Below are 72,089 nucleotides of genomic sequence, written 5' to 3'. Positions count from 1 at the left end.
AGGATCCCTGTCACATTGCAAGCCTGTTAGCATTCATCTTTTTCCCCAATTGAGATTTGACTACACCTTCAAGAACCAGATGTTAGGTCACTCCTTTCACTGCTATCTTTGGGCCTGTCTGTCTCAAATCCTCACTTTTATCTAGCTTTCTCCATCCATTCTCCTATCACTTACTTTCGGTTGCTCTGCTCATCTCTCAAGTTCTCCGTACTACGATTCATCCATCACACAGCATGGGGCTTTCTCTCTTCATACAACTCCAATTCAACTTTTTACTTCACCCAAACCTAAGACACTTAGATTCTTTTTGAAGTATTCAGACCTGACTTGTACTTCTGTACACTCACGTACATCTCCTACAATGACTCTCTGGAAACATTCCATGCTTCAGACTCTATATCTCAAATTACATGCTTTCGAGGATTTTCCTGAGTCCTGAGGTATTCATCCTTCAATGCTATGGCTTCTGCTTTCATTCACACTACAACATGCACCTATCTCCAGCCATGAATCTCTCAGGGGACAAGACATTCTTTCATTACACCTCTCACTACCTTGGTCTCCCTTTCCATCCATCTGTCACTTCCCACTTTGACGGTCCAGTCCTCACTCAATATGCTGCTCTGTCTTCCATTCTTTCATGTTTTCTAATTCTCAACATGCATTGTTGTCACACGCGCTACATCTAAACACACGTTACTCTCACACTGCTCAAGTGTCTACATTCATCCATCTGTCAGACTTTGAGTCTCATCAGCGATTCCTGCCTCCCTCTTTCACACAACCTAACCAAGTATTCAGCTTTGCCTCCATCTCCCACTTTTGCTTCATTTCACTGTGCTCCTCAGTTCCTTGACATACCATATCTATCACACCATTCATGCATTCTTTCCTTTCACCCTTTGACAGTCACTTCAAGTATCAGAGTATGGGTCTCTCCTTTCATTCTTGTCACTCATTCTCAATTCTTTCTCTCTGACATCCTTCCTCTTTTCTCCTCTCCCTACTTCTCATAACTTCAGCATTCTTGCCCTAGGTAGATCCATTCAGGCACCACTCAGAGATTCCCTTACTCGATGTCTAATTTTTACAGTCCTCATCCCTGCAGGCCATCTCCAACTGTGGAGGTTTTCCTAGGAAGAGAACACCCCTTCTGCCAATCTCCATTCAACTGCCTCTCACTGGCTCCTTCTCTCCAGTTTCTGTATGTCTATTTTTCACCCTATCCACTTTCTCCTGTGCCATTTGGTGAACTCTCCCTGTGTACTGAGTGTATCTAACCTCCCTCACTGCATTGGGATTTGCATGCAGAAATCGCTCACTCAGAACAACTTCCTTTCCATATACCTCTCACTCCCTTGGTCTCTCCTTGCATCCATCCCTCATTCACTCCCTTTCACCTTCATCCATCCCTTTTAGTCTTTTGTGCTGTTCTCCTCATTCCTGGCCTCTTTCCTTATTTGCATCCATTGGGCTCCCCTAGGGAAATATGTCCTTTCATGCCCATTCACTCTGTAGGTCTCAGGTGGCATTCATTTCTCCTTCTGTCACACTCTCTCCAAATATTTCTGTTTCATTCAGTCTCACCACTCCTTCCTCCTTTCCTAAGTGCTCTCCAATTCAACCTTCTCACAGAACATGCCTCTTAACATACATTCTTGTTCCCGTATCGAACTTGGACCATGCATTCCATATCAGAGTTTGGGTCTCTCCTTTCACTCCAGCCTTAGGACCTTGGCGTCCCACATCCTCACCTTCATCACGCTTTCTCAATGCATTCTTTTCTCTCTTCCTTTCCTTTCTCATCTCTCACTTTTTCAGTATGGGCACTCATGCATCCCACAGACTTCGGCTTTCTCTATGCATACAACTCCCATTCAGATTTTAGGATCACTCACACATGTATTGGGTTTACTTTTCTGCATTCGAATGCATCTCCACCAATGGCTCTCTACAAACATTGCATCCTTCACTCTCTCCATCTCACCTTCCATACTTTTGGAGCTTTTGTCGTGTCCTAGTTATTCATCCTTCAATGCTATGGCTTCTGCTGTCATTCACCCCACAACATGCAGCTGGCTCCAGCCATGAATCTCTCACAGGACACAACATTCTTTCCTTACACCTCTCACTCCCTTAGTGTCTTTCCATCAAACACCCATTGCTCACTTTCACGGTCCAGCCCTCACTCAACATGCTGCTCTCTCTTCCATTCTTTCATGTTCTCTCAGTTCTGCACAGGCATTGTTCTCACACACCCTACATCTAAACACCCAGTAATCTCACATTACTCAAGGTACAGCCATCCATATGTCACAGTGGCGGTCTCTTTATTCATCCCTCCCTCCCTCCCTCTTTCACAAAACATAACCAAGCATTTATTCCTTTTCCCTCTATCCGCTACGTTTCCTTCACTTCCTTGTGCTCCTCAATTTCATTTTTTTCCCATACATATATATCACACCACACACGCATTCCTTCCTTTCAACATTTGACAGTCAGTTCAGGTATCAGAGTGTGGGTCTCTCTTTCATTCTAGGGACTCATCCTCATCCCCTCCTTCTCTGATTTTCTTCCTCTTTCCTCCTCTCCCTGCTTCTCCTCATGACCTTAGAGTTCTTGCTCTGGATAGATGCATTCCTGCACCACTCAGAGTTTCCCTTACTTGATGCCTAATTTTTGGAATCGTCATCCCTGCATGTCATCTCTCACTGTGGAGTTTTTCCTAAGAGAACACCCCTTCTGCCAATCTCCATTCAACTGCCTCTCACTAGCTCCTTCCCTCCAGTTTCTGTATGTCTATTTTTCACACTACCCACTTTCTCACGTTCTATTTGGTGAACTCTCCCTGTGTACTGAGTGTATCGAACCTCCCTCACTGCATTGGGATTTACAAGCAGAAATTCTGCTCTCTCGTCCTTTCTGTTTGTATGCTCACCTCTCATTTTCTCAATATGGCCACTCATCCATCACACATATTTTTTCTTTCTCTCTACATACAACCTCCATGAAGCTTTTGACTTTACCCAAACATGTGACACTCATATGCTCTTCATGCATTCAAATGCATCTCCCACAATGGTTCACTACAAACATTGCATCCTTCACTCTCTCCATCTCACCTTCCATACTTTTGGGGCTTTTCCTCTGTCCTAGTTATTCATCCTTCACTGCTATGGCTTCTGCTTTCATTCACCCCACAACATGCAGCTGGCTCCAGCCATGAATCTCTCACAGGACACAACATTCTTTCCTTACACCTCTCACTCTCTTGGTGTCTTTCCATCAAACACCCATTGCTCACTTTCACGGTCCAGCCCTCACTCAACATGCTGCTCTCTCTTCCATTCTTTCATGATCTGTCAGTTCTACACAGGCATTGTTCTCACACACCCTACATCTAAACACCCAGTAATCTCACATTGCTCAAGGTACAGCCATCCATATGTCACAGTGGCGGTCTCTTTATTCATCCCTCCCTCCCTCCCTCTTGCACACAATATAACCAAGTATTTATTCCTTTTCCCTCTATCCCCTATGTTTCCTTCACTTCCTTGTGCTCCTCAATTCCATTTTTTCCCATGTATATATATATATATATATATATATATATATATATATATATATATATATATATATATATATATATATATATATATATATATATATATATATCACACCACTCACGCATTCCTTCCGTTCAACATTTGACAGTCACTTCAAGTATCAGAGTGTGGGTCTCTCTTTCATTCTAGGGACTCATCCTCATCCCCTCACTCTCTGATTTTCTTCCTCTTTTCTCCTCTCCCTACTTCTCCTCATGACCTTAGCATTCCTGCTCTGAGTAGATGCATTCATGAACCACTCAGATTTTCCCTTATGTGATGCCTAATTTTGGTAATCATCATCCCTGCATGCCATCTCCCACTGTAGAGTTTTTCCTAAGAGAACAACCCTTCTGCCAATCTGCATTCAGCTGCCTCTCACTGGCTCCTTCTCTCCAGTTTCTGTAGGTCTATTTTTCACCCAACCCACTTTCTCATGCTCTATTTGGTGAACTCTCCCTGTGTACTGAGTATGTTTAACCTCCCTCACTGCATTGGGATTTGCATGCAGAAATCACTCACTCAGAACAACTTCCTTTCCATATACCTCTCACTCCCTTGGTCTCTCCTTGCATCCATCCCTCATTCACTCCCTTTCTCCTTCATCCATCCCTTTTAGGCTTTTGTGCTGTTCTCCTCATTCCTGGCCTCTTTCCTTATTTGCATCCATTGGGCTCCCCTAGGGAAATATGTCCTTTCATGCCCATTCACTCTGTAGGTCTCAGGTGGCATTCATATCTCCTTCTGTCACACTCTCTCCAAATATTTCTGTTTCATTCAGTCTCACCACTCCTTCCTCCTTTCCTAAGTGCTCTCCAATTCAACCTTCTCACAGAGCATTCCTCTTAACGTACATTCCTGATCCCGTTTCAGTCTTGGACCACGCATTCCATATCAGAGTTTGGGTCTCTCCTTTCACTCCTGCCTTACCACCTTGGTGTCCCACATCTTCACCTTCATCTCACTTTCTCAATCCATTCTCCTCTCTCTTCCTTTCTCTTTGCATCCTCACCTCTCGTTTTCTCATTATGGACATTCATCCATCATATATATTTTTTCTTTCTCTCTGCATACAACCTCCATTGAGCTTTTGACTTTACCCAAACATGTGACACTCATATGCTCTTCATGCATTCAAATGCATCTCCCACAATGGTTCACTACAAACATTGCATCCTTCACTCTCTCCATCTCACCTTCCATACTTTTGGGGCTTTTCCTCTGTCCTACTTCTTCATCCTTCAATGCTATGGCTTCTGCTTTCATTCACCCCACAACATGCAGCTGGCTCCAGCCATGAATCTCTCACAGGACACAACATTTTTTCCTTACACCTCTCACTCTCTTGGTGTCTTTCCATCAAACACCCATTGCTCACTTTCACGGTCCAGCCCTCACTCAACATGCTGCTCTCTCTTCCATTCTTTCATGATCTGTCAGTTCTACACAGGCATTGTTCTCACACACCCTACATCTAAACACCCAGTAATCTCACATTGCTCAAGGTACAGCCATCCATATGTCACAGTGGCGGTCTCTTTATTCATCCCTCCCTCCCTCCCTCTTGCACACAATATAACCAAGTATTTATTCCTTTTCCCTCGATCCCCTACATTTCCTTCACTTCCTTGTGCTGCTCAATTCCATTTTTTCCCATATATATGTATCACACCACTCACGCATTCCTTCCTTTCAACAGTTGACAGTCACTTCAGGTATCAGAGTGTGGGTCTCTCTTTCATTCTAGGGACTCATCCTCATCCCCTCCTTCTCTGATTTTCTTCCTCTTTCCTCCTCTCCCTGCTTCTCCTCATTACCTTAGCGTTCTTGCTCTGGGTAGACTCATTCCTGCACCACTCAGAGTTTCCCTTACTTGATGCCTAATTTTGGCAATCATCATTCCTGCATGCCATCTCCCACAGCTTGCTTTCCATTTACCTCTCACTCCCTTGGTCTCTCCTTGGATCCATCCCTCATTCACTCCCTTTCTCCTTCATCTATCCCTTTTAGTCTTTCTTCCTGTTCTCTTTATGCCTGGACTCTTTCCTTATTTGCATCGATTGGGCTCCCCTAGGGAAATAAGTCCTTTCATGCCCATTCACTCTGTAAGTCTCAGGTGGCATTCATTTCTCCTTCTGTCACTCTCTCGCCAAATACTTCTGTTTCATTCAGTCTCACCACTCCTTCCTCCTTTCCTAAGTGCTCTCCAATTCAACCTTCTCACAGAACATGCCTCTTAACGTACATTCCTGTTCCCATTTCAGTCTTGGACCACACATTCCATATCAGAGTTTGGGTCTCTCCTTTCACTCCTGTCTTAAAACCTTGGTGTCCCACATCCTCACCTTCATCACGCTTTCTCAATCCATTCTCTTCTCTCTTCCTTTGCTTGCTCACCTCTCCTTTTTCAGTATGGGCACTCATTCATCACACAGAGTTCAGCTTTCTCTATGCATGCAACTCCCATTCAGCTTTTAGGATCACTCAGACATGTGTTCGGTTCACTTCTCTGCATTCGAATGCATCTGCCCCAATGGCTCTCTACAAACATTGCATCCTTTACTCTCTCCATCTCATCTCACATCCTTTTGGGGCTTTTGCTGTGTCCTAGTTATTCATCCTTCAATGCTATGGCTTCTGCTTTCATTCACACCACAACATGCAGCTGACTCCAGCCATGATTCTCTCCTTACACTTCTCTCACTCTTGGTGTCTCTCTTTCCATCCATCTTTCACTTCCCACTTTCACCACCCAGCCCTCACTCACTATGCTGCTCTCTCTTCCATTCTTTCATGTTCTCTTAATTCCAAACATGCAGTGTTGTCACACACTCTACCTCTAAACACACTTTACTCTCACACTGCTCAAGTGGATACATTCATCCATCTGTCAGACTTTGAGTCTCATCAGAGATTCCTTCCTCCCTCTTTCACACAACCTAACCAAGTATTCAACTTTGCCTCCATCTCCCACTTTTGCTTCATTTCCTCGTGCTCTTTAGTTCCATGATATACCATGGATATCACACCATTCATGCATTCTTTCCTTTCACCCTTTGACAGTCACTTCAAGTATCAGAGTGTAGGTCTCTCTTTCATTCTGGTCACTCCTTCTCCACTTCTCTCTGTCTCACTTTCTTCCTCTTTTCTCCTCTCCCTACTTCTCCTCATGACTTCAGCGTTCTTGGCCTTGGTAGATCCATTCATGCATCACGCAGAGTTTCCCTTACTCGATACCTAATTTTCACCGTAGTCATCCATGCAGGCCATCTCCAACTGTGGAGGTTTTCCTAGGAGGAGAACATGCCTTCTGCCAATCTCCATTCAACTGCCTCTCACAGGCTGCTTCTCTCCAATTTCTGAATGTCTATTGTTCACCCAACCCACTTTCTCACTTTCATGGCTCTATTTGTTCAACTCTCCCTTTGTAATGAAATTGTCAAACCTCTTTCACTGTGTTGGGATTTGCATGCAGAAATCGCTCACTCAGAACAATTTCCTTTCCATATACCTCTCACTCCCTTGGTCTCTCCATGCATCCATCCCTCATTCACTCCCTTTCTCCTTCACCCATCCCTTTTAGGCTTTTGTGCTGTTCTCCTCATTCCTGGCCTCTTTCCTTATTTGCATCCATTGGGCTCCCCTAGGGAAATATGTCCTTTCATGCCCATTCACTCTGTAGGTCTCAGGTGGCATTCATATCTCCTTCTGTCACACTCTCGCCAAATACTTCTGTTTCATTCAGTCTCACCACTCCTTCCTCCTTTCCTAAGTGCTCTCCAATTCAACCTTCTCACAGAACATGCCTCTTAACGTACATTCCTGTTCCCATTTCAGTCTTGGACCACACATTCCATATCAGAGTTTGGGTCTCTCCTTTCACTCCTGTCTTAAGACCTTGGTGTCCCACATCCTCACCTTCATCACGCTTTCTCAATCCATTCTCTTCTCTCTTCCTTTGCTTGCTCACCTCTCACTTTTTCAGTATGGACACTCATTCATCACACAGAGTTCAGCTTTCTCTATGCATACAACTCCCATTCAGCTTTTAGGATCACTCAGACATGTGTTCGGTTCACTTCTCTGCATTCAAATGCATCTCCCACAATGGCTCTCTACAAACATTGCATCCTTCACTCTCTCCATCTCATCTCACATCCTTTTGGGGCTTTTGCTGTGTCCTACTTATTCATCCTTCAATGCTATGGCTTCTGCTTTCATTCACACCACAACATGCAGCTGACTCCAGCCATGATTCTCTCCTTACACTTCTCTCACTCTTGGTGTCTCTCTTTCCATCCATCTCTCACTTCCCACTTTCACCACCTAGCCCTCACTCACTATGCTGCTCTCTCTTCCATTCTTTCATGTTCTCTTAATTCCAAACATGCAGTGTTGTCACACACTCTACCTCTAAACACACTTTACTCTCACACTGCTCAAGTGGATACATTCATCCATCTGTCAGACTTTGAGTCTCATCAGAGATTCCTTCCTCCCTCTTTCACACAACCTAACCAAGTATTCAACTTTGCCTCCATCTCCCACTTTTGCTTCATTTCCTCGTGCTCTTTAGTTCCATGATATACCATGGATATCACACCATTCATGCATTCTTTCCTTTCACCCTTTGACAGTCACTTCAAGTATCAGAGTGTAGGTCTCTCTTTCATTCTGGTCACTCCTTCTCCACTTCTCTCTGTCTCACTTTCTTCCTCTTTTCTCCTCTCCCTACTTCTCCTCATGACTTCAGCGTTCTTGGCCTTGGTAGATCCATTCATGCATCACGCAGAGTTTCCCTTACTCGATACCTAATTTTCACCGTAGTCATCCATGCAGGCCATCTCCAACTGTGGAGGTTTTCCTAGGAGGAGAACATGCCTTCTGCCAATCTCCATTCAACTGCCTCTCACAGGCTGCTTCTCTCCAATTTCTGAATGTCTATTGTTCACCCAACCCACTTTCTCACTTTCATGGCTCTATTTGTTCAACTCTCCCTTTGTAATGAAATTGTCAAACCTCTTTCACTGTGTTGGGATTTGCATGCAGAAATCGCTCACTCAGAACAATTTCCTTTCCATATACCTCTCACTCCCTTGGTCTCTCCATGCATCCATCCCTCATTCACTCCCTTTCTCCTTCACCCATCCCTTTTAGGCTTTTGTGCTGTTCTCCTCATTCCTGGCCTCTTTCCTTATTTGCATCCATTGGGCTCCCCTAGGGAAATATGTCCTTTCATGCCCATTCACTCTGTAGGTCTCAGGTGGCATTCATATCTCCTTCTGTCACACTCTCGCCAAATACTTCTGTTTCATTCAGTCTCACCACTCCTTCCTCCTTTCCTAAGTGCTCTCCAATTCAACCTTCTCACAGAACATGCCTCTTAACGTACATTCCTGTTCCCATTTCAGTCTTGGACCACACATTCCATATCAGAGTTTGGGTCTCTCCTTTCACTCCTGTCTTAAGACCTTGGTGTCCCACATCCTCACCTTCATCACGCTTTCTCAATCCATTCTCTTCTCTCTTCCTTTGCTTGCTCACCTCTCACTTTTTCAGTATGGACACTCATTCATCACACAGAGTTCAGCTTTCTCTATGCATACAACTCCCATTCAGCTTTTAGGATCACTCAGACATGTGTTCGGTTCACTTCTCTGCATTCAAATGCATCTCCCACAATGGCTCTCTACAAACATTGCATCCTTCACTCTCTCCATCTCATCTCACATCCTTTTGGGGCTTTTGCTGTGTCCTACTTATTCATCCTTCAATGCTATGGCTTCTGCTTTCATTCACACCACAACATGCAGCTGACTCCAGCCATGATTCTCTCCTTACACTTCTCTCACTCTTGGTGTCTCTCTTTCCATCCATCTCTCACTTCCCACTTTCACCACCTAGCCCTCACTCACTATGCTGCTCTCTCTTCCATTCTTTCATGTTCTCTTAATTCCAAACATGCAGTGTTGTCACACACTCTACCTCTAAACACACTTTACTCTCACACTGCTCAAGTGGATACATTCATCCATCTGTCAGACTTTGAGTCTCATCAGAGATTCCTTCCTCCCTCTTACACACAACCTAACCAAGTCTTCAACTTTGCCTCCATCTCCCACTTTTGCTTCATTTCCTCGTGCTCTTTAGTTCCATGATATACCATGGATATCACACCATTCATGCATTCTTTCCTTTCACCCTTTGACAGTCACTTCAAGTATCAGAGTGTAGGTCTCTCTTTCATTCTGGTCACTCCTTCTCCACTTCTCTCTGTCTCACTTTCTTCCTCTTTTCTCCTCTCCCTACTTCTCCTCATGACTTCAGCGTTCTTGGCCTTGGTAGATCCATTCATGCATCACGCAGAGTTTCCCTTACTCGATACCTAATTTTCACCGTAGTCATCCATGCAGGCCATCTCCAACTGTGGAGGTTTTCCTAGGAGGAGAACATGCCTTCTGCCAATCTCCATTCAACTGCCTCTCACAGGCTGCTTCTCTCCAATTTCTGAATGTCTATTGTTCACCCAACCCACTTTCTCACTTTCATGGCTCTATTTGTTCAACTCTCCCTTTGTAATGAAATTGTCAAACCTCTTTCACTGTGTTGGGATTTGCATGCAGAAATCGCTCACTCAGAACAACTTCCTTTCCATATACCTCTCACTCCCTTGGTCTCTCCATGCATCCATCCCTCATTCACTCCCTTTCTCCTTCACCCATCCCTTTTAGGCTTTTGTACTGTTCTCCTCCTTCCTGGCCTCTTTCCTTATTTGCATCCATCGGCTCCCCTAGGGAAATATGTCCTTTCATGCCCATTCACTCTGTAGGTCTCAGGTGGCATTCATTTCTCCTTCTGTCACACTCTCTCTAAATATTTCTGTTTCATTCAGTCTCACCACTCCTTCCTCCTTTCCTAAGTGCTCTCCAATTCAACTTTCTCACAGAACATGCCTCTTAACGTACATTCCTGATCCCGTTTCAGTCTTGGACCACACATTCCATATCAGAGTTTGGGTCTCTCCTTTCACTCCTGTCTTAAGACCTTGGTGTCCCACTTCCTCACCTTCATCACGCTTTCTCAATCCATTCTCTTCTCTCTTCCTTTGCTTGCTCACCTCTCCTTTTTCAGTATGGACACTCATTCATCACACAGAGTTCAGCTTTCTCTATGCATACAACTCCCATTCAGCTTTTAGGATCACTCAGACATGTGTTCGGTTCACTTCTCTGCATTCAAATGCATCTCCCACAATGGCTCTCTACAAACATTGCATCCTTCACTCTCTCCATCTCATCTCACATCCTTTTGGGGCTTTTGCTGTGTCCTAGTTATTCATCCTTCAATGCTATGGCTTCTGCTTTCATTCACACCACAACATGCAGCTGACTCCAGCCATGATTCTCTCCTTACACTTCTCTCACTCTTGGTGTCTCTCTTTCCATCCATCTCTCACTTCCCACTTTCACCACCCAGCCCTCACTCAATATGCTGCTCTCTCTTCCATTCTTTCATGTTCTCTTAATTCCAAACTTGCAATGTTGTCACACGCCCTACATCTAAACACATTTTACTCTCACACTGCTCAAGTGGATACATTCATCCATCTATCAGACTTTGAGTCTCATCAGAGATTCCTTCCTCCCTCTTTCACACAACCTAACCAAGTATTCAACTTTTCCTCCATCTCCCACTTTTGCTTCATTTCCTCGTGCTCTTCAGTTCCATGATATACCATGGATATCACACCATTCATGCATTCTTTCCTTTCACCCTTTGACAGTCACTTCAAGTATCAGAGTGTGGGTCTCTCTTTCATTCTTGGCACTCATCCTCATCCTCTCTGTCCTTTCATGCCCATTCACTCTGTAGGTCTTAGGTGGCATTCGTTTCTGCTTCTGTCACACTCTCGCCAAATATTTCTGCTTCATTCAGTCTCACCACTCCTTCCTCCTTTCCTAAGTGCTCTGCAATTTAACCTTCTCACAGAACATGCCTCTTAACGAGAATCCTTCTTCCCGTATCAAGCTAGGATCATACATTCAAGTATCAGAGGTTGGCTCTCTCCTTGCACTCTGGCCTTAGGACCTTGGTGTCCCACATCCTCACCTTCCTCTCACATTCTCAATGCATTCTCCTCTCTATTCCTTTCTGTTTCTATGCTCACCTTTCATTTTTTCAATATGGCCACTCGTCCATCACACACATTTGTTCTTTCTCTATGCATCCAACCTCCATTCAGCGTTTGACTTTACCCAAACATGTGACACACAGGTTCTCTTCCTGCATTCGAATGCATCTCCCACAATGGCTCTCTAGAAACATTGCATCCTTCACTCTCTCCATCTCACCTTACATCCTTTTGGGGCTTTTGCTCTGTCCTAGTTATTCATCCTTCACTGCTATGGCTTCTGCTTTCATTCAAAACAAAACATGCAGCTGCCTCCAGCCATGATTCTTTCTTTCCACCTCTCTCATTCTTGGTGTCTCTCTTTCCATCCATCTGTCACTTCCCACTTTCACCATCCAGCCCTCACTCAATATGCTGTTCTCTCTTACATTCTTTCATGTTCTCTCATTCCCAAACATGCAGTGTTGTCACACGCCTATATCTAAACACACTTTACTTTCTCAATGCTCAAGTGTCTACATTCATCTATCTTTCAGACCTTGAGTCTCATCACCGATTCCTTCCTCCCTCTGTCACACAACTTAACCAAGTATGTAACTTTGACTCCATCTCCCAGGTTTGCTTCATTTCCTCATGCTCTTCAGTTCCATGATATACCATGGATATCACATCATTCATGCATTCTTTCCTTTCACCCTTTGACAGTCACTTCAGGTATCAGAGTGTGGGTCTCTCCTTTCATTCTAGTCACTCATTCTCCACTTCTCTCTGTCTGACTTTCTTCCTCTTTTCTCCTCTCTCTACTTTTCCTCATGACTTCAGCGTTCACGCCCTTGGTAGATCCAGTCATGCACCACTCAGAGTTTCCCTTACTCAATGCTTAATTTTCACATTTCCTCATCCGTGCAGGCCATCAACAACTGTGGAGTTTTTCCTAGGAGAACAGCCCTTCTGCCAATCTCTATTCAACAGCTTCTCCCGGACTGCTTATCTCCAAATACTGTATTTCTGTTTTTCACCCTATCCACTTTCTCATGCTCTATTTCATGAACTCTCCCTGTGTACTGAGTGTATCTAACCTCCCTCACTGCATTGGGATTTGCATGCAGAAATCGCTCACTCAGAACAACTTCCTTTCCATATACCTCTCACTCCCTTGGTCTCTCCTTGCATCCATCCCTCATTCACTCCCTTTCTCCTTCATCCATCCCTTTTAGGCTTTTGTGCTGTTCTCCTCATTCCTGGCCTCTTTCCTTATTTGCATCCATTGGGCTCCCCTAGGGAAATATGTCCTTTCATGCCCATTCACTCTGTAGGTCTCAGGTGGCATTCATATCTCCTTCTGTCACACTCTCTCCAAATATTTCTGTTTCATTCAGTCTCACCACTCCTTCCTCCTTTCCTAAGTGCTCTCCAATTCAACCTTCTCACAGAACATGCCTCTTAACGTACATTCCTGATCCCGTTTCAGTCTTGGACCACGCATTCCATATCAGAGTTTGGGTCTCTCCTTTCACTCCTGCCTTACCACCTTGGTGTCCCACATCCTCACCTTCATCTCACTTTCTCAATCCATTCTCCTCTCTCTTCCTTTCTCTTTGCATGCTCACCTCTCATTTTCTCATTATGGACATTCATCCATCATATATATTTTTTCTTTCTCTCTGCATACAACCTCCATGAAGCTTTTGACTTTACCCAAACATGTGACATTCATATTCTCTTCATGCATTCAAATGCATCTCCCACAATGGTTCACTACAAACATAGCATCCTTCAGTCTCTCCATCTCACCTTCCATACTTTTGGGGCTTTTCCTCTGTCCTACTTCTTCATCCTTCACTGCTATGGCTTCTGCTTTCATTCACCCCACAACATGCAGCTGGCTCCAGCCATGAATCTCTCACAGGACACAACATTCTTTCCTTACACCTCTCACTCTCTTGGTGTCTTTCCATCAAACACCCATTGCTCACTTTCACGGTCCAGCCCTCACTCAACATGCTGCTCTCTCTTCCATTCTTTCATGATCTGGCAGTTCTACACAGGCATTGTTCTCACACACGCTACATCTAAACACCCAGTAATCTCACATTGCTCAAGGTACAGCCATCCATATGTCACAGTGGCGGTCTCTTTATTCATCCCTCCCTCCCTCCCTCTTGCACACAATATAACCAAGTATTTATTCCTTTTCCCTCTATCCCCTACATTTCCTTCACTTCCTTGTGCTCCTCAATTCCATTTTTTCCCATATGTATATATATCACACCACTTACGCATTCCTTCCTTTCAACAGTTGACAGTCACTTCAGGTATCAGAGTGTGGGTCTCTCTTTCATTCTAGGGACTCATCCTCATCCCCTCCTTCTCTGATTTTCTTCCTCTTTCCTCCTCTCCCTGCTTCTCCTCATTACCTTAGCGTTCTTGCTCTGGGTAGATGCATTCCTGCACCACTCAGAGTTTCCCTTACTTGATGCCTAATTGTGGCAATCATCATTCCTGCATGCCATCTCCCCCAACTTGCTTTCCATATACCTCTCACTCCCTTGGTCTCTCCATGCATCCATCCCTCATTCACTCCCTTTCTCCTTCACCCATCCCTTTTAGGCTTTTGTGCTGTTCTCCTCCTTCCTGGCCTCTTTCCTTATTTGCATCCATTGGACTTCCCTAGGGAAATATGTCCTTTCATGCCCATTCACTCTGTAGGTCTCAGGTGGCATTCATTTCTCCTTCTGTCACACTCTCTCCAAATATTTCTGTTTCATTCAGTTTCACCACTCCTTCCTCCTTTCCTAAGTGCTCTCCAATTCAACTTTCTCACAGAACATTCCTCTTAACGTACATTCCTGTTCCCATTTCAGTCTTGGACCACACATTCCATATCAGAGTTTGGGTCTCTCCTTTCACTCCTGTCTTAAGACCTTGGTGTCCCACATCCTCACCTTCATCACGCTTTCTCAATCCATTCTCTTCTCTCTTCCTTTGCTTGCTCACCTCTCCTTTTTCAGTATGGGCACTCATTCATCACACAGAGTTCAGCTTTCTCTATGCATACAACTCCCATTCAGCTTTTAGGATCACTCAGACATGTGTTCGGTTCACTTCTCTGCATTCAAATGCATCTCCCACAATGGCTCTCTACAAACATTGCATCCTTCACTCTCTCCATCTCATCTCACATCCTTTTGGGGCTTTTGCTGTGTCCTAGTTATTCATCCTTCAATGCTATGGCTTCTGCTTTCATTCACACCACAACATGCAGCTGACTCCAGCCATGATTCTCTCCTTACACTTCTCTCACTCTTGGTGTCTCTCTTTCCATCCATCTCTCACTTCCCACTTTCACCACCCAGCCCTCACTCAATATGCTGCTCTCTCTTCCATTCTTTCATGTTCTCTCAATTCCAAACGTGCAATGTTGTCACACACCCTACAACTAAACACATATTACTCTCACACTGCTCAAGGGTATACATTCATCCATCTGTCAGACTTTGAGTCTCATCAGAGATTCCTTCCTCCCTCTTTCACACAACCTAACCAAGTATTCAACTTTGCTTCCATCTCACACTTTTGCTTCATTTCCTCGTGCTCTTCAGTTCCATGATATACCATGGATATCACACCATTCATGCATTCTTTCCTTTCACCCTTTGACAGTCGCTTCAAGTATCAGAGTGTGGGTCTCTCTTTCATTCTGGTCACTCCTTCTCCACTTCTCTCTGTCTCACTTTCTTCCTCTTTTCTCCTCTCCCTACTTCTCCTCATGACTTCAGCGTTCTTGGCCTTGGTAGATCCATTCATGCATCACGCAGAGTTTCCCTTACTCGATACCTAATTTTCACTGTAGTCATCCATGCAGGCCATCTCCAACTGTGGAGGTTTTCCTAGGAGGAGAACATGCCTTCTGCCAATCTCCATTCAACTGCCTCTCACAGGCTGCTTCTCTCCAATTTCTCTATGTCTATTTTTTACCCAACCCACTTTCTCACTTTCATGGCTCTATTTGTTCAACTCTCCCTTTGTAATGAAATTGTCAAACCTCTTTCACTGTGTTGGGATTTGCATGCAGAAATCGCTCACTCAGAACAACTTCCTTTCCATATACCTCTCACTCCCTTGGTCTCTCCATGCATCCATCCCTCATTCACTCCCTTTCTCCTTCACCCATCCCTTTTAGGCTTTTGTGCTGTTCTCCTCCTTCCTGGCCTCTTTCCTTATTTGCATCCATCGGCTCCCCTAGGGAAATATGTCCTTTCATGCCCATTCACTCTGTAGGTCTCAGGTGGCATTCATTTCTCCTTCTGTCACACTCTCTCCAAATATTTCTGTTTCATTCAGTCTCACCACTCCTTCCTCCTTTCCTAAGTGCTCTCCAATTCAACCTTCTCACAGAGCATTCCTCTTAACGTACATTCCTGATCCCGTTTCAGTCTTGGACCACGCATTCCATATCAGAGTTTGGGTCTCTCCTTTCACTCCTGCCTTACCACCTTGGTGTCCCACATCCTCACCTTCATCTCACTTTCTCAATCCATTCTCCTCTCTCTACCTTTCTGTTCGTATGCTCACCTCCCATTTTCTCATTATGGGCACTCGTCCATCACACATATTATTTCTTTCTCTCTGCGTACAACCTCCATGAAGCTTTTGACTTTACCCAAACATGTGACATTCATATTCTCTTCATGCATTCAAATGCATCTCCCACAATGGTTCACTACAAACATAGCATCCTTCAGTCTCTCCATCTCACCTTCCATAATTTTGGGGCTTTTCCTCTGTCCTAGTTATTCATCCTTCACTGCTATGCCTTCTGCTTTCATTCACCCCACAACATGCAGCTGGCTCCAGCCATGAATCTCTCACAGGACACAACATTCTTTCCTTACACTTCTCACTCCCTTAGTGTCTTTCTACCAATCTCCCATTGCTCACTTTCACGGTCCAGCCCTCACTCAACATGCTGCTCTCTCTTCCATTCTTTCATGATCTGTCAGTTCTACACAGGCATTGTTCTCACACACCCTACATCTAAACACCCAGTAATCTCACATTGCTCAAGGTACAGCCATTCATATGTCACAGTGGCAGTCTTTTTATTCATCCCTCCCTCCCTCCCTCTTTCACACAACATAACCAAGTATTTATTCCTTTTTCCCTCTATCCCCTACGTTTCCTTCACTTCCTTGTGCTGCTCAATTCCATTTTTTCCCATATATATATATATATATATATATATATCACACCACTCATGCATTCCTTTCTTTCAACATTTGACAGTCACTTCAGGTATCAGAGTGTGGGTCTCTCTTTTATTCTTGGCACTCATTCTTATCCCTTCCATCTATGATTTTATTCCTCTTTTCTCCTCTCCCTACTTCTCCTCATGACCTTAGCGTTCGTGCTCTGGGTAGATGTATTCCTGCACCACTCAAGAGTTTCCTTTATTTGATGCCTAATTTTTGCAATCATCATCGCTGCATGCCATCTCCCACTGTGGAGTTTTTCGTAGGAGAACACCCCTTCTGACAATCTCCATTCAACTGCCTCTCACTGGCTCCTTCTCTTCAGTTTCTGTTTGTCTATTTTTCATCCTACCCACTTTCTCACGTTCTATTTGGTGAACTCTCCCTGTGTACTGAGAGTATCTAACCTCCCTCACTGCACTGGGATTTGCATGTAGAAATTGCTCACTCAGAACAACTTTCTTTCTATATACCTCTCACTCCCTTGTCCTCTACATGCATCCATCCCTCATTCACTTCCTTTCTCCTTCATGTATCCCTTTTAGTCTTTTGTGCTGTTCTCCTCATTCCTGGCCTCTTTCCTTATTTGCATCCATTGGGCTCACCTAGGGAAATATGTCCTTTCATGCCCATTCACTCTGTAGGTCTCAGGTGGCATCATTTCTCCTTCTGTCACACTCTCTCCAAATATTTCTGTTTCATTCAGTCTCACCACTCCTTGTTCCTTTCCTAAGTGCTCTCCAATTCAACTTCCTCACAGAACATGTCTCTTAACATACATTCTTGTTCCTGTATTGAGCTTGGACCATGCATTCAATATCAGAGTTTAGGTCTCTCCTTTAAATCCTGCCGTAGGACCTTGGTGTCCCACATCCTCACCTTCATCACACTTTCTCAATCCATTCTCTTCTCTCTTCCTTTACTTACTCACCTCTCACTTTTTCAGTATGGGCACGCATTCATCACACAGAGTTCAGCTTTCTCTATGCATACAACTCCCATTCAGCTTTTAGGATCACGCAGACATGTGCTGGGTTCACTTCTCTGCATTCAAATGCATCTCCCACAATGGCTCTCTACAAACATTGCATCCTTCACTCTCTCCATCTCACCTCACATCCTTTTGGGGCTTTTGCTGTGTCCTAGTTATTCACCCTGCACTGCTATGGCTTCTGCTTTCATTCACACCACAACATGCAGCTGGCTCGAACCATGATTCTCTCCTTACACCTCTCTCACTCTTGGTGTCTCTCTTTCCATCCATCTCTCACTTCCCACTTTCACCACCCAGCCCTCACTCAATATGCTGCTCTCTCTTCCATTCTTTCATGTTCTCTTAATTCCAAACTTGCAATGTTGTCACACGCCCTACATCTAAACACATTTTACTCTCACACTGCTCAAGGGTATACATTCATCCATCTGTCAGACTTTGAGTCTCATCAGAGATTCCTTCCTCCCTCTTTCACACAACCTAACCAAGTATTCAACTTTTCCTCCATCTCCCACTTTTGCTTCATTTCCTCGTGCTCTTTAGTTCCATGATATACCATGGATATCACACCATTCATGCATTCTTTCCTTTCACCCTTTGACAGTCACTTCAAGTATCAGAGTGTGGGTCTCTCCTTTCATTCTGGTCACTCCTTCTCCACTTCTCTCTGTCTCACTTTCTTCCTCTTTTCTCCTCTCCCTACTTCTCCTCATGACTTCAAGGTTCTTGCCCTTGGTAGATCCATTCATGCATCACGCAGAGTTTCCCTTACTCGATATCTAATTTGCACAGTTGTCATCCATGCAGGCCATCTGCAACTGTGGAGGTTTTCCTAGGAGGACAACATCCCTTCTGCCAATCTCCATTCAACTGCCTCTCACTGGCTGATTCTCTCCAATTACTGTATATCTGTTTTTCACCCTACCCAGTTTCTCATGTTCATGACTCTATTTCCTCACCTCTCCCTGTGTACTGACAGTGTCAAACCTCTTTCACTGAGTTGGGATTTGCATGCAGAAATCGCTGACTCAAAACAACTTCCTTTCCATATACTCTCACACTTCTGTGGTCTCTCCTTGCATCCATCCCTCATTCACTCCCTTTCTCCTTCATCCATCTCTTTTAATGTTCTGTGCTGTTCTCCTCATTCCTGGCCTCCTTCTTTATTTGCATCCATTGGCTCCCCTAGGGAAATATGTCCCTTCATGCCCATTCACTCTGTAAGTCTCAGGTGGCATTCATTTCTCCTTCTGTCACACTTTCTCCAAATATTTCTGTTTCATTCAGTCTCACCACTCCTTCCTCCTTTCCTAAGTGCTCTCCAATTCAACCTTCTCACAGAACATGCCTCTTAACATACATTCTTGTTCCTGTATTGAGCTTGGACCATGCATTCAATATTAGAGTTTGGGTCTCACCTTTCATTCCTGCCTTACCACCCTGGTGTCCCACACCCTCACCTTCATCACGCTTTCTCAATCCATTCTCCTCTCTCTTCCTTTCTGTTTGTATGCTCACCTTCCCTTTTCTCATTATGGCCACTCTTCCATCACACATATTTTTTCTTTCTCTCTGCATTTAACCTCCATGAAGCTTTTGACTTTACCCAAACATGTGACACTCATATTCTCTTCATGCATTCAAATGTATCTCCCACAATGGCTCACTACAAACATTGCATCCTTCTCTCTCCATCTCACTTTACATCCTTTTGAGGCTTTTCCTCTGTCCTAGTTATTCATCCTTCACTGCTATGGCTTCTGTTTTCATTCACCCCACAACATGCAGCTGACTCCAGCCATGAATCTCTCACAGGACACAACATTCTTTCCTTACACCTCTCACTCTCTTGGTGTCTTTCCATCAAGCACCCATTGCTCACTTCCACGGTCCAGCCCTCACTCAACATGCTGCTCTCTCTTCCATTCTTTCATGATCTGTCAGTTCTACACAGGCATTGTTCTCACACACGCTACATCTAAACACCCAGTAATCTCACACTGCTCAAGGTACATCCATCCATGTCACAGTGGCGGTCTCTTTATTCATCCCTCCCTCCCTCCCTCTTGCACACAACATAACCAAGTATTTATTCCTTTTTCCCTCTACCCCTTATATTTCCTTCACTTCCTTGTCCTCCTCAATTCCATTTTTTCCCATTGATATATATCACACCTCTCACGCATTCCTTCCTTTCAACATTTGACAGTCACTTCAGGTATCAGAGTGTGGGTCTCTCTTTCATTCTAGGGACTCATACTCATCCCCTCGCTCTCTGATTTTCTTCCTCTTTCCTCCTCTCCCTGCTTCTCCTCATCACCTTAGTGTTCTTGCTCTGGGTAGACGCATTCCTGCACCACTCAGAGTTTCTCTTCCTTGATGCCTAATTTTGGCAATCATCATCCCTGCATGCCATCTCCCCCAACTTCCTTTCCATATACCTCTCACTCCCTTGGTCTCTCCTTGGATCCATCCCTCATTCACTCCCTTTCTCCTTCATCTATCCCTTTTAGTCTTTTGTGCTGTTCTCCTTATTCCTGGCCTCTTTCCTTATTTGCATCGATTGGGCTCCCCTAGGGAAATATGTCCTTTCATGCCCATTCACTCTGTGGGTCTCAGGTGGCATTCATTTCTCCTTCTGTCACACTCTCTCCAAATATTTCTGTTTCATTCAGTCTCACCACTCCTTCTTCCTTTCCTAAGTGCTCTCCAATTCAACCTTCTCACAGAACATGCCTCTTAACATACATTCCTGTTCCCGTATTGAACTTGGACCATGCATTCAATATCAGAGTTTAGGTCTCTCCTTTCACTCCTGCCATAGGACGTTGATGTCCCACATCCTCACCTTCATCACACTTTCTCAATCCATTCTCTTCTCTCTTCCTTTGCTTACTCACCTCTCACTTTTTCAGTATGGGCACTCATTCATCACACAGAGTTCAGCTTTCTCTATGCATACTACTCCCCTTCAGCTTTTAAGATCCCTCAGACATGGGTTGGGTTCCCTTCTCTGCATTCGAATGCATCTGCCCAAATGGCTCTCTACAAACATTGCATCCTTCACCCTCTCCATCTCACCTTACACCCTTTTGGGACTTTTCCTGTGTCCTAGTTATTCATCCTGCACTGCTATGGCTTCTGCTTTCATTCACACCACAACATGCAGCTGGCTCGAACGATGATTCTCTCCTTACACCTCTCTCACTCTTGGTGTCTCTCTTTCCATCCATCTATCACTTCCCACTTTCACCACCCAGCCCTCACTCAATATGCTGCTCTCTCTTCCATTCTGTCATGTTCTCTCAATTCCAAACGTGCAGTGTTGTCACACGCCCTACATCTAAACACATTTTACTCTCACACTGCTCAAGTGTATGCATTCATCCATCTGTTAGATTTTGAGTCTCATCAGAGATTCCTTCCTCCCTCTTTCACGCAACCTAATCTAGTGTTCAACTTTGCCTCCATCTCCCACTTTTGCTTCATTTCCTTGTGCTCTTCAATTCCATGATATACCATGGATATCACACCATTCATGCATTCTTTCCTTTCACCCTTTGACAGTCACTTCAAGTATCAGAGTGTGGGTCTCTCCTTTCATTCTGGTCACACATTCTCAACTTCTCTCTGTCTGACTTTCTTCCTCTTTTCTCCTCTCCCTATTTCTCCTCATGACTTCAGTGTTCTCGCCCTTGGTAGATCCATTCATGCACCACTCAGAGATTTCCTTACTAGATACCTAATTTCCATAGTTGTCATCCATGCAGGCCATCTGCAACTGTGGAGGTTTTCCTAGGAGGACAACATCCCTTCTGCAAACCTCCATTCAACTGTCACTGGCTGCTTCTCTCCAATTTCTGTATGTCTATTTTTCACCCTACCCACTTTCTCACTTTCATGGCTCTATTTGCTCAACTCTCCCTGTGTACTGACAGTGTCAAACCTCTTTCACTGTGTTAGGATTTGCATGCAGAAATCACTCACTCAGGACAACTTCCTTTCCATATACCGCTCACTCCCTTGGTCTCTCCTTGCATCCATCCCTCATTCACTACCTTTCTCCTTCATCAATCTCTTTTAATCTTCTGTACTGCTCTTCTCATTCCTGGCCTCTTTCCTTATTTGCATCCATTGGGCTTCCCTAGGGAAATATGTCCTTTCATGCCCATTCACTCTGTAGGTCTCAGGTGGCATTCATATCTCCTTCTGTCACACTCTCTCCAAATACATCTGTTTTATTCAGTCTCACCACTCCTTCCTTCTTTCCTAAGGGCTCACCAATTCAGCCTCCTCACAGAACATGCCTCTTAACATACATTCTTGTTCCCGTATCGAGCTTGGACCATGTATTCCATATCAGAGTTTGGGTCTCTCCTTTCACTCCTGCCTTAGGACCTTGGTGTCCAACACCATCACCTTCATCACGCTTTCTCAATACATTCTCTTGTCTCCTCCTTTGCTTTGTCACCTCTCACTTTTTCAGTATGGGTACTCATTCATCACACAGAGTTCAGCTTTCTCTATGCATCCAACTCCCATTCAACTTTTAAGATCACTCAGACATGGATTGGATTCACTTCTCTGCATTCGAATGCATCTCCCACAATGGCTCTCTACAAACATTGCATCCTTCACTCTCTCCATCTCATCTCACATCCTTTTGGGGCTTTTGCTGTTTCCTAGTTGTTCATCCTGCACTGCTATGGCTTCTGCTTTCATTCACACCACAACATGCAGCTGACTCCAGCCATGATTCTCTCCTTACACTTCTCTCACTCTTGGTGTCTCTCTTTCCATCCATCTTTCACTTCCCACTTTCACCACCCAGCCCTCACTCAATATGCTGTTCTCTCTTCCATTCTTTCATGTTCTCTCAATTCCAAACATGCAATGTTGTCACACTCCCTACCTCTAAACACACTTTACTCTCACAATGCTCCAGTGTCTGGATTCATCAATCTTTCAGACTCTGAGTCTCATCACTGATTCCTTCCTCCCTCTTTCACACACCTAACCAAGTATTCAACTTTGCCTCCATCTCCCACTTTTGCTTCATTTCCTCATGCTCTTCAGTTCCATGATATACCCTGGATATCACACCATTCATGCATTCTTTCCTTTCACCCTTTGACAGTCACTTTAAGTATCAGAGTGTGGGTCTCTCCTTTCATTCTGGTCACTCATTCTCAACTTCTCTCTGTCTGACTTTCTTCCTCTTTTCTTCTCTCCCTACTTCTCCTCATGACTTCAGCCTTCACGCCCTTGGTAGATCCATTCATGCACCACTCAGAGATTGCCTTACTTGATACCTAATTTCCATAGTTGTCATCCATGCAGGCCATCTGCAACTGTTGAGGTTTTCCTAGGAGGAGAACATCCCTTCTGCCAATCTCCATTCAACTGCCTCTGACTGGCTGCTTCTCTCCAATTTCTGTATGTCTATTTTTCACCCTACCCACTTTCTCACTTTCATGGCTCTATTTGCTCAACTCTCCCTGTGTACTGACAGTGTCAAACCTCTTTCACTGAGTTGGGATTTGCAGGCAGAAATTGCTCACTAAGGACACCTTCCTTTCCATATACCTCTCACACTTCTGTGGTCTCTCCTTGCATCCATCCCTCATTCACTCCCTTTCTCCTTCATCCATCTCTTTTAATGTTCTGTACTGTTCTCCTCGTTCTTGGCCTCTTTCCTTATTTGCATCCATTAGGCTCCCCTAGGGAAATATGTTGTTTCATACCCTATCACTCTGTAGGTCTCAGGTGGCATTCATTTCTCCTTCTGTCACATTCTTTCCAAATATTTCGGTTTCATTCAGTCTCACCACTCCTTCCTCCTTTCCTAAGTGCTCTCCAATTCAACTTTCTCACAGAACATTCCTCTTAACGTACATTCCTGTTCCCATTTCAGTCTTGGACCACGCATTCCATATCAGAGTTTGGGTCTCTCCTTTCACTCCTGCCTTACCACCTTGGTGTCCCACATCCTCACCTTCATCTCACTTTCTCAATCCATTCTCCTCTCTCTACCTTTCTGTTCGTATGCTCACCTCCCATTTTCTCATTATGGGCACTCGTCCATCACACATATTATTTCTTTCTCTCTGCGTACAACCTCCATGAAGCTTTTGACTTTACCCAAACATGTGACATTCATATTCTCTTCATGCATTCAAATGCATCTCCCACAATGGTTCACTACAAACATAGCATCCTTCAGTCTCTCCATCTCACCTTCCATAATTTTGGGGCTTTTCCTCTGTCCTACTTCTTCATCCTTCAATGCTATGCCTTCTGCTTTCATTCACCCCACAACATGCAGCTGGCTCCAGCCATGAATCTCTCACAGGACACAACATTTTTTCCTTACACTTCTCACTCTCTTGGTGTCTTTCCATCAAACACCCATTGCTCACTTTCACGGTCCAGCCCTCACTCAACATGCTGCTCTCTCTTCCATTCTTTCATGATCTGTCAGTTCTACACAGGCATTGTTCTCACACACCCTACATCTAAACACCCAGTAATCTCACATTGCTCAAGGTACAGCCATTCATATGTCACAGTGGCAGTCTTTTTATTCATCCCTCCCTCCCTCCCTCTTTCACACAACATAACCAAGTATTTATTCCTTTTTCCCTCTATCCCCTACGTTTCCTTCACTTCCTTGTGCTCCTCAATTCCATTTTTTCCCATATATATATATATATATATATATATATATATATATATATATATATATATATATCACACCACTCATGCATTCCTTTCTTTCAACATTTGACAGTCACTTCAGGTATCAGAGTGTGGGTCTCTCTTTTATTCTTGGCACTCATTCTTATCCCTTCCATCTATGATTTTATTCCTCTTTTCTCCTCTCCCTACTTCTCCTCATGACCTTAGCGTTCGTGCTCTGGGTAGATGTATTCCTGCACCACTCAAGAGTTTCCTTTATTTGATGCCTAATTTTTGCAATCATCATCGCTGCATGCCATCTCCCACTGTGGAGTTTTTCGTAGGAGAACACCCCTTCTGACAATCTCCATTCAACTGCCTCTCACTGGCTCCTTCTCTTCAGTTTCTGTTTGTCTATTTTTCATCCTACCCACTTTCTCACGTTCTATTTGGTGAACTCTCCCTGTGTACTGAGAGTATCTAACCTCCCTCACTGCACTGGGATTTGCATGTAGAAATTGCTCACTCAGAACAACTTTCTTTCTATATACCTCTCACTCCCTTGTCCTCTACATGCATCCATCCCTCATTCACTTCCTTTCTCCTTCATGTATCCCTTTTAGTCTTTTGTGCTGTTCTCCTCATTCCTGGCCTCTTTCCTTATTTGCATCCATTGGGCTCACCTAGGGAAATATGTCCTTTCATGTCCATTCACTCTGTAGGTCTCAGGTGGCATCATTTCTCCTTCTGTCACACTCTCTCCAAATATTTCTGTTTCATTCAGTCTCACCACTCCTTGTTCCTTTCCTAAGTGCTCTCCAATTCAACTTCCTCACAGAACATGTCTCTTAACATACATTCTTGTTCCTGTATTGAGCTTGGACCATGCATTCAATATCAGAGTTTAGGTCTCTCCTTTAAATCCTGCCGTAGGACCTTGGTGTCCCACATCCTCACCTTCATCACACTTTCTCAATCCATTCTCTTCTCTCTTCCTTTACTTACCTCTCACTTTTTCAGTATGGGCACGCATTCATCACACAGAGTTCAGCTTTCTCTATGCATACAACTCCCATTCAGCTTTTAGGATCACGCAGACATGTGCTGGGTTCACTTCTCTGCATTCAAATGCATCTCCCACAATGGCTCTCTACAAACATTGCATCCTTCACTCTCTCCATCTCACCTCACATCCTTTTGGGGCTTTTGCTGTGTCCTAGTTATTCATCCTGCACTGCTATGGCTTCTGCTTTCATTCACACCACAACATGCAGCTGGCTCGAACCATGATTCTCTCCTTACACCTCTCTCACTCTTGGTGTCTCTCTTTCCATCCATCTCTCACTTCCCACTTTCACCACCCAGCCCTCACTCAATATGCTGCTCTCTCTTCCATTCTTTCATGTTCTCTTAATTCCAAACTTGCAATGTTGTCACACGCCCTACATCTAAACACATTTTACTCTCACACTGCTCAAGGGTATACATTCATCCATCTGTCAGACTTTGAGTCTCATCAGAGATTCCTTCCTCCCTCTTTCACACAACCTAACCAAGTATTCAACTTTTCCTCCATCTCCCACTTTTGCTTCATTTCCTCGTGCTCTTTAGTTCCATGATATACCATGGATATCACACCATTCATGCATTCTTTCCTTTCACCCTTTGACAGTCACTTCAAGTATCAGAGTGTGGGTCTCTCCTTTCATTCTGGTCACTCCTTCTCCACTTCTCTCTGTCTCACTTTCTTCCTCTTTTCTCCTCTCCCTACTTCTCCTCATGACTTCAAGGTTCTTGCCCTTGGTAGATCCATTCATGCATCACGCAGAGTTTCCCTTACTCGATATCTAATTTGCACAGTTGTCATCCATGCAGGCCATCTGCAACTGTGGAGGTTTTCCTAGGAGGACAACATCCCTTCTGCCAATCTCCATTCAACTGCCTCTCACTGGCTGATTCTCTCCAATTACTGTATATCTGTTTTTCACCCTACCCAGCTTCTCATGTTCATGACTCTATTTCCTCACCTCTCCCTGTGTACTGACAGTGTCAAACCTCTTTCACTGAGTTGGGATTTGCATGCAGAAATCGCTGACTCAAAACAACTTCCTTTCCATATACTCTCACACTTCTGTGGTCTCTCCTTGCATCCATCCCTCATTCACTCCCTTTCTCCTTCATCCATCTCTTTTAATGTTCTGTGCTGTTCTCCTCATTCCTGGCCTCCTTCTTTATTTGCATCCATTGGCTCCCCTAGGGAAATATGTCCCTTCATGCCCATTCACTCTGTAAGTCTCAGGTGGCATTCATTTCTCCTTCTGTCACACTTTCTCCAAATATTTCTGTTTCATTCAGTCTCACCACTCCTTCCTCCTTTCCTAAGTGCTCTCCAATTCAACCTTCTCACAGAACATGCCTCTTAACATACATTCTTGTTCCTGTATTGAGCTTGGACCATGCATTCAATATTAGAGTTTGGGTCTCACCTTTCATTCCTGCCTTACCACCTTGGTGTCCCACACCCTCACCTTCATCACGCTTTCTCAATCCATTCTCCTCTCTCTTCCTTTCTGTTTGTATGCTCACCTTCCCTTTTCTCATTATGGCCACTCTTCCATCACACATATTTTTTCTTTCTCTCTGCATTTAACCTCCATGAAGCTTTTGACTTTACCCAAACATGTGACACTCATATTCTCTTCATGCATTCAAATGTATCTCCCACAATGGCTCACTACAAACATTGCATCCTTCTCTCTCCATCTCACTTTACATCCTTTTGAGGCTTTTCCTCTGTCCTAGTTATTCATCCTTCACTGCTATGGCTTCTGTTTTCATTCACCCCACAACATGCAGCTGACTCCAGCCATGAATCTCTCACAGGACACAACATTCTTTCCTTACACCTCTCACTCTCTTGGTGTCTTTCCATCAAGCACCCATTGCTCACTTCCACGGTCCAGCCCTCACTCAACATGCTGCTCTCTCTTCCATTCTTTCATGATCTGTCAGTTCTACACAGGCATTGTTCTCACACACGCTACATCTAAACACCCAGTAATCTCACACTGCTCAAGGTACATCCATCCATGTCACAGTGGCGGTCTCTTTATTCATCCCTCCCTCCCTCCCTCTTGCACACAACATAACCAAGTATTTATTCCTTTTTCCCTCTACCCCTTATATTTCCTTCACTTCCTTGTCCTCCTCAATTCCATTTTTTCCCATTGATATATATCACACCTCTCACGCATTCCTTCCTTTCAACATTTGACAGTCACTTCAGGTATCAGAGTGTGGGTCTCTCTTTCATTCTAGGGACTCATACTCATCCCCTCGCTCTCTGATTTTCTTCCTCTTTCCTCCTCTCCCTGCTTCTCCTCATCACCTTAGTGTTCTTGCTCTGGGTAGACGCATTCCTGCACCACTCAGAGTTTCTCTTCCTTGATGCCTAATTTTGGCAATCATCATCCCTGCATGCCATCTCCCCCAACTTCCTTTCCATATACCTCTCACTCCCTTGGTCTCTCCTTGGATCCATCCCTCATTCACTCCCTTTCTCCTTCATCTATCCCTTTTAGTCTTTTGTGCTGTTCTCCTTATTCCTGGCCTCTTTCCTTATTTGCATCGATTGGGCTCCCCTAGGGAAATATGTCCTTTCATGCCCATTCACTCTGTGGGTCTCAGGTGGCATTCATTTCTCCTTCTGTCACACTCTCTCCAAATATTTCTGTTTCATTCAGTCTCACCACTCCTTCTTCCTTTCCTAAGTGCTCTCCAATTCAACCTTCTCACAGAACATGCCTCTTAACATACATTCCTGTTCCCGTATTGAACTTGGACCATGCATTCAATATCAGAGTTTAGGTCTCTCCTTTCACTCCTGCCATAGGACGTTGATGTCCCACATCCTCACCTTCATCACACTTTCTCAATCCATTCTCTTCTCTCTTCCTTTGCTTACTCACCTCTCACTTTTTCAGTATGGGCACTCATTCATCACACAGAGTTCAGCTTTCTCTATGCATACTACTCCCCTTCAGCTTTTAAGATCCCTCAGACATGGGTTGGGTTCCCTTCTCTGCATTCGAATGCATCTGCCCAAATGGCTCTCTACAAACATTGCATCCTTCACCCTCTCCATCTCACCTTACACCCTTTTGGGGCTTTTGCTGTGTCCTAGTTATTCATCCTGCACTGCTATGGCTTCTGCTTTCATTCACACCACAACATGCAGCTGGTTCGAACCATGATTCTCTCCTTACACCTCTCTCACTCTTGGTGTCTCTCTTTCCATCCATCTATCACTTCCCACTTTCACCACCCAGCCCTCACTCAATATGCTGCTCTCTCTTCCATTCTGTCATGTTCTCTCAATTCCAAACGTGCAGTGTTGTCACACGCCCTACATCTAAACACATTTTACTCTCACACTGCTCAAGTGTATGCATTCATCCATCTGTTAGATTTTGAGTCTCATCAGAGATTCCTTCCTCCCTCTTTCACGCAACCTAATCTAGTGTTCAACTTTGCCTCCATCTCCCACTTTTGCTTCATTTCCTTGTGCTCTTCAATTCCATGATATACCATGGATATCACACCATTCATGCATTCTTTCCTTTCACCCTTTGACAGTCACTTCAAGTATCAGAGTGTGGGTCTCTCCTTTCATTCTGGTCACACATTCTCAACTTCTCTCTGTCTGACTTTCTTCCTCTTTTCTCCTCTCCCTATTTCTCCTCATGACTTCAGTGTTCTCGCCCTTGGTAGATCCATTCATGCACCACTCAGAGATTTCCTTACTAGATACCTAATTTCCATAGTTGTCATCCATGCAGGCCATCTGCAACTGTGGAGGTTTTCCTAGGAGGACAACATCCCTTCTGCAAACCTCCATTCAACTGTCACTGGCTGCTTCTCTCCAATTTCTGTATGTCTATTTTTCACCCTACCCACTTTCTCACTTTCATGGCTCTATTTGCTCAACTCTCCCTGTGTACTGACAGTGTCAAACCTCTTTCACTGTGTTAGGATTTGCATGCAGAAATCACTCACTCAGGACAACTTCCTTTCCATATACCGCTCACTCCCTTGGTCTCTCCTTGCATCCATCCCTCATTCACTACCTTTCTCCTTCATCAATCTCTTTTAATCTTCTGTACTGCTCTTCTCATTCCTGGCCTCTTTCCTTATTTGCATCCATTGGGCTTCCCTAGGGAAATATGTCCTTTCATGCCCATTCACTCTGTAGGTCTCAGGTGGCATTCATATCTCCTTCTGTCACACTCTCTCCAAATACATCTGTTTTATTCAGTCTCACCACTCCTTCCTTCTTTCCTAAGGGCTCACCAATTCAGCCTCCTCACAGAACATGCCTCTTAACATACATTCTTGTTCCCGTATCGAGCTTGGACCATGTATTCCATATCAGAGTTTGGGTCTCTCCTTTCACTCCTGCCTTAGGACCTTGGTGTCCAACACCATCACCTTCATCACGCTTTCTCAATACATTCTCTTGTCTCCTCCTTTGCTTTGTCACCTCTCACTTTTTCAGTATGGGTACTCATTCATCACACAGAGTTCAGCTTTCTCTATGCATCCAACTCCCATTCAACTTTTAAGATCACTCAGACATGGATTGGATTCACTTCTCTGCATTCGAATGCATCTCCCACAATGGCTCTCTACAAACATTGCATCCTTCACTCTCTCCATCTCATCTCACATCCTTTTGGGGCTTTTGCTGTTTCCTAGTTGTTCATCCTGCACTGCTATGGCTTCTGCTTTCATTCACACCACAACATGCAGCTGACTCCAGCCATGATTCTCTCCTTACACTTCTCTCACTCTTGGTGTCTCTCTTTCCATCCATCTTTCACTTCCCACTTTCACCACCCAGCCCTCACTCAATATGCTGTTCTCTCTTCCATTCTTTCATGTTCTCTCAATTCCAAACATGCAATGTTGTCACACTCCCTACCTCTAAACACACTTTACTCTCACAATGCTCCAGTGTCTGGATTCATCAATCTTTCAGACTCTGAGTCTCATCACTGATTCCTTCCTCCCTCTTTCACACACCTAACCAAGTATTCAACTTTGCCTCCATCTCCCACTTTTGCTTCATTTCCTCATGCTCTTCAGTTCCATGATATACCCTGGATATCACACCATTCATGCATTCTTTCCTTTCACCCTTTGACAGTCACTTTAAGTATCAGAGTGTGGGTCTCTCCTTTCATTCTGGTCACTCATTCTCAACTTCTCTCTGTCTGACTTTCTTCCTCTTTTCTTCTCTCCCTACTTCTCCTCATGACTTCAGCCTTCACGCCCTTGGTAGATCCATTCATGCACCACTCAGAGATTGCCTTACTTGATACCTAATTTCCATAGTTGTCATCCATGCAGGCCATCTGCAACTGTTGAGGTTTTCCTAGGAGGAGAACATCCCTTCTGCCAATCTCCATTCAACTGCCTCTGACTGGCTGCTTCTCTCCAATTTCTGTATGTCTATTTTTCACCCTACCCACTTTCTCACTTTCATGGCTCTATTTGCTCAACTCTCCCTGTGTACTGACAGTGTCAAACCTCTTTCACTGAGTTGGGATTTGCAGGCAGAAATTGCTCACTAAGGACACCTTCCTTTCCATATACCTCTCACACTTCTGTGGTCTCTCCTTGCATCCATCCCTCATTCACTCCCTTTCTCCTTCATCCATCTCTTTTAATGTTCTGTACTGTTCTCCTCGTTCTTGGCCTCTTTCCTTATTTGCATCCATTAGGCTCCCCTAGGGAAATATGTTGTTTCATACCCTATCACTCTGTAGGTCTCAGGTGGCATTCATTTCTCCTTCTGTCACATTCTTTCCAAATATTTCGGTTTCATTCAGTCTCACCACTCCTTCCTCCTTTCCTAAGTGCTCTCCAATTCAACTTTCTCACAGAACATTCCTCTTAACGTACATTCCTGTTCCCATTTCAGTCTTGGACCACGCATTCCATATCAGAGTTTGGGTCTCTCCTTTCACTCCTGCCTTACCACCTTGGTGTCCCACATCCTCACCTTCATCTCACTTTCTCAATCCATTCTCCTCTCTCTACCTTTCTGTTCGTATGCTCACCTCCCATTTTCTCATTATGGGCACTCGTCCATCACACATATTATTTCTTTCTCTCTGCGTACAACCTCCATGAAGCTTTTGACTTTACCCAAACATGTGACATTCATATTCTCTTCATGCATTCAAATGCATCTCCCACAATGGTTCACTACAAACATAGCATCCTTCAGTCTCTCCATCTCACCTTCCATAATTTTGGGGCTTTTCCTCTGTCCTACTTCTTCATCCTTCAATGCTATGCCTTCTGCTTTCATTCACCCCACAACATGCAGCTGGCTCCAGCCATGAATCTCTCACAGGACACAACATTTTTTCCTTACACTTCTCACTCTCTTGGTGTCTTTCCATCAAACACCCATTGCTCACTTTCACGGTCCAGCCCTCACTCAACATGCTGCTCTCTCTTCCATTCTTTCATGATCTGTCAGTTCTACACAGGCATTGTTCTCACACACCCTACATCTAAACACCCAGTAATCTCACATTGCTCAAGGTACAGCCATTCATATGTCACAGTGGCAGTCTTTTTATTCATCCCTCCCTCCCTCCCTCTTTCACACAACATAACCAAGTATTTATTCCTTTTTCCCTCTATCCCCTACGTTTCCTTCACTTCCTTGTGCTCCTCAATTCCATTTTTTCCCATATATATATATATATATATATATATATATATATATCACACCACTCATGCATTCCTTTCTTTCAACATTTGACAGTCACTTCAGGTATCAGAGTGTGGGTCTCTCTTTTATTCTTGGCACTCATTCTTATCCCTTCCATCTATGATTTTATTCCTCTTTTCTCCTCTCCCTACTTCTCCTCATGACCTTAGCGTTCGTGCTCTGGGTAGATGTATTCCTGCACCACTCAAGAGTTTCCTTTATTTGATGCCTAATTTTTGCAATCATCATCGCTGCATGCCATCTCCCACTGTGGAGTTTTTCGTAGGAGAACACCCCTTCTGACAATCTCCATTCAACTGCCTCTCACTGGCTCCTTCTCTTCAGTTTCTGTTTGTCTATTTTTCATCCTACCCACTTTCTCACGTTCTATTTGGTGAACTCTCCCTGTGTACTGAGAGTATCTAACCTCCCTCACTGCACTGGGATTTGCATGTAGAAATTGCTCACTCAGAACAACTTTCTTTCTATATACCTCTCACTCCCTTGTCCTCTACATGCATCCATCCCTCATTCACTTCCTTTCTCCTTCATGTATCCCTTTTAGTCTTTTGTGCTGTTCTCCTCATTCCTGGCCTCTTTCCTTATTTGCATCCATTGGGCTCACCTAGGGAAATATGTCCTTTCATGTCCATTCACTCTGTAGGTCTCAGGTGGCATCATTTCTCCTTCTGTCACACTCTCTCCAAATATTTCTGTTTCATTCAGTCTCACCACTCCTTGTTCCTTTCCTAAGTGCTCTCCAATTCAACTTCCTCACAGAACATGTCTCTTAACATACATTCTTGTTCCTGTATTGAGCTTGGACCATGCATTCAATATCAGAGTTTAGGTCTCTCCTTTAAATCCTGCCGTAGGACCTTGGTGTCCCACATCCTCACCTTCATCACACTTTCTCAATCCATTCTCTTCTCTCTTCCTTTACTTACCTCTCACTTTTTCAGTATGGGCACGCATTCATCACACAGAGTTCAGCTTTCTCTATGCATACAACTCCCATTCAGCTTTTAGGATCACGCAGACATGTGCTGGGTTCACTTCTCTGCATTCAAATGCATCTCCCACAATGGCTCTCTACAAACATTGCATCCTTCACTCTCTCCATCTCACCTCACATCCTTTTGGGGCTTTTGCTGTGTCCTAGTTATTCATCCTGCACTGCTATGGCTTCTGCTTTCATTCACACCACAACATGCAGCTGGCTCGAACCATGATTCTCTCCTTACACCTCTCTCACTCTTGGTGTCTCTCTTTCCATCCATCTCTCACTTCCCACTTTCACCACCCAGCCCTCACTCAATATGCTGCTCTCTCTTCCATTCTTTCATGTTCTCTTAATTCCAAACTTGCAATGTTGTCACACGCCCTACATCTAAACACATTTTACTCTCACACTGCTCAAGGGTATACATTCATCCATCTGTCAGACTTTGAGTCTCATCAGAGATTCCTTCCTCCCTCTTTCACACAACCTAACCAAGTATTCAACTTTTCCTCCATCTCCCACTTTTGCTTCATTTCCTCGTGCTCTTTAGTTCCATGATATACCATGGATATCACACCATTCATGCATTCTTTCCTTTCACCCTTTGACAGTCACTTCAAGTATCAGAGTGTGGGTCTCTCCTTTCATTCTGGTCACTCCTTCTCCACTTCTCTCTGTCTCACTTTCTTCCTCTTTTCTCCTCTCCCTACTTCTCCTCATGACTTCAAGGTTCTTGCCCTTGGTAGATCCATTCATGCATCACGCAGAGTTTCCCTTACTCGATATCTAATTTGCACAGTTGTCATCCATGCAGGCCATCTGCAACTGTGGAGGTTTTCCTAGGAGGACAACATCCCTTCTGCCAATCTCCATTCAACTGCCTCTCACTGGCTGATTCTCTCCAATTACTGTATATCTGTTTTTCACCCTACCCAGCTTCTCATGTTCATGACTCTATTTCCTCACCTCTCCCTGTGTACTGACAGTGTCAAACCTCTTTCACTGAGTTGGGATTTGCATGCAGAAATCGCTGACTCAAAACAACTTCCTTTCCATATACTCTCACACTTCTGTGGTCTCTCCTTGCATCCATCCCTCATTCACTCCCTTTCTCCTTCATCCATCTCTTTTAATGTTCTGTGCTGTTCTCCTCATTCCTGGCCTCCTTCTTTATTTGCATCCATTGGCTCCCCTAGGGAAATATGTCCCTTCATGCCCATTCACTCTGTAAGTCTCAGGTGGCATTCATTTCTCCTTCTGTCACACTTTCTCCAAATATTTCTGTTTCATTCAGTCTCACCACTCCTTCCTCCTTTCCTAAGTGCTCTCCAATTCAACCTTCTCACAGAACATGCCTCTTAACATACATTCTTGTTCCTGTATTGAGCTTGGACCATGCATTCAATATTAGAGTTTGGGTCTCACCTTTCATTCCTGCCTTACCACCTTGGTGTCCCACACCACCTCACCTTCATCACGCTTTCTCAATCCATTCTCCTCTCTCTTCCTTTCTGTTTGTATGCTCACCTTCCCTTTTCTCATTATGGCCACTCTTCCATCACACATATTTTTTCTTTCTCTCTGCATTTAACCTCCATGAAGCTTTTGACTTTACCCAAACATGTGACACTCATATTCTCTTCATGCATTCAAATGTATCTCCCACAATGGCTCACTACAAACATTGCATCCTTCTCTCTCCATCTCACTTTACATCCTTTTGAGGCTTTTCCTCTGTCCTAGTTATTCATCCTTCACTGCTATGGCTTCTGTTTTCATTCACCCCACAACATGCAGCTGACTCCAGCCATGAATCTCTCACAGGACACAACATTCTTTCCTTACACCTCTCACTCTCTTGGTGTCTTTCCATCAAGCACCCATTGCTCACTTCCACGGTCCAGCCCTCACTCAACATGCTGCTCTCTCTTCCATTCTTCATGATCTGTCAGTTCTACACAGGCATTGTTCTCACACACGCTACATCTAAACACCCAGTAATCCTCACACTGCTCAAGGTACATCCATCCATGTCACAGTGGCGGTCTCTTTATTCATCCCTCCCTCCCTCCCTCTTGCACACAACATAACCAAGTATTTATTCCTTTTTCCCTCTACCCCTTATATTTCCTTCACTTCCTTGTCCTCCTCAATTCCATTTTTTCCCATTGATATATATCACACCTCTCACGCATTCCTTCCTTTCAACATTTGACAGTCACTTCAGGTATCAGAGTGTGGGTCTCTCTTTCATTCTAGGGACTCATACTCATCCCCTCGCTCTCTGATTTTCTTCCTCTTTCCTCCTCTCCCTGCTTCTCCTCATCACCTTAGTGTTCTTGCTCTGGGTAGACGCATTCCTGCACCACTCAGAGTTTCTCTTCCTTGATGCCTAATTTTGGCAATCATCATCCCTGCATGCCATCTCCCCCAACTTCCTTTCCATATACCTCTCACTCCCTTGGTCTCTCCTTGGATCCATCCCTCATTCACTCCCTTTCTCCTTCATCTATCCCTTTTAGTCTTTTGTGCTGTTCTCCTTATTCCTGGCCTCTTTCCTTATTTGCATCGATTGGGCTCCCCTAGGGAAATATGTCCTTTCATGCCCATTCACTCTGTGGGTCTCAGGTGGCATTCATTTCTCCTTCTGTCACACTCTCTCCAAATATTTCTGTTTCATTCAGTCTCACCACTCCTTCTTCCTTTCCTAAGTGCTCTCCAATTCAACCTTCTCACAGAACATGCCTCTTAACATACATTCCTGTTCCCGTATTGAACTTGGACCATGCATTCAATATCAGAGTTTAGGTCTCTCCTTTCACTCCTGCCATAGGACGTTGATGTCCCACATCCTCACCTTCATCACACTTTCTCAATCCATTCTCTTCTCTCTTCCTTTGCTTACTCACCTCTCACTTTTTCAGTATGGGCACTCATTCATCACACAGAGTTCAGCTTTCTCTATGCATACTACTCCCCTTCAGCTTTTAAGATCCCTCAGACATGGGTTGGGTTCCCTTCTCTGCATTCGAATGCATCTGCCCAAATGGCTCTCTACAAACATTGCATCCTTCACCCTCTCCATCTCACCTTACACCCTTTTGGGGCTTTTGCTGTGTCCTAGTTATTCATCCTGCACTGCTATGGCTTCTGCTTTCATTCACACCACAACATGCAGCTGGTTCGAACCATGATTCTCTCCTTACACCTCTCTCACTCTTGGTGTCTCTCTTTCCATCCATCTATCACTTCCCACTTTCACCACCCAGCCCTCACTCAATATGCTGCTCTCTCTTCCATTCTGTCATGTTCTCTCAATTCCAAACGTGCAGTGTTGTCACACGCCCTACATCTAAACACATTTTACTCTCACACTGCTCAAGTGTATGCATTCATCCATCTGTTAGATTTTGAGTCTCATCAGAGATTCCTTCCTCCCTCTTTCACGCAACCTAATCTAGTGTTCAACTTTGCCTCCATCTCCCACTTTTGCTTCATTTCCTTGTGCTCTTCAATTCCATGATATACCATGGATATCACACCATTCATGCATTCTTTCCTTTCACCCTTTGACAGTCACTTCAAGTATCAGAGTGTGGGTCTCTCCTTTCATTCTGGTCACACATTCTCAACTTCTCTCTGTCTGACTTTCTTCCTCTTTTCTCCTCTCCCTATTTCTCCTCATGACTTCAGTGTTCTCGCCCTTGGTAGATCCATTCATGCACCACTCAGAGATTTCCTTACTAGATACCTAATTTCCATAGTTGTCATCCATGCAGGCCATCTGCAACTGTGGAGGTTTTCCTAGGAGGACAACATCCCTTCTGCAAACCTCCATTCAACTGTCACTGGCTGCTTCTCTCCAATTTCTGTATGTCTATTTTTCACCCTACCCACTTTCTCACTTTCATGGCTCTATTTGCTCAACTCTCCCTGTGTACTGACAGTGTCAAACCTCTTTCACTGTGTTAGGATTTGCATGCAGAAATCACTCACTCAGGACAACTTCCTTTCCATATACCGCTCACTCCCTTGGTCTCTCCTTGCATCCATCCCTCATTCACTACCTTTCTCCTTCATCAATCTCTTTTAATCTTCTGTACTGCTCTTCTCATTCCTGGCCTCTTTCCTTATTTGCATCCATTGGGCTTCCCTAGGGAAATATGTCCTTTCATGCCCATTCACTCTGTAGGTCTCAGGTGGCATTCATATCTCCTTCTGTCACACTCTCTCCAAATACATCTGTTTTATTCAGTCTCACCACTCCTTCCTTCTTTCCTAAGGGCTCACCAATTCAGCCTCCTCACAGAACATGCCTCTTAACATACATTCTTGTTCCCGTATCGAGCTTGGACCATGTATTCCATATCAGAGTTTGGGTCTCTCCTTTCACTCCTGCCTTAGGACCTTGGTGTCCAACACCATCACCTTCATCACGCTTTCTCAATACATTCTCTTGTCTCCTCCTTTGCTTTGTCACCTCTCACTTTTTCAGTATGGGTACTCATTCATCACACAGAGTTCAGCTTTCTCTATGCATCCAACTCCCATTCAACTTTTAAGATCACTCAGACATGGATTGGATTCACTTCTCTGCATTCGAATGCATCTCCCACAATGGCTCTCTACAAACATTGCATCCTTCACTCTCTCCATCTCATCTCACATCCTTTTGGGGCTTTTGCTGTTTCCTAGTTGTTCATCCTGCACTGCTATGGCTTCTGCTTTCATTCACACCACAACATGCAGCTGACTCCAGCCATGATTCTCTCCTTACACTTCTCTCACTCTTGGTGTCTCTCTTTCCATCCATCTTTCACTTCCCACTTTCACCACCCAGCCCTCACTCAATATGCTGTTCTCTCTTCCATTCTTTCATGTTCTCTCAATTCCAAACATGCAATGTTGTCACACTCCCTACCTCTAAACACACTTTACTCTCACAATGCTCCAGTGTCTGGATTCATCAATCTTTCAGACTCTGAGTCTCATCACTGATTCCTTCCTCCCTCTTTCACACACCTAACCAAGTATTCAACTTTGCCTCCATCTCCCACTTTTGCTTCATTTCCTCATGCTCTTCAGTTCCATGATATACCCTGGATATCACACCATTCATGCATTCTTTCCTTTCACCCTTTGACAGTCACTTTAAGTATCAGAGTGTGGGTCTCTCCTTTCATTCTGGTCACTCATTCTCAACTTCTCTCTGTCTGACTTTCTTCCCCTTTTCTTCTCTCCCTACTTCTCCTCATGACTTCAGCCTTCACGCCCTTGGTAGATCCATTCATGCACCACTCAGAGATTGCTTTACTTGATACCTAATTTCCATAGTTGTCATCCATGCAGGCCATCTGCAACTGTTGAGGTTTTCCTAGGAGGAGAACATCCCTTCTGCCAATCTCCATTCAACTGCCTCTGACTGGCTGCTTCTCTCCAATTTCTGTATGTCTATTTTTCACCCTACCCACTTTCTCACTTTCATGGCTCTATTTGCTCAACTCTCCCTGTGTACTGACAGTGTCAAACCTCTTTCACTGAGTTGGGATTTGCAGGCAGAAATTGCTCACTAAGGACACCTTCCTTTCCATATACCTCTCACACTTCTGTGGTCTCTCCTTGCATCCATCCCTCATTCACTCCCTTTCTCCTTCATCCATCTCTTTTAATGTTCTGTACTGTTCTCCTCGTTCTTGGCCTCTTTCCTTATTTGCATCCATTAGGCTCCCCTAGGGAAATATGTTGTTTCATACCCTATCACTCTGTAGGTCTCAGGTGGCATTCATTTCTCCTTCTGTCACACTCTCTCCAAATATTTCTGTTTCATTCAGTCTCACCACTCCTTCCTCCTTTCCTAAGTGCTCTCCAATTCAACCTTCTCACAGAACATGCTTCTTAACATACATTATTGTTCCCATAATTAGCTTGGACCATGCATTCCATATCAGAGTTTGGGTCTCTCCTTTCACTCCTGCCTTCCCATCTTGGTGTCCCACATTCTCACCTTCATCTCACTTTCTCAGTCCATTCTCCTCTCTCTTCCTTTCTGTTCGTATGCTCACCTCTCATTTTCTCATTATGGCCACTCGTCCATCACACATATTTTTTCTTTCTCTCTGCGTACAACCTCCATGAAGCTTTTGACTTTACCCAAACATGTGACACTCATATTCTCTTCATGCATTCGAATGCATCTCCCACAATGGTTCACTACAAACATTGCATCCTTCACTCTCTCCATCTCACCTTCCATACTTTTGGGGCTTTTCCTCTGTCCTAGTTATTCATCCTTCACTGCTATGGCTTCTGTTTTCATTCACACCACAACATGCAGCTGGCTCCAGCCATGAATCTCTCACAGGACACGACATTGTTTCCTTACACTTCTCACTCTCTTGGTGTCTTTCCATCAAACACCCATTGCTCATTTTCACAGTCCAGCCCTCACTCAACATGCTGCTCTCTCTTCCATTCTTTCATGTTCTCTCAGTTCTACACAGGCATTGTTCTCACACACCCTACATCTAAACATGCAGTAATCTCACACTGCTCAAGGTACATCCATCCGTGTCACAGTGGTGGTCTCTTTATTCATCCCTCCCTCCCTCCCTCTTTCACACAACATAACCAAGTATTTATTCCTTTTCCCTCTACCCCTTATGTTTCCTTCACTTCCTTGTGCTCCTCAATTCCATTTTTTTCCATATATATATCACACCACTCACGCATTCCTTACATTCAACATTTGACAGTCACTTCAGGTATCAGAGTGTGGGTCTCTCATTCTTGGCACTCATCCTCATCCCCTCTCTCTCTAATTTTCTTCCTCTTTTCTCCTCTCCCTACTTCTCCTCATGACCTTAGCATTCTTGCTCTGGGTAGATGCATTCCTGCACCACTCAGAGTTTCCCTTAATTGATGCCTAATTTTTGCAATCATCATCCCTGCATGCCCTCTCCCACTGTGGAGTTTTTCGTAGGAGAACACCCCTTCTGCCAATCTCCATTCAACTGCCTCTCACTGGCTCCTTCTCTCCAGTTTCTGTATGGTTTTTTTTCATCCTACCTACTTTCTCACGTTCTCTTTGGTGAACTATCCCTGTGTACTGAGTGTATCTAACCTCCCTCACTGCACTGGGATTTGCATGCAGAAATCGCTCACTCAGAACAACTTCCTTTCCATATACCTCTCACTCCCTTGGTCTCTCCATGCATCCATCCCCTCATTCACTCCCTTTCTCCTTCATCCATCCCTTTTAGTCTTTTGTGCTGTTCTCCTCCTTCCTGGCCTCTTTCCTTATTTGCATCCATTGGGCTTCCCTAGGGAAGTATGTCCTTTCATGCCCATTCACTCTGTAGGTCTCAGGTGGCATTCATTTCTCCTTCTGTCACACTCTCTCCAAATATTTCTGTTTCATTCAGTCTCACCACTCCTTCTTCCTTTCCTAAGTGCTCTCCAATTCACCCTTCTCACAGAACATGCCTCTTAACATACATTCTTGTTCCCGTATCGATCTTGGACCATGCATTCCATATCAGAGTTTGGGTCTCTCCTTTCACTCCTGCCTTAGGTCCTTGGTGTCCCACATTCTCACCTTCATTACGCTTTCTCAATCCATTCTCTTTTCTCTTCCTTTGCTTGCACACCTCTCACTTTTTCAGTATGGGCACTCATTCATCACACAGAGTTCAGCTTTCTCTATGCATACAACTCCCATTTAGCTTTTAAGATCCCTCAGACATGTGTTCGGTTCACTTCTCTGCATTCGAATGCATCTGCCCAAATGGCTCTCTACAAAGATTGCATCCTTCACTCTCTCCATCTCACCTCACATCCTTTTGGGGCTTTTGCTGTGTCCTAGTTATTCATCCTGCACTGCTATGGCTTCTGCTTTCATTCACACCACAACATGCAGCTGGCTCGAACCATGATTCTCTCCTTACACCTCTCTCACTCTTGGTGTCTCTCTTTCCATCCATCAGTCACTTCCCACTTTCACCACGCAGCCCTCACTCAGTATGCTCTTCTCTCTTCCATTCTTTCATGTTCTCTCAATTCTAAACATGCATCGTTGTCACATGCCCTTCATCCTAACACACTTTAGTCTCAGACTTTCAGTCTCATCAGCGATTCCTTCCTCCCTCTTTCACACAACCTAACCAAGTATTCAACTTTGCCTCCATCTCCCACTTTCGCTTCATTTCCTCGTGCTCTTCAGTTCCATGATATCCCATGGATATCACACCATTCATGCATTCTTTCCTTTCACCCTTTGACAGTCACTTTAAGTATCAGAGTGTGGGTCTCTCCTTTCATTCTGGTCACTCATTCTCCACTTCTCTCTGTCTGACTTTCTTCCTCTTTTCTCCTCTCCCTACTTCTCCTCATGACTTCAGCACTCTCACCCTTGGCAGATCCATTCATGCACCACTCAGAGATTGCCTTACTTGACACCTAATTTCCATAGTTGTCATCCATGCAGGCCATCTCCAACAGTGGAATTTTTCCTAGAAGGAGAATATCCCTTCTGCCAAGTTCCATTCAATTGCCTCTCACTGGCTGCTTCTCTCCAATTTCTGTATGTCTATTTTTCACCCTACCCACATTCTCACTTTCATGGCTCTATTTGCTCAAATCTCCCTGTGTACTGACAGTGTCAAACCTCTTTCACTGCTTTGGGATTTGCATGCAGAAATTGCTCACTCAGAACAACTTCCTTTCCATATACCTCTCACTCCCTTGGTCTCTCCATGCATCCATCCCTCATTCACTCCCTTTCTCCTTCATCCATCCCTTTTAGTCTTTTGTGCTGTTCTCCTCATTCCTGGCCTCTTTCCCTATTTGCATCCATTGGGCTTCCCTAGGGAAATATGTCCTTTCATGCCCATTCACTCTGTAGGTCTCAGGTGGCATTCATATCTCCTTCTGTCACACTCTCGCCAAATACTTCTGTTTCATTCAGTCTCACCACTCCTTCCTCCTTTCCTAAGTGCTCTCCAATTCAACCTTCTCACAGAACATGCCTCTTAACATACATTCTTGTTCCCGTATTGAGCTTGGACCATGCATTCCATATCAGAGTTTGGGTCTCTCCTTTCACTCCTGCCTTAGGACCTTGGTGTCCGACACCCTCACCTTCATCATGCTTTCTCAATCCATTCTCTTCTCTCTTTCTTTGCTTGCTCACCTCTCACTTTTTTAGTGTGGGCACTCATTCATCACACAGAGTTCAGCTTTCTCTATGCATACAACTCCCATTCAGCTTTTAGGATCACTCAGACAAGGGCTGGATTCACTTCTCTGCATTCAAATGCATCTCCCACAATGGCTCTCTACAAACATTGCATCCTTCACTCTCTCCATCTCATCTCACATCCTTTTGGGGCTTTTGCTGTGTCCTACTTATTCATCCTTCAATGCTATGGCTTCTGCTTTCATTCACACCACAACATGCAGCTGACTCCAGCCATGATTCTCTCCTTACACTTCTCTCACTCTTGGTGTCTCTCTTTCCATCCATCTCTCACTTCCCACTTTCACTGCCAAGCCCATTCTCAATACTCTGGTCTCTTCCATTCTTTCATATTCTCTCAATTCTAAACATGCATTATTGTCACACTCCCTACATCTAAACACAGTTTACTCTCACATTGCTAAATGTCTACCTTCATCCATCTGTCAGAGTTTGTGTCTCATCAGCTATTCCTTCCTCCCTCTTTCACACAACCTAACCAAGTATTCAACTTTGCCTCTATCTCCCACTGTTGCTTCATTTCCTCGTGCTCTTCAGTTCCATGATATCCCATGGATATCACACCATTCATGCATTCTTTCCTTTCACCCTTTGACAGTCACTTCAAGTATCAGAGTGTGGGTCTCTCCTTTCATTCTGGTCACTCATTCTCCACTTCTCTCTGTCTGACTTTCTTCCTCTTTTCTCCTCTCCCTACTTCTCCTCATGACTTCAGCGTTCTCGCTCTAGGTAAATCCATTCATGCACCACTCAAAGTTTCCCTTACTCGATGCTTAATTTTCACAGTTGTCATCCCTGCAGGCCATCTCCAACAGTGGAATTTTTCCTAGTAGGAGAACATCCCTTCCGCCAGTCTCCATTCACCTGCCTCTCCCTGACTGCTTCCCTCCAAACATTGCATATTTTCTTCTAACCATATCCAGTTTCTTACTTTCTTTTCTTGGGATTCTCAACTCTCACTTCCTAGAGGCTATCAAACCTACCTCAATGTATTGGGATGTGCACATACCCACCATTCGCTGTGTACCACTCCTTTTTCTCTCACTTTCTAGGTTCCTCCTTCCATGCATCCCTCATTCACTCCCTTTCTGTATTCATCCAACTCTTTCAGTCTTGCATGCTGTTTCACTCATTCGTGGCCTCTTCTCTTATTTGCATCTATTGGGCTCCCCAAGGAAATGTGTCTTTTCATAACCATTCACTCTACAGGCCTCAGGTGGCATTCATTTCTCCTGTCACTCTTTCTCTCAAATTTTTGCGTTTCATTCAGTCTCACCAGTCCTTCTTCCTTTTCTAACTGCTCTCCAATTTGACCTTGTCATTACATGTCTCTTGGCATATAACCCTTACCCCCTGTCAAAGATTGACCATGCATTCAGGATCAGAGTTTGGGTCTCTCCTTTCACTCCTGTCTTTGAACCTCTGTGTCCCACATCCTCACCTTCATCAGGCTTTCTCAATCCATCCTCCCCTTTCTTCCTTTGTTTGTTTGCTCACACCTTGCTTTTTCAGTATGGCCACTGACCAATCACACAGAGTTCGGCTTTCTCTATGCATACAATTCCCATTCAGCTTTTTACTTCACACAGAACTCTGACTCTTCATTTCTCTTTGAAGTAACCCAATCTCACTTGTTCTTCTGTCCATTCACAAGCATCTCCCACAATGGCTCTCTAGATGCATTCCATACCTTACTCTCTCCATCTCACCTTATGTTATTTTTGGGCTTTTTCTGGGGTCCTCAGTTATTCATCCTTCACTGCTATGGCTTCTGCTTTCATTCACATCACAGCATGCACCTATCTCCAACCATGAATCTCTCACAGAGCACGACATTCTTTCCTTTCACCTCTCACTCTCTTGGTCTCTCCATCCATCTCTCACTTCCCACTTTCACTGTCAAGCCCATTCTCAATACTCTGGTCTCTTCCACTCTTTCATGTTCTCTCAGGTCTAGACATGCATTGTTGTCACACACCCTACATCTAAACACACATTACTTTGGCATTACTCAAGTGTGTATGTTCATCCGTCTGTTACAGTTTTGGTCTCATCATGGATTCCTTCCTCCCTCTTTCACACAATATAGTCAGGTATTCCTTTTTGTCTACATCCCCTACTTTTGCTTCACTTCCTTGTGCTTCTCAATTATATTTCATCCCACATATATCACATCATTCATGCATTCCTTCCTTTCCACCTTTGACAGCCTCTTCAAGTATCAGAGTGTGGGTCTATCCTTTCATTCTTGTCACTCATCCTCATCCCTCCCTCTCTGACTTTCTCATTCTATTCTTTTCTTCCTACGGGTCCTTATGACTTCAGCTTCTTCCCTCTAGGTTGATTCATTCACCTACCATTCCCAAGTTACCTTTCTCTCTGCTGACATCTCCCACTCATTCCCTTCTGTCTCTTTAGGCCTTCTGTCACTCAGCATTGGATTTCAGGAGGAAAACTTTCTTTCTCCCCATCTCTATTAAACTCCCTCTATCTGACTGCTTCCCTCCAAATATTGCATATGTCTTCCTCACCATGTCATCCTCATTATTGAGGTGGCTGTCTGTGTTTTCCCAACAGTCCCTTCTCAGCTATAGCTCCTTCCAACAAGCCTCACTTCCTTGAGATTTGTATGCCCCATTCTTTCGCTTGGTGCCCCTTCATTTCCATATACTTCTCATTCTCCTCATCTCCCCTTCCATCCCTTGCTTTTTCACCCCCTTTCTCCATTCATCCATCTCGTTCAGTCTTTACTCCTCTTCTTCTGCTTTCCTCCTTTTCCCTTCCTTTCTTTCCCTGTGCCTGCCTCCTCAGTTCTCAGTCCTCATGAGGCCCTTGTGAGAAAATGTCTTTTATGGTGTTTTTTGCTTCCGAATTTTTCATACCATTTTACATTGATATTGACCATCTCCAGATTGTTTTTCTTACAGCATTCTCATTTCTTTCCCCAATTTTTTCTCTTTCTCTCTTTTTGATTTTTCACATCCTTGTTTCAACAGCTGAGTCCAGTTCGTTGTTTGAGCCTTCGAATTGAGATGATATAATTTGCCTTCATCAGACTTCACTGTTGATATAGCTCTTTTCCATGGTCAAGTTGTTTTTTTCATGTTTGATCATTTTTCAAGCTTATTTCTTGATTTCAGCTTTATGTATTGTTGGACTCTGCTCCCTGTTTGGAGAATGCACTGGTCCAAGCATCACGTTTTTGTGCTGTTGTTTCCCAGGTAGTTGTAGTGATTGTTTACGTTTCCAGTTCCTCCAAGCTGATATGATCTAAGGGGAGTTGTGGTCCCTCCTCTCCTTGCTTGCTCCTTGCCATCCAGTTGACCACAAGCACTGCTTCCTGCCTTGTCACTGTGACCAGGCTCCCAACTCCTGCTAGTTTTCCCTTTCACCATGCAATTGTGACCTCAAACTGTGTAAGGACAATAGATTCCTATTCCAGTGCTAACAGGGGTTCACCTGTGTGCTTCTTTTGACCACTTTTCTGAGCCCTTTTCTTCTTGTGCTTTGAGAGCTCCAGAAACCGCCACCACTGACTCAGCCATCCCCATGGCCTGCTGTTGACCACTCCTTTGGCTTCCAAAGCTACTGGACTTGGTCTAGTCACTTTGTTGCCACCACTCTCCCTGTTTTCCATGGACTTTTTTGAAAGTTTAGGTTCTTCTTTTGAGTTGACATCCACAAAACTTTCCCCTTTAGTTTACTTTGACCCCCTCTTTGTGACTACACTGACAACCACAGAGCTGTGAAATGAGTCATTCACTGTTTCTTTTGTCATATCTTCAGGCAGGCCTTTGAAGGACAAGGTTTTGTACGACTGTCTCCTTGGTGCTGTTTTAACTGTCTTTTGTTCCTTTATGCGCAGCCAATGGCTCTGCCTTCAGTTTCTGTGTTGTTACAAGAATTCAGACTTTCTTTCGCATCTTCCCTAGAAGCAGATTCAATGATCATGTACCCTTTTAGTCGACCTTGGTTCTTCTGAGATGGACGTTGACTTCTCAAACACTTCCTGTGAACTTTCTTCAATTAGCACTAGGGGAGGCTCTTCATCACCAATATCTTTGAATCTCCCAGTTTGCTCTTGCTCCTGTTTCAGGAATTATTCTCCCTCCCTCTTGTGTTCTCTTGTCCTTGACTTTTCTTCCCTGTGTAGTCCAGAATAAGCACTAGACTATCAATCTCAGTTCCTTGTTTCTCTTCCAAGGCCTTGTCCACGTCTGCCTCTAACTTAAATTCTTTCTTAAATAGGCAATTTAGTTGGATGTCCCATCCTTGGTGCATACAAGTCTGCCCTCAGTATCATGTTCTAACATTTCCTGGAGTTCTTTTCTGTGGCAGATTCTTGACAAAGAGCACCCTTGTATCTGTCTTTCTTGTTTTCTTTTGCTTTTTCCAACTTCCTTTCAGAGCCAAGCACTGTGGAGCCACTGATTTCCAGATGCTTTTCCATGTCTTCAGTGGATTCGATTTTCACATAGCCAAATTTCCTGGTGGTGCCAATGTAGACCTCCACAATGATGAAGTCCTTTTTGGCAAAGATGTTCACGATGTCAGTTTTATCTCAGAAGTGTTTTTGTTGAAGTTCAGGATGCTAGCAAAAATAATGATATTTGTAGACACTTCAGCTTCTAATTTCAGTTTCTTGGCTTTGGGAGGTTTCTACTGCCCTATTTCCTTTTCTTCTTTCCTGGTGCTTCACAGGTACTTCCTCTTCTTCCTCCTCCTCCTTCCTCTCTGATTCTTTGACCTTCCCAACTTTCCCAGGAGTAGCTTTTAGAAGAAGCAGCCTTCCTTCGGCAAGTGTGGGCCCCATAGCTTCTTCAGAGTCTTACTCATCTTCAGCCTCCTTGTTCTCTGTCTTCACCCTCTTTGCTCTCATCTTCCTCCTCCTCCCTCTCATCTTTATCCTCCTCGCTCTCATCTTCATCTTCTTCATCCTCATCTTCATCTTCTTCATCCACATCTTCATATTCTTCATCCTCATCTTCATCCTCCTCATCCTCATCTTCATCCTTGTCATCCTTATCTTCATCCTCTTCATCCTCCTCGCTCTCATCTTCAGCCTCTTCATCCTCATCTTCCTCCTCCTCACTCAACTTCATCCTCTTCATCCTCATCTTTATCTTCTTCCTCCTCCTCGCTCTCATCTTCCTTCTCCTCATCCGCCTCATCTTCATCTTCTTCATCCTCATCTTCAACCTCTTCATCCTCTTCATCCTCATCTTCATCCTCTTCATCTCCATTCTCTTCATTCTCATCTTCTTCTTCCTCACTCTCATCTTCCTCCTCCTTGCTTTCATCTTCATCCTCTTCATCTTCATCTTCCTCCTCTTCATTCTTCTCTTCCTCTTCATCCTCAGACACGAGTTTGACAGGAGCCACTCCCGTTTTGGTGGCTTTGAGTGGTTCACGTTCTTTATCCTCTTCATCTTCACCATCTTCTTCAGATTCGGTATCCTCTTTCTTGGCATTCTTCCCATTTTTTGCCCTTTTCCCAGGGGTGGGTGGGAGCCAGAGGGGCTCTCGCCTTTGCTAGGATGGCTGATGCTTTAGCTGAAGTGGCTCCTTTCTTGCCTGGTGTGATGCCAGCTTTGGCTAGCCAGGGTAGCCACTCTCTTGGCAGGTGTGATGGCAGCAGTAGCTTTTTTGGTTGGTGGTCCCTTCTTTGTTGGTGTAGCCACAGTCTCTTTCTCTTCTGAGGGATAACAAGCTCTTTTCCACTGCTCTTCTCATCTTCTGCCATGTCTCCATCCTCACTGTCTTTCATCTCCTTTGGGGGAGGAGCCATTTTGTTTGGCTCGCCTTGCTTTTGAGTGACCTTTCTGAGCTTTACCATGGAAGTGGTACATGATTAGGGGGCAGAGACCCAGCCATGTAGCTGGGGGCAGAGAGTGTGAGGAGGAGCCTGTGCATGAACCCATTGATGTCCCAACGCTGAAGCCTCACTTTAATTCATCTCTCACAATCTGAGCATAACTGCTCATCCATCACTCTCTGCATCCCATGCCCACTCTCTACGTTAGTTGACCCATTCATCCCTCACACAGGTGGGTTTTTTAAGCATCCAAATGCCATTTATAGTTGCCTCAATTCACTTGTATCCCACTCCTTTATCGCTAGAAGTATTACATGCTTAATTCCCAGCAGTTACCTTTGGTCCCTTTACTGTCCTCTCAGGTATTCATCCTTCACTGCTACAGCTTCTGCTTTCACCCACACTGCCAACGCAGCTATCTGCAGCCAAGAATGTCTTACGTGGTATGTATGACTCTCCTTCCATACACCTCTCCCACTTTGGGTCTCTCTTTCCATCCATCTTCCATTTCCCACTTTCTCTGTTTATCCATCTCTTTCATTTGGTCTTTACATTTGTGGGTTCCTCTCTTCCTCCGTAGATCTATACAGTCACTTTCCCCACAATGCTGAAGTATCTGCATTCATACAATCTCTCCCTGTCTAGACCTTAATATGCATTCATTTCTCCCACATTGAAGCTGTGAAACAGCCTGACCAGTATTTCTCTTTGCTGCATCTCACCAATCATTCTTTGCTTCCTTGCTTCTCCTCTGTTTAGACATTTCACATTGCATACTTTCTGTCATTCATCATTTCCTCCTCCCTAGCTTTGGCTAGCAATTCACATATCAGCTTTCACATCTCCCCCTCTCTCTGTCTCAACCTGTTCTTCTCTCTTTTCTCTGTTCTTCCATCTTTCACTTTCTCTTTGTACATATTCATCTATCACTCAGACATTAGCTTTCTCTCTGCACACCGCTCCCACTCAGTATGTGAACTGCCATGTCCCTCTCTCACTCACTTGGTCTTTCTAAACAGCCAAACATCACTTACCCTCATCTTGCTTCACTTATATCTCACTCAGTGGTTCACTAGAAATATTGCATATCTGATTCTCAACATTTCACCTTATTTCCTGGCTATCTCATCATGTTTTCTCAGCTGTCCATCCTTCATTCCCAAGGTTTCTTTCTTCAGGCATACCTAAACATCCAGAGGTTTCCAGCCATGAATCTCTCACTTGACATAGCTTTCTCTGCAGACACCTCTTGCTCTCTGTCAAATTTACCATCTGTCTCTCTTTTTCCCGCTTTCTCCACTCATCCATTTCTTTCTGTTTGTCTTTTGTTCTTTGCCTTTGAGTTCTAAACCTGGATTTAGCTCTCCCTGTCTACATCTATACAACCATTAACTACACGATGTCACAGTGTCTACATTCGTACCTCTCTCACTCTCTTGGCCTCCCTCTCTGCGAATGCATAACCAAGTAGACCTCTTGCTCCATCTTACCGATCATTCTCCTCTGACTTGTTGCTCCCCAGTTCTGCAATTTCGCACCACATTCCTTCACACATCAGAGTTCACTTTTCTCTTTTTCTTTCCTGTGCATCATCCCCTTTCACCCTTTCCTTTTCCACCTTTCTCAGTCCATTCTTCCTGTTTCTCTTCACCAATTCTCTCACTTTCTAAGTACACTTATTCATCCAGCTCTCAGATGCTGGATTTCATCATGCATACAGCTCCCACATGGCACAGTATTTAACCCCGCTGTCTGTCCCTCAGGTGGTCCTTCTGGGTATCCAGATATCATTTATACGTGTGTCTCTTCACGTGTCTCTCTGTGGTTTGAACTCTAACCCTGTCTCATCCTCTCATTTTCCCTCTTTCTCCATCCATCCTTCTATTCCTCTGTTCTTCACTGATTAGTCTGTTCCCTTTATATCATTCGCTGCCTCCTTAGCAGTGTGTCCCTGAGCAAGTCACAGACCCTCTGTGGGCTTCAGTGTCCTCATTTTAAAATGAGAATGATAGTAGCCCCTGTCTTACAGGTTTATTTGAAGATCTAATATTTGTAAAGTGCTTATCACATAGCAGGTTCTAAACAAATACTTCCTTCCTTTTCCTCTCCTTCCCTTTCCTTCCATTCTTTTTGACCCTGTTACATTCTGTGCATGTTTGTAGAGTTGACTCTGGGATGTTGTAGAATGAAGTAAAATTTGTTCTTCCAGACGAGGCCGATGTTTGTTTCAGGAAGTTCTGTATCTGATCGACAAACATATCAAATTATGTTTCATCACTAATTAGAAAAGAAATATAAATTAAAACACCTCTGAGATTTCATTGATTGACAAAGATGAGAACAGGACAAAAACACTAAATATCCACTGGACTGTGTGTGACAAGCCAGGCAGTGAGTAGAGCTGTGAAGCATTCTCATGATTTGGGGAAACATTTTGCAAGAATCAGATAAGTCAATAAACTATATACACCATTTGAGCTAGATATGCCAGCATTAGTCATGTAAATATATGATCTATAAATCCACTTCCCATTCATATACTCACATGTGTGCATGGTTACACACCTTACAGATATGAAAGAAAGACAAAAAACGTACCCATTGTCATGGTAGCAAAGCAGGTGAAGGAAAGTCACACTCTCTTGGGAAGGACTGGACAGATGTGGTATGCAGATGTTATGGATTCTCATTATTCTGTTTAAAAGAAGAAGAAGAAATCAGAGAAAATTAAGAAGCTTTGTATGAGCTTATGCAGAACAAAGTAAGTAGAAAGTAGGAGAGTACTTTACATTACAGCCACAAGAATATTCAGTAAAAAAACACTGAAAAACTTCCGAGTTCTTTAGTAGCTCAAAAGAAATCTGAAATGGTCAAACTCAGAGACATCTCCATCCCAAATATTCAGACTATTTGTGCCTGACCTGTTGTAGAACCTTCTGAACTCGTGTTGGTCTGATGAGCCACAGCTGTTCACACCATACCTTGACCCCAACATAGTGATTCCATTTTGGTCCTCTTTGATCACAAAGGACAACAACCAATCCCTGTCTGTGTTCCCCCTCAGGTATGTATCCCTCCATCTACACACATTCCTCTAGTCTCTGTGTGTCCCCACCCTGTATCTCTTCATCTATCTGTTTGTGCCCATGTACTCATTTTTGTCTGACCCTGTCTGTCCTTTCCCATTTGTTCATATGTCCACATCTGTGTGTCTACATGTTTCTATGTTCACCCTTTCTGTCTGTTTGCCCATCTATGTGTTCCCTTCTGTTGGTATATCCCTATCTGTCTCTCTCCCTCATTCCCCCCGCCCCGTGTCTACCCTGGCAACCTCTGTCCCATGTCTATGTGTCCCCCAGTTGAACCCCATGTAAATGTTCCCCATATATCTCTCATATGTTTGACATGTCTCCCATCTATCTGTCTATATCCCACTACCAGTATTTATGTGTGTCCATCTGTGTATGTTTCCCCATGTATGTGTTTTGTTCTATCTCTGTGTTCCCCCCGGTCAGTGTATCTATCTGACCTTCCATTTTCCCCTAGGTCCCCATCTGCATGTCTCTGTATTCAGCCTCCTTGCCTATATGTATACCCTGTCTATGTAACCCCATATGTTTCTGTGTTCACTTTTCCTGTGTGTCCCTGTGTCTCTTCATTCACACTCTTCCTAGTTTTTGTGTCCTCTTTGTTCCCATTCGCTGTGTATGTCCTCATCAAAGTCCCACTCTCTTTGTGTATCCCGCTTGTCTGTCTTCCTTCTGTTTGCACATCTTCACTGAAGTCCCTCTCTGTCTACTTAGCACTTCTGTCTGTCCCCAAATCCTAGCATGTGAGCACATTCCCCATCTGTGTGTGGCCCACATCTGTTATGTGTCCTCATCTATGAGTGTGTTTAATTCTGTGTTCCCCTCCCCTGATCTATGGGTATCTCCTCTATGTGTTCATTCTTGTCACTGTGTGTCTCTCCTCCGTATATATGTCCAGATGTTTGCCATTTGTGCATGTCTCTCTGTGTCTGTTCACTCTGCCCATCTGTGTGCGTGCCCCATCTTTCTGCATGTCCCCATATATTTCTGCATTTACCCTGCTTGTCTCTGTGTCTGTTTCCTCGTACTGTATACCCTTGTCTCTATCCCTATATGTTTTCTTCTTTCTGGCTCCCATCTTCCACATCAATGTTCTTCATAAATAGGTGGGGCCAGAAGTGGCTGTGATGCCCCAGCTCAGGTGTGGTGAGGGCAGAGGGTAGTGGGGTACACTCACATGCTGTTCCTAGAAGCTACACATCTCTTAATGTAGTACATTGCACTCCAGGCTCATATTGAGACTATGGGTCACTAAAGCTACCAGATCATTTTCATCTCTGTCTCTCCAACTTTTTTGTGACCCTCTTTAGTCTGTGTGCCTACCTATTACTGTGACTCCCCTACATCTATGTCCAACCCTTTGTCTGTGTCCTCTTGTGCTCTAGGCCCCTGCCTCTCTGTCCTCCTGCCTCCCGGCTACCCTATTCCCCCATGTCTCTGCCTATCCCTGTGTCTCTCGTGTGCTCCTTTCTATGTCCCCATCTGCCTGTCTCTGGGAGCCTCTCTCCCACCAGACACAAAGCATTTTGCAAACCTTAAATATCTATATAAATGTGTGATGTTATTATTTTTGTCATCAGCAGCCTCTCTAGGACACTGCACTCAAAACTTCCAAGTTGGTGTCAGCCCATTCATGACTCCTACTTTTCTCTGGTCATTCAACAACTTTGAAATGCACCTGATGACACCACCATCTAGTATCCTTCTCTCCATCCCTTCCCTCAGAGCAGACAGAAACCCATGGCTAAAATCTAGGAAAATTATAAATCACCTCCCTGGATGCAGCAATCTAGTAACCATTTTCTCTGTTACCTGATTTACCTTGTGGGCTCCAGGAGCCTGAGTGTGTCTTTGGAGATTTGGCCGTGAGACATGGCGTTGTTGTTGCTGAGCTATGTCTGACCCCATGGACCACAGCACACCAGGCCCTTCTGTCCTCCACTGGCTCCCCAAGTCTGTCCAAGCTCATGTTCGTCACTTCTGCGACACTCTCTATCCATCTCATCCTCTGTCATCCCCTTCTCCTTTTGCCTTTAATCTTTTCCACCATCAGGGTCTTTTCCAGTGAGTTCCAGCTTCTCTTATGTGACCAAATGATTTAAGCTTCAGCTTTGGTATTTGTCCTAAAGAAAGACATTATAGAAAGAAGCAAAGCTGACTCAGAGAAGTGATGGGTTGGAAGTAACATGCATTTTGTCCTCTCCTTTTTCAGGGAGCTCTTTGATAATGTGAGTGGTGTGGCCAGGAATGGAAGACCTGACTGAAGCCATCTTCCTGAGACAAGTGTGCTTGAGAGGCTGTCACCCACCTACTAGCTAGCTGATATTCTAAAGTCCTGTTGAAGCTCCAGCCTTGTGTTTCCACCTCCAGAAGTAAATTTGAAAAGGCACAGGAGAGAGCACCTCTACATTGGAGGGATTTGGAGGAGCTTTCCTAAAAATCTGTGTCCACTTTGAAAACAGTGAAAAGGGAAGCCCTGGGGCCAGGAGCAGGCAATGGGGGGGACAACAGGGGAGTTGTGGTGGAATCCCATTCAATTCTAGTGTTACCCGGAGCCACTGCAGCAGCCAGGAGGAACCTTTCACTCTCAGCCTCCTCCCTGAGCTCTCTGTGCCAAAGCTGTTACTCACTGTAGGTGCCCTCGGGTGGGGCATGGCAGCAATAAGAAGAATGAGTAACTATCCAAGGTGATGAAAGCCTGTTATTTCCACTTCTGTTCATAGGAACTGGATCAAAGGCAGTTCAAAGTGAACTCCAAAGGTGATTTGGAGAAATGTGGAACAGCAGCTTCTCTCCAATGTTCAGAAACACTAATAATAAGAAAAATACAAATGAAAACCATTGTAAAGATTGACCTCACACCCATCAGACGAACAAAGATAACAAACTGTGAAAACAGTAAAGTGTTAGCTGTGCATCCTAATGGACTATTGGTGCAGCGGTGAATTTGTCCAACCATTCTGGAAAACTATTTGGAATTACACTAAGTCACTGAACTCTGCATACCCTTAGACCCAGACATAGCACTCACTACCCAGCATATCCATGTCCCAAAGGAGAGCAAAGACAGAGGGAAAGGCCCCATACACCCCCCCCTCCCCAATTATAGCCGTTCTTGTCCAGTAAGAAAGACTTGGAACAAAAGTGGGTGCACACTGCTCAGGGATGGCTGAACAAACCGTGGCATGTAAATGGAAGGGAGTATTGTGCCAAAAGGAATTGCAGCTATGAGGAATTGAGAAAGATGTTATGAATCAATGCAGGGTGAAGCTGAATCAAGAGAGAAAAATATCCTAAGGACTACAATAATGCAAAATAAAGCAACACTCAAAGTCTTTAGACTCTGCTCAGTGTAACGTTCAAATTGTAACCTCAGGGAACTGATAGGGAAGAGATGCAAAGAACTATGGGTATGGGATGATGCACCCATATTCAGATATGGCCAAGAAACTAATGTTTGCCTCCACATCCTCCCTTATTCCAAAGCAGGATCCCATTGGAGTGACAGAGGATGACTGAGTGATGCAAGTGGGGAGGGATTTTTAAAGGCATCAAAAACACTTAGGGAAAAATTGGCTTTAAATTTGAGAAGGGAAAACCATACCTTCTCCAAAATGGAACAGTGCACACTGTCCAGTCCCCAAGATGGACTGTGGAGCTGCAGCCATGGAGCAGGAGGCACCTAACTACTTTGAAAGAGATCTGTGAGTTCATAGGCATATGATCTCCCTGTGAGGAAACCTCTTCTACCACTACAATGACTGGGCAAAGTATATGGCAGTTGTCTGGGTTATGAGGGGTTAAGTGACTTTCCCAAGGTCAGTATATCAGATGCCAGACGTGATTCTAGGTCTTTCTGAGCTGGAACATGGTTTTTTATCCCCATATATCATGCATGAACCCAAAACAGAGTGATTTTCCTTCTGATAATTTCCTGGGTGACTCTTGGGCAACTCCCTACTTGCTGCTGCATTCCAGGAGCAGCTGATGCTAGACACATGCATTTCCTTTTTTTTTCACATTCCTTTTTAATTTTCAGTTCCAAATTCTCTCCCCTCCTCCAGCCTATCTCCTACCCCTTAAGAAGGCAGGCAATATAATACCTATTACAGGTGTAAAGTCATACAAAACATATTTCTATATTGGGTGAGGGGAAACAAGAAAAATAAAGTGAAAAAGTATGCTTCAATCTACATTCAGTCCATCAGTTTGCTCTCTGGAGGTGGATAGCATTTTTCATCATGAATCCTTTAGAACTGTCTTAGATCATCATGTTGATCCCTTGATCTAAGTCTTTCACAGTTGATCATTATTACAATATTGCTAACACTGTATACATTGTTCTGGTTCTGTTCATTTTACTTTGCATCAGTTCATATAAGTCTTCCCAAGTTTTTCAGAAACCATCCTGCTCGTCATTTCTTATAACATAATAGTACTCCATCACAATCATATATCACAACTCGTACAACCATTCCCCAAATGATGGGCATCTCCTCAATATCCAATTCTTTGCCACTACAGAAAAGGAGCTGCAATAAATAGTTTTGTACTGTGGCAGGTGAACTTAGCCACAAATTCCCTTCTCCTAGGGAACCTCTCTCCTTTAGGAGCTGCTACCGTAAACAAAGGTCCTTTCCCTTTCTCTTTGATCTCTTTGAGATAGAAGAGGTATTGCTGGGTCAAAGGGTATGCAGAGTTTTTATAGCTTGTTGGACATGGTCCCAAATTGCTCTACAGAATGGTTAGATCAGTTCACAACTCCACCCACAGTGCATCAGTATCCCAATTTTCCCACATCTTTTCCAACATTCATCATTTTCCTTTTCTGTCATATTAGCCAAGCTGATAAGTGTGAGGTGGTACCTCAGAGTTGTTTTAATTTGCATTTCTCTAATCAATAGTGATTTAGAGCATTTTGTCACATGACTTGATAATTTTGATTTCTTGTTCTGAATACTGTCTGTTCATATCTTTTTTACCATTTTTCAATTGGGGAATGGCTAGTATTTTTATAATGTTTGCTCAGTTTGTGTTTGAGAAATGAGGCCCTTATCAGAGAAAGTTGCTGTCAAATCCCTTCCCCCCACCCCATTTCCTGCTTTCCTTCTGATATTGGCTGCATTTTCTTTTGTGCAGAAGCTTTTTAACATAATCAAAATTACCCATTTTACCTCCCATGATCTCCATCTCCTGTTTGATCATAAATTCTTCGCTTATCCATAGATCTGATAGGTACTTTTTTCTTTGCTATCCTAATTTGTTTATGATATCACCCTTTATGTCTAAATCATGTTATCTATTTTCACTTTATCTTAGTTTATACAGTGTGAGATGCTGGTATACGGATCTATACCCAGTTTTTACCAGACTACTTTCCAGTTTTCCCAACAGTTTCTGTTGAATAGTGAGGTCTTGCCCCAAATGACTGGATCTTTGGGTTTATCAAACACTGTACTACTGTTGTCATTTACCTCTGGATATTGGGTTCTTAATTAATTCCGCTAATCAACCACTCTATTTCTTAGCCAGTACTGAATTGTTTTGATGATTGCCACTCTGTAATGTAGTTTGAAATCTGGTGTGACTAGGCTGCCGTCACATTGCTTTTCATTCCCTTGATATTTTTTGACTTTTTGTTCTTCTAACTGAATTTTGTTATGAGCAATTGATATTTCTTTGTTTAGAACTGTCTTCATTGGTGTAAAACATTTTTGTGATTGTGTTTATAGATTTCCTGGGTCTATCTTGGCAAGTAGACCCCAAAGTATTTTATACTGTCTACAATTATTTTAAATGGAATTTCTTTCTCTCTCTTCTTGTTGGGCTTTGTTGGTAACATACAGAAATGCTGATGATTTATGTGGGTTTATTTTATATCCTGCACCTTTGCTAAAGTTAATTGTTTTGACTAGCTTTAGATTTGATTCTCTAGGGTTCTCTAAGTATACCATCATATCATCTGCCAACAGTGAAGTTTTGCTTCCTCGTTGCCTACTCCGATTTCTTCAATCTCTTTTCCTTGTCTTACTGCCATTTCTGGTACCTTATTGCACAATAATGGTAATAACAGATATCCTTGCTTCACTCTCGATCTTAATGAGAAGGCGTCTAGTTTATCCCTATTACAGATAAGCTTGTTTTTGGTTTTAGATATATAGATACTATTTATCATTTTTTTAAAAGTTCCATTTATTCCTATAATTTCTAATGTTTTTTTCTTTCACTAGGAATGGGTGTCATATTTTGTCAAAAGCTTTTTTGCATCTATGGAGATAATCATATGATTTTTGTGGGTTTTATTATTAATATGGTAATATATGCTGATAGTTTTTCTAATATTGAACCAGCCCTGCATTCCTAGTATAAATCCAACCTGATGATAATGTATAATGTTTGTGATATGTTGCTATAATCTCCTTGTTAATATTTTATTTAAAATTTTTGCATCAGTATTCATTAGGTAGGTATTGGTACCATATTTATGTTGTAAAAGGAATTTGGTAGGACTCCTTATTTGCCTGTTTTTCCAAATAGTTTAGATAATATTATAATTAATTGTTCTTTAAATGATTTGTAGATTTCACATATGAATTCAGCTGGTCCTGGGGAATTTTTGGGGGGGTTCATTGATGGCTTGTTCAATTTCTTTTTCTAAGGCAGAGTTAGTTAAGTATTCCATTTCCTCCTCTGTTAATCTGGGAAATTTATGTTTATTGGTTCAGGTTTTTTTTTAACTTTTAATTTTATTAATCCTTTGGTTTTCAGGATTCCTATTATGGTGTTTAATTGGACATTTTTAATATGTTATTTTTCTGTTGCTGCTTTTTAATTATATATCCAATTCATTGATCTGCTTTTTTCTCTTTTTTATTGTTATAAGCATTTAGAGATATAATCTTTTTCCTAAGTACAGCCTTGGCTACATCTCATAAATTTTGGTATCTTGTCTCATTGTTATTACTGTTCTTAATGAATTTATTGGTTCTATGGTTCTTTGACCCACTCAATTGTTATAATTGGATTATTGAGTTTCCAATTAATTTTGAATCTATGCTTCCAAGGTCCTTTATTACACACATATATATTCTTTCCTCTTTGAATGAGTTGAGAGTGAAATTCAAGCAATACCTGCCCCACTCCTATTTTGCCCCCAACTGTAAATACTCTTCCTTGCATACCTTTTTAAGGTGAAATAACTTTCCACATTCTAATTCTCACCCTCCTCCTAGTACATCCCTCTTTCTCACCCTTCCATTCTTTATTTGAAATCATCCCAACATATCTGATTTATACCAGTGCCCTCTGTCCATGGAGATTCCTTCTAACTTACCCTAGTAATGATAAAGTTCTTAGGAGTTACATGCATCATTTTTCCATACAGGAATATAAACAGTTTAAGATGAATAAGTCCTTTATGATTTCTCTTTCTTGTTTACCTTTTGATGCTTCTTTTGAGTCCTGTGTTTCAATGTCATATTTTCTATTCAGCTCTGGTCTTATCATCACGAATGCTTCAAAGTCTTTTATTTCATTAAATACACATTTTTCTCTTGGTGATAGGTATACTCAGTTTTGTTGGATAAGTTGTTTTTGGCTATAATCCTAGTTTCTAAGCCTTCTGATCCTTTGTCATGGTAGCTACCAAATCTTGTATGATTCTGAAGGTGGCTCTATGATATTTCAGTCATTTCTTTCTGACCACTTATAGTATTTTGTCCTTGACCTGGGAGTACTGGAATTTGACTATAATATTGCAGGGAGTTGTCATTTTGCTACCTCTTTCAGGAGGTGATCAGAGATTCTTTCAGTTGCCATTTGGCCCTCTGGTTCTAAAATATTTAGGCAGTTTTCTGGTATAATTTCTTGCAATATGATGTCTATGTTATTTTTTTTGTTCAAGGTTTCAAATAGTTCAATAATTATTAGAGTCCCTCTCCTCAATGTATTTTTGAGGTAATTTGTTTTTATGATGAGATATTTTACCGCTTCTTCTATTTTTTGTTCTTTTGACTTTGTTTCATTGCTCCTTGATGTCTCATGTCATTCTTAGCTTCCACTTGAACCAGTTCTAAATTGTAAGGAATTGTTTTCTTCAGTGAAGTTTAATATCTGTTTTTCCATTTGGCCAGTCCTGCTTTTTAAGGAGTTATTTTCTTCAGTATTTATTTTGAGCCTTGTTTACCAAGCTCTTAAGCCTCTTTTCATAATTTTCTTGTATTCCTCTCATTTCTTTCCCCAATCTTCCCTCTACTGCTCTTATTTGGTTTTTGAAACCTTATTTTGGCTCTTTTTTCATCTCTTTCTTTAGCTCTTCTAGGAATTCTTGTTGGGCTTGTGTCCAATCTACATTTTTCCTTTGAGGCTTTGCTTACCAATGTTTTCACATCATTATCTTCTTCTGAGTTTGTGTCCTGATCTTCCTTGTTACCACAGGAGCATTTTATGGTCAGGTTCTTTTTTGGTTGTTTGCTTATTTTTCTAGCCTACTTCTCGATTTTTAACTTTATGTTAAACTTGGATTCTGCTCACTTCTTGGAGGTGAATGGAGGTGTCACTGTCCCAATCTTAATGCTTTTTCATCCTGCTGTTTTCATAGCTAGTTCTAGGTGTTTGTAAGTTTTTGATGTTTAGAAAGTGGTGTGATCTGGTGAAAGGGGTGATCACTACCTCCTGGTCTGCATTCTGGTCCTTAATCAGGAATGGCCCCTGCTCCCTTGCAATGGCAAGTGTTAGTGCTCCTCTTTTCACCCTGGAACTGTTACTATGAACTCGGATTCCTGCTCTCTCTCTCTCTCTCTCTCTCTCTCTCTCTCTCTCTCTCTCTGCCCCAGAACTGTGACCAGGGCCTCTGCTCCCTTGTGATGGTAGAGGCTCCTCTCCACCTTGTAGCTGTGACCTCGAGCTTGGTCATGGTCAGTGGAGTTACCAAATAGTGCTCAGTCCTGTGCCCGTTGCCCACACAGAGGTCCCCTGCAATCTCTCTGACCAGTTGTCCAATCTTCTTACCGCCTACGGGCAGTGAGAGCTTCCAGAGCTGTTGCAGCTATTGCCATCACTGCAGCTGCCTCAGCCTCCAAGATCCAGAGCAGGTGCTGGCCACAACATTGCCCCTGAGCTAGGCAACACCCCAGGGTCACAAACCTCTCCTTCTAAATTCCCAAGTTATTTTAGGCTGGAAAAACTTTTGTTTGCTATGCCATTCCAGAATTTGATCATTTGATGTGTTATTTTCAAGTTGCTTGGAAGGAAATGTTGGTAAAGTTCAACTGGAATGCTCCTTCTACCCCATCATCTTGACTTTTTCTTTGGGCAAGGGCTTTTCTGCCAGAAACAAATTAAAACAGTTTCCCCTAAAAGTGAGGACAAGGGAATATGATGAGGAAGTGGTATCAACATCCATGGATACATATAAGTGACCTGGCATTCTTTGTCAACTGTGCTTGAGGAAGTCCATCGTGGGGAGGAGGTCTCATGTTAGCCATAATAGTAACTTAGCAGTGTTTGTTTCAAGAAATTGTTAGTATGATTGACCCTGAACGTTGGGTGCAGAAACTGGGAGTGCTGGGTTCCATTCTTGAGTTTGGCCCTCAGCTTTTTGTCAAAGCTTTCCTAGATATAAGGCTTCACCTCAGGGAAAATGGAAGCTCAAGGCAACTGGCTTGAGTCTCTCGGGAGTTCATAGACTGGAAGGTGAAACAGAACTTGCCCAGGATGCAATCCTAATGGTACTAGCAGTGTTGAGCAGCAGCAGATGTCCCTTTGTGACCACAGGCCATGCTACCTCTGAGGATGCGACTACTGGGCCACTTGACTTCAGAAAGAGGACCTAGAAAAACAGAAAAAAAAGCCACAAAGTTAAAATCTACAAACCAAGATAGCCATTCACTTCCATTTTCTAGGATTGAAACAGATCACTTCTGAGCATGTAGAAAGACAGTGACCACCAGGAACCAACGTGTGTATATTCACTAAGCCAAGTGGAGCTTAAGATGAATTACTCCAACCCTTTCATTTTTTGACTTTCTTTTTTATTATGAACTTAATGAACCAAACCATTGATATTTCAATAAAGGAAGAACAAAAGAGAAAACTGTATGTGAAGCCGTGAATGTTTCACATTTCTAAATATATCCCTCCCAGCCCAAAGTTTTTCCTTGTAACAAATATGAGAGAAGGAAATAAACAGTGTTGGAGAAGCCAGCACCATCTCAATCTGACTGCTGATGCAGTATTCCACACTCATGCATTCCCTTACAGGTAATTAAGATGAGGAAGACAGATTTTCTAAGTTTTTCTCTGTGCAACCCCTTTGTTTGCATGCCATGCTCACTTCCTTTCCTTGTTTTACCTCCAACAGGGTGACCTAGACTATCTACAGCTGTAGCATATCTTGATTCCAACCAGCCATTGAACAGGGGCTCTTGGGACAGCCTTGTGGAAAAACTGGAGAGATAGATGTGTGCTGGGGAGTTCAGTTATATGGCTTGGGAACTGCTTAAGTAACTGGTGTCGATCACTAGATTAACTGCTAGCTCTGAGCCTTGTGCCACAGGGCCATTTTCAGGCCATTTTAGGGGTTATAACTCCATCTGGGGAGATGTTAACAACCTCATGGAAACTCTTCTTTCCTCTGGAGAAAGATTCCACCATAGGGGCGGTTAATGTACTGTTCCTTAACGTAGGAGGCCCTTCTCGTTGGCCACTGCAGGATCCCTGTTGGGATCCCAGTGTTCAGGTCCATTACACTAGATAGGCACAATCCAAGGATGCCTTGATTGGTGGTATGGAAGCTTGTGCCACCAGGCCAGAAAACTGGGGTAACTTCCAAGAGATATTACAAGAAGAAAAAAAGACCCCCCCAACTGTTTTTATGATAGATTGTGCCTAAGTATTGAGTGCATATGCCCAAGATACACGTAGCATTAATACACACTTTATTAGTCAATCCCTGCCTGAAATAGGAACACATTTCCATAAGAGATGCTCTGAATGGAACTTTAAGAGCATTGTCCTGTATGTTTCTGAAGGGAAGGAGAAGGAAAATGGGAAAGTTGAAACCATCCTTGTTCCTGTGCAGGCCACTTCCAAGTCTTGTGAGCTGTGCAGAGCATGTGAAACACACAAATGGCTTTACTGCCCATGACTGTAGCAAGAAGGAAGTTCTGCTGCATGAAGGTGTGGGGGAGAGGGAGGGGCTGTGAATTCTAGAGAGGACTCTTTGGTTTTCCCTGGTCCCAGTTATTCTAGTCCATTCCTCTCCCCACAGTAGGGAGCCCCATGTGACTCCTTAAGTTGGTGATACAACCTATGCTTGCTTCCTGGATGATGGAGCCTCTAATTCAGCTTTAATAAGCCTGATTCTAGCTCCACCTCTCTTGGGTCCCTGAGTGTGGTCAGAGTTTCAAGAAAGCCTCCAAATGCACTGTTCCCATTGGTCTCCCTCCTGGTGAATCTGTTGTGGCATGATCTCTTAGGCAGACTTAGGACCATACTGCCTGACTGAAGATTCCTTCTCCTTATTATTCCCTGTTCTCATTCAAAATGCCCAAGGACCATCAGGGATGCTTTTAGCATCCCACCTGACATCCCTGACTGCCTCTGGGCCTCTTCATCTTCAGATGGGGCACTCCCCAAATCTGCTATCCCTGTTACCATCCAGGTTAGGGGAGACCCTCTGCCATCAGTTCCCAGGGAGAAAGAGTCATCACTGACTCTTTAAAAGACCACGGTATCTCCCTGCAACATGGCAGTCCTCCCTGTTAAGAAACCCAGACCAGGCCTCAATGGTATGCCTTTTCATCATTTGGTGCAGGATTTGCACTCTGTTAATGCTTACGTTGTACTTAGACATCCAGTGATACCTAATCCTACCACTATTACTTCCCCGATTTTCTGTGAGGCTACCTGCCTTATGGGAATAGGTCTTTGCTCAGCATTTTTTCCAATCCCCATTCACCTAGAATCCCAGTACCTGCTTGCTCTTACCTGGAAGAATTTACCGTGGACACAGGCTTGACTGCCTCCAGGATCCATAGAAACCCCACCTTATACTCTCAAATTTTATAGCAGGATGTAGCTTCTGTCATTTGAGAGTGCCACCTTGGGGCATCAGAGGGTGGGTCTGCTTCCAGCTGCTGAGGTTTGTCAGCATCCATCACCTGAGCTTTACCCAAGGGGCCAGAAAGTCTCCAAGTCAAGAGTCCAGGGATGACTTCTAGAGGTGCAACGTTCGGGTTTTCTTTTGGCCCGTAGAACTCACTCTATCTCTCTTCAAGGCCTTCAGACCCTTCCCCACCAAGCAGCAGCTGCGTGCCACCCTTTGAGTGGCCAGACAGCAGAGGCAGCAGATTTCTTCTTTTGATGAGATTTACCGAGCCCCTTGTCTCTCTGATTAAAGACTCTTTTCTGGAACCTTTGCAGCCTGACACTCAATATCTCTGCCCTTGTGGCCTTGGCATCTGCACGAGGACTCGATTATAGTAAGTCTTTTTCTCTTTTTATACACAAGCAAAGGGCACATGGCTTCTGGTGTTCTGACTCAAACATTTGAACCCACTCTGTGCCCAGTAGATTCTTATTCTGCCCAGACAGATTCTGTGACTGCTGGAGCACCACCTTGTGTGCAAGCTGTAGCTGCCATTGCCCTTTTGATAGATAAGGCCTGTGATTTGGTTTGGAGTTCCAAGTTCATAGTGCAGTGTCCCCATGAAGTACAGGCCCTCTTGCTTTGCCACTGAATTCAGGCCTTTTCAGATCAGAGAATTTTCAAATACAAAGTGTCCTCACTTGGCAAAGAAAAGTAGCACTGTCAAGTGCTGTGCCATTCCAAATCGTGCCATGGTGCTCCCTAATCTGCCAGTCTTGGGGGAGCCACTCCATGACTGTGTCTTAGTAGTGGACGTGGCTGGAAAACCCCATGAGGACCTCTCTGATCCCCCTTACACAATTCTGATTTTGCATGCTGATGCGCGTTGGCGCTGGCCACATAGGCACTCCTGAACTTTCTGACTGCGCCACTGTCTGAGCGCCTTCGCTTTCTCCCAGTCTCTGCATGTCATCTTGCCAAAGAAAAAAGCACCATCATTTATATTGATTGACAGAATGCCTTTGGCAGCTGGCACGCTGTTGGGATGCTTTGGTTACAGAGGGTTTTGCTGGTAAGGTCAGTACAAATGCAGATTTCATCAAACATCTTTTATGTGCTCTGACACTCCCTGCTGTCTTGGCTATTGTCTGTTGCTCTGTCCATACTGGCGGAACCAATCATCTTTCACAGGGAAATGACCATGCTGATGGCACAACAAAACTTGCAGTCCTGGAAGGTTCTGCATGTGAATTTAATTTCTTGCCTTCTTGTGATGACAATATTTCTTTCCCATGATGACTCTGAAACTGAGAAATGGATACAACATTTAAGGGTAGGCAGGTTTCTGGCGTCTGGGTGACTGTGGAAAGCAAGCCTCCACCTCCACCTCCCTCTACCCAGTTGCTATCACCAGGTGTGTCCATCTCTTGAGAAGGGAACAGAAATATTGAACAGTAGGCAGCCCATCTGCAGATAGACTGATTTCCTCCACACGGGCAGATGCAGACATGGTTATCCATAGCTAATGTACAACATACATAGTTTGTACATCTACCCATAGCCTCATTTGCCCCAGAGCCCTGCACCTGGGCAATCTGGGGAGCAAACAAGGCACTGGGATTACCACCTGCCTTCCCAAGGGGATGGGCTGGCTGGGCAGGATGGCTGGGGCTGCAGAAATCACTGTGGGCCAATGCAGAGTCTCCACTGTGGACACTGGGCTCCAGCTTGCCCCCCTTTCCCCCAGTAGACTACCCTAACTCTTGATATTGCTCCCCCTGACTGGGTAGGCCTCCCTAGGTTCTCCCTCTCCTTGCAGGTCCATCCTCAGAAGGCTAAGGCAGCCCTCTGAGGCCCACCCGGATCTCCTGCCTTCCTCTGCCATGGCATTTGTCTTTCCTGTTCCTTGGGGAACTTAGTCCCATACTTCTTTGCCCTCTGACTCCCCCATTTCACATGGGCCTGCAGTCCTGTACTCTCAGCTAGATTGTATGCCCTCAGAAAGGAGGGCCCATGTCTAATTTTCTGCCTGATGAGTATGGAAGTAGCAGTTGTTCAATGTTGCCTTACCAAAGGAGGATCCCTCTGGCTGGAACAACGTGGTGGCAGTGACTGTGACGATGACATTGACGATGACGACACTGATAACGCTAATGACGCTGTTGATGACGATGTTGACAATAACGATGATGATGATGACGTTGATGACGACCACCACCACAGGCCCAAGTTGCTATAGAAAGCACCTTCTGAGACCAGTGTTCTCATGCTGGTGTCCATTCTCTGGCTGCGGATCCTGGAACTCTGATGTTCGACAAACACCACCAAAGACCAAGGCAAGACGTAAATCCATACCAGTCAGTCAACAAGTATTATTGGGTACCTACCATGAGCTGGCACCATGCCAAGCACTAGGGAAACAAAGAAGGTCCAAAACCTAATCCCTGCCCCCTCCAGAAGCCCCCAGTCTAATGGGGCAGATAACATGCACAAAGTGATGGACGCAGAAAATATCTACAGTATAAAGATGATAGGTCATCTCAAAGGGAAGGTACTGGAAGCTAGGGGAATAAGAAAGGCCTCTTGCAGAATGTGGGATGTGAGCTAAGTCTTAAGGGAGCCAGAGAAGCTAGGTACTAGAGGTGAGAGAGGACAGCATTCTAGGCATGCGGCACACAGCTAGTGCAAAGGGCTGAAGGTGGAGTATCATGCTTGAGGAGCAGCCAGAAGGCCAGAAGTGCTACATGACAGAACATGGGAAGAGGAAGTAAAGCATGAGAAGGCTGGCAAAGTGGGAAGGGGCCAAATAGAGGGTCTTAAACTTGACCTTGGAGCCACTGGAGTTTATTGAGGTGGGGGAGGTGATGACTGTGGTCAGACTGATGCAGATCAGTTTGCCATCAGAGGGGCGGCAGCCAGACCCCTCCCAGGCTATTGCCATAATACACATGTGAGAGAAAGAGAACCCCCACCCAGGTGTGGGCACTGTCTGAGGAGACATGCTGGGAAGGTGGAAAGGACCAGCAGACTGGAGTATGGGGTCAGTATGAAGAGGAGACAAGGATGACCCTAAGATTGTGAGCCTGGGTGACTGGGACAATGGGGCTGCCCTCAACAGTAATAGAAAAGTGGGGGAAAGGGGAGAGTTGAGGGAGAAAGATAATGGGACCTGTTGACTTTGAGATGTCTCTGGATCATCCAGGTCAAGATATCCAAAAGGTGGCTGGGAATGTGAGACAGGGATAAGCTCAGGGGATGGGGGAGGGCCAGAGAGGGAGATCTGGGAATCATCTGTGTAGAGAGGGAGAAGAGATAGAGGCTTAGGACAGGGTCCTGCGGGACCCTCCCCTCCATTACTGGGCATGACCCTGATGAAAATCTGGCAAATGAGATGGAGAAGGAGCTGCCCGAGGGGTAGGAGGAGAACCAAGGCAAAGAGCACATTTCTCTAGTGCTGGCGGGGCTTTCCTCCTGACTGCCCTGCTCTAGCAGTTGGGCAAGTAGTACTATCCCCATAGGACTGAGGAGGAAACCGAGGCTTGGCAGTGAGGAAGTAAGGAGGGCCTCATTTGTATTTCTGAAGTGCTGGACTAATGTGCAAAGCTAATGAAAAAATAGAGAAGAGGGAACTTCTTGTCACAGGTCCCCCCACTTTGGAAGTGTCAGAAATAAAAAGGAAAACCAGGGCTTGTGGCCCTCCAGGCTACTCCCACCCCTCTTCTCATTTGCCTCAGAGGCTGCAGCTGGAACCCAGTGAGGACAGGCTGGCCAAGTAACACGTTTGGAAGGTGCACAGGGCAGAAGCCCACTGGGGAGGCAGACAGCCCTGGGAGTGGGGGGAGGGGACTGAGGGAGCTTCCAGGCTCTTAGCTCTGAAAGAGGGGAGCTGGGAGGTGCTCTTGTCCTGATTTATAAGAGGGGTCATGGCTTCTTCTTGGCTTTATCTAGACATTGCATACCTCTGTCTTTTTTTTAACTCATCATCTAGGTCTGCCAGAGAAGAGATTCCCCTCAGCCCAGGCCCAGGACACAGAAAGAGTCAGTGGAGGTCAGGGGAGGAGATGACCTGTATGCCAGGAGGGACATCATGAAGAAAAAAGAGTCTTCATCCACAGAATTCCACAGGAATGGATCCACTGCCCCACCTCAGGTGTGTGAATTCCTGTGGCGCTAGAAAGTGGGAGCAGGAGTGATGAGGAGGAATGGAGCACAAAGGATCAGTGGATAGGTGCCTGGCTAGATGGGCAGTTGGGAGGTTCGGCTTTGGAGGACCTTGTCAGAAGCCATTGAGCAGGCTGGTCCAGACCACCAATTCCAGCCTGGCCCTCTCCAGGTGAACACATGGCATGCATGGCCATGCCAGAGGGGGCAGAGGCCATAATCTAGACATGGACGTCCACCTACCTCTGTCTCTGGGAAGGGCACAAGGGCAACTGGGAATTTTTTCTAAGGGGCAGAACAGCTGTTGGGCAGAGGCAGGAGGGACAAGGGCTGATGGCCCAGGGCAGTGCTGTAGGAAGGGCAAGGCAAAGGAATAGAGAGCCCACTTAGCAGGAGCAGGGGGAAAGTTGGAGGCAGGAGACCAGATGGCTGGGAGCCCATGAGGAAAAAGCCAGCTGAGTCCAGGGGAAGAATGAGGCATCGGGTGACAAAATCTCTCCTGGCATTAACGCCTCATCCTAGCGATAATTCTACGCGCCTCAGATTGAATAATTGTTAGCATTGGTAGGGATGATAGTGACAACAATGCCTTGATATAGACATACATATATACGTATGTGTGTGTTTGTTGTTCAAGCATTTTTCAGTCACGTCTGACTCTTGGTGACCCCATTTGGGGTTTTCTTGGCAGAGATACTAGAGTGGCTTGCCATTTCCTTCTCCAGCTCATTTCACAGATGAGGAAACTGAGGCAAACAAGGTGAAGTGACTTACCCAGGGTTACACAACTAGTAACTGTCTGGGGCTGGATTTGAACAGAGCACGAGGCATCACAAAGGAAGAGGTATTGGGCACAGAGAGAACAAGGAAAATCGAGACAGAAGCAGGCCATTGGATTTGGAGAAAAGGGGGTGTGTTGTGGGGATTCTTAACGTAGTTCAGTTTGGACTAGAAAGCCTTTAAGATCTATTCCAACTCTGATTCTGGGAGGTTATTTGTGTGAGCTGTTTCCAAGTGTTTAAGGAGGTAAGTGGTGGTAAAAGAGTGGAGGCACCTGGTGCCCCATCTGCCAGTGAAGGAGCAATGGAGTGGCAGGAACAAGGGAAGGTGTTTCCTTGTTGGTTTGGGTTTCTTGGACTGGAGAGGCTAGAGTGTCTTTGTAGGCTAAGGTGAAGAACCAAGATTGAGGAAATGGGGAATGCCTGAGAAGGAGGTGACTTTCATGTCATTTTGATCTTTATTTAGATACAACCAAATATACAACAGGAATCAAATAACCCTACCTGCTGTAGACTGAAGATATCAGGGTTGCATATTTGATGATTTGTCGAATGTTGGTAAAATATGCTGTGATAAAATACAAGCATTTGTCCAAGTGTTACTGACTTCATAGAAGCTTTTCTTTATCGATTTTCTTTCTTTTAAAGGATTATATCATTGATTTCTGTTTCATATTCCTATCAATATGCCAATAGCTGCTCTATCCTGCCCCCCTCCCCACCAAGGAAGATGACGGCAAAACAATGCTGCCGACACTGCCATTCCATACCTGAAGTCTCCATTTCTGATCTGAGTTGTCCTGGGTTCCATATCCAGGCGTTGGATTTCCTCCATGCGCTAATGTCCTCTAGTGCTGGCTTTTGTTTTCCAATGATTATAATCATCATACGTCATGTTCTCCGGCTTCTGCTTTCTTCGCTTAATCTCAGTTCAGACAAGTCTTGCCATGTTTGGCAATGTCCAAGTCATCCTCAGCATTTCTTATTTCTGTTGCAGTCATCACCCAGGTCTGCAAGCTAGGAGTAAGCCTGGCCCCTTCCTTCACGCTCACTCACTCCTCATATTCAATCAGTTTAAATCTCATCAATGTCCCCGTCCCCCTACCCTCTCTGCCCCAACCCTTTCCTCCATTCACACCACAACCACACTCGTTCAGACTCCCAACTATACCATGCTGCCCCCCACCCAAATGCTGAAGGGATCAGTCAGCCATGAGGCAGGGGTCTGGATGCTTAAGCATAGGGCAACCATGGTCTTCCCCTGCTCAAGAAACCTTGGTGGTTTCCATTGCCTCTAGGATTCATTGCAGACTCCCCATTCTGGCTCCAGCCCAACTTCCCAGACTGACTGCATACTCTTCCTCTCCCAGGCATCTCCATTCCAGCCAAACTGAGGTGCTATTTCCTGTCCTCCCCGCTTCATTCCTCTGTATAAAGAAGTCATCCCCTATGCCTGGAATGCCCTTCCTCCTCACCTCTGCCTCTTGGGACCTTTCCTTCCCTTTAAGGCTCAAATGCTTTCTCCTTCAAGAGGCCCTTCCCTCTCCTGGTTTCCCCAGTGCTTGGACTGATTTTGTGTCTAGCTTGTAATGGCATATATGTGTACATGTTATATGGAACTCCTCGATAGAACCCAAATAAGGACTGTCTCCTCTATTTTTATGTCCCAAGCACCGAGCACAAAGCCTTCCACATACATCCACTGGATTGCATTGCTTGGAATTTCTCGTATTCTGTGCCATAATTAATACTCTCATGTTTATATGCCACAATTTGTACAGCGATTTATTCCCCTACTAATGGGCACCCACTACATTTCTAGTTTTTTCGCCTACAAGAAATGCTGCTATGACTATTTTGGTACATACAGAGCTTTTCTTTTTGTCTTTGTCCTTCTTGGGGCATATATGGCCAGTGTACACATTGGCCACAGTATTCAACGCCTCTTCCCTTGTGATGCCCCACACTCTGTGTCCCTTCTCCCTATCTTATGCTGGCTTCTTGATCTCCTTCCATTATATAAATATAGATATTCCCCAAGGTTCTGGCCTGGACCTTCCTCTTCTGTCTTCCTGCATCTCTCCCCAGGCAGGGGGGCCAACTAATCTGCTAATAATTTTTTCTGTGTATCCATCTGTGCCCTCTCACCCCAGCTCCAGACCAGGACTTCTTACTGCCTCTTGGATGTCCTGCCAGCACTACAAACTCAACATCTCTAATAATCAGCCTCCTCCCCCCTCCCCCCAAACCCTGTGCTTTCCCATAAGACCTTGATTTCTGTTCATGGCATCACCACCATCTTCACAGTCACCCGTTTCCAACCTCAGAACCATCTTGGACTCTTCCCCATTCCTGATAAGCCCCTCCCCCTCTCTGATGAGCATCCAGCCCTCAAACTTCGAAAGATCTTTCCCATCCTTTCCCTCCAGTGCCAATGCCACCATCCTCCTTCAGTTCCTCATCTCTTTTGGTGGAGGCTACGGCAATAGTCTCCTAACTGGTTATCTTCCTTTGAGTCTCTCCCCATCCCATCCATCTTCCCCACTGCTTCCTTTAAAAAAATCTATTTTCTTTCTCTCCCACTTCACCCTTCCCCACTCTGGGGAAAAAAAGCAAAATTCTTGCAACAAATATTTATAATCAAGCAAAACAAAATTCTACACTAGTCATATCCAAAACATGTTATCTCAATATGCACCCTGAGGCATCACTTCTCTATCAGAAGGTGGGTAGAATATTTCATCGTAGACCCCCTGGTATCATCATTCACTGTGATGAACATATGTCTTAAGTCTCTCAAATTAGTGCATCTTTATAAAGTTGTTACTGCTGTATAAATGGTTCTGCTGGTTTTGCTCATTTCACTCTGCATCAGTTCTTACACATCCTCCCGGGTTTCTCTGAATCTATCCTCTTTGTCATTTCTTATTACACAGCAATACTCTATTATATTCATATAGGGCAGATGAGTGGTGCAGTGGATAGAGCACCAGGCCTGGAGTCAAGAAGACCAGAGGTCAAATACAGCCTCAGACACTCACTACCTGTGTGACCCTGGGCAAGTCACTTAACCCTTTCACCTCCATTTACTCACATATAAAATGAGCTGAAGACGACAATGGTAAACCACTCCAGGATCTTTGCTAAGAAAACCCCAGATGGAGTCACAGAGTTGAACATGACGAAAAAATGACTAACCACCACTTTCATATAGTGTAATTTGTTTAACCATTCTCCAAATCATTGATACTCCCTTAATTTCCAGTTTGTTCTGCCACCGCAAAGAGAGCTGTTATAAACGCTTTTTTGGAAAGGTTTAAATCATTCTATTTGATCTTGGGTTTTTTTATTATTAATTAATTTTTAGTTTTCATCATTCACTTCCACAAGATTTTGAGTTCCAAATTTTCTCCCCATCTCTACCCTCCTCCACCACAAGACTGCGTGCATTTTGA

General features: G+C 44.1%; 1 long non-coding RNA gene and 2 pseudogenes across 1 annotated transcript; 1 reads left to right on the top strand and 2 right to left on the bottom strand.

The window, feature by feature from the left end:
* Positions 1–46,135: 46,135 nt before the first annotated feature.
* On the bottom strand, positions 46,136–47,515 carry LOC140516392 (nucleolin pseudogene; annotated as a pseudogene).
* Positions 47,516–47,741: 226 nt separating this feature from the next.
* Positions 47,742–48,793, bottom strand: LOC140515683 (uncharacterized; annotated as a pseudogene).
* An 84-nt stretch (positions 48,794–48,877) lies between these two features.
* Positions 48,878–61,699, top strand: LOC140515684 (uncharacterized). The gene is made up of 2 exons (XR_011971134.1): positions 48,878–48,960; positions 53,819–61,699. It is a non-coding gene; the product is annotated as an uncharacterized lncRNA (long non-coding RNA).
* The last annotated feature ends 10,390 nt before the right edge of the window (positions 61,700–72,089 follow it).

The sequence above is a fragment of the Notamacropus eugenii genome, chromosome X (genome assembly GCF_028372415.1).
Source record: "Notamacropus eugenii isolate mMacEug1 chromosome X, mMacEug1.pri_v2, whole genome shotgun sequence".
NCBI lineage: Eukaryota > Metazoa > Chordata > Mammalia > Diprotodontia > Macropodidae > Notamacropus > Notamacropus eugenii.
This window is presented reverse-complemented; position numbering and strand designations above follow the sequence as displayed.